General features: G+C 43.9%; 1 long non-coding RNA gene and 1 pseudogene across 2 annotated transcripts; one reads left to right on the forward strand and one right to left on the reverse strand.

The window, feature by feature from the left end:
* Positions 1-4,314: 4,314 nt before the first annotated feature.
* On the forward strand, positions 4,315-25,978 carry LOC311108953 (PX domain-containing protein 1-like; annotated as a pseudogene). The gene is made up of 5 exons (XR_014615907.1): positions 4,315-5,173; positions 19,576-19,667; positions 19,845-19,962; positions 21,762-21,873; positions 24,269-25,978. The product of XR_014615907.1 is annotated as a PX domain-containing protein 1-like (transcript).
* A 6,337-nt stretch (positions 25,979-32,315) lies between these two features.
* Positions 32,316-33,151, reverse strand: LOC311108886. Its single transcript, XR_014610558.1, has 2 exons — positions 32,922-33,151; positions 32,316-32,741 (listed from the first exon to the last, which is right to left on the reverse strand). It is a non-coding gene; the product is annotated as an uncharacterized lncRNA (long non-coding RNA).
* Positions 33,152-72,089: the final 38,938 nt, after the last annotated feature.

A 72,089-nucleotide genomic window follows, 5' to 3' on the forward strand; every position in this document is an offset into this window, starting at 1 on the left:
ACGAATACACTGAAACGGTGGCTGAGTATATCAGGAAGTGTATAGGAGATGTGTATTGGAGATGTCGTACCCACTGTGACTATTAAAACCTACCCTAACCAGAAATCGTGGATAGATGGCAGCATTCGCGCGAGACTGAAAGCGCGAACCACCGCATTTAATCATGGCAAGGTGACTAGGAATATGCCAGAATACAAACAGTGCAGTTACTCACTCCGCAAGGCAATCAAACAAGCAAAACGTCAGTATAGAGACAAAGTGGAGTCGCAATTCAACGGCTCAGACATAAGACGTATGTGGCAGGGTCTACAGACAATCACGGACTACAAAAGGAAAACCAGCCACGTCGTCGAGACCGACGTCTTGCTTCCGGACAAGCTAAACACCTTCTTCGCCCGCTTTGAGGATAACACAGTGCCACCGACGCGGCCCGCTACCAAGGATTGTGGGCTCTCCTTCTCCGTGGCAGACGCGAGTAAAACATTTAAACGTGTTAACCCTCGCAAGGCATCCCTAGCTGCGTCCTCAGAGCATGCACAGACCAGCTGGCTGGTGTGTTTACGGACATATTCAATCTCTCCCTATCCCAGTCTGCTGTCCCCACATGCTTCAAGAGGGCCACCATTGTTCCTGTACCCAAGAAAGCAAAGGTAACTGAACTAAACGACTATCGCCCCGTAGCACTCACCTGTCATCATGAAGTGCTTTGAGAGTAGTCAAGGATCATATCACCTCTACCTTACCTGCCACCCTAGACCCACTTCAATTTGCTTACTGCCCCAATAAATCCACAGACGATGCAATCGCCATCACACTGCACACTGCCCTATCCCATCTGGACAAGAGGAATACCTATGTAAGAATGCTGTTCATTGACTATAGCTCAGCTTTCAACACCATAGTACCCTCCAAGCTCATCATTAAGCTCGAGGCCCTGGGTCTGAACCCCGCCCTGTGCAACTGGGTCCTGGACTTCCTGACGGGCCGCCCCCAGGTGGTGAAGGTAGGAAACAACACCTCCACTTCGCTGATCCTCAACACTGGGGCCCCACAAGGGTGCATGCTCAGCCCACTCCTGTACTCCCTGTTCACCCATGACTGCGTGGCCAAGCACGCCTCCAACTCAATCATCAAGTTTGCAGATGACACAACAGTAGTAGGCTTGATTACCAACAATGACGGGACAGCCTACAGGGAGGGGTTGAGGGCTCTGGGAGTGTGGTGCCAGGAAATATAACCTCTCACTTAACGTCATCAAAACAAAGGAGATGATCGTGGTCTTCAGGAAACAGCAGAGGGTGCACCCCACTATCCACATTGACGGGACCGCAGTGGAGAAGGTGGAAAGCTTCAAGTTGCTTGGCGTACACATCACTGACAAACTGAAATGGTCCACACAGACAGTGTGGTGAAGAAGGTGCAACAGAGCCTCTTCAACCTAAGGAGGCTAAAGAAATTTGGCTTGGCACCTAAAACCCTCACAAACTTTTACAGATGCACAGTTGAGGGCATCCTGTCGGGCTGTATCACAGCCTGGTACGGCAACTGCACCGCCCGCAACCGCAAGGCTCTCCAGAGGGTGGTGCGGTCTGCACAACGCATCACCGGGGGCAAGCTACCCGCCCTCCAGGACACCTTCAGCACCCGATGTCACAGGAAGGCCAAAAAGATCAAGGACAACTACCACCCGAGCCACTGCCTGTTCAACCCGCTATCATCCAGAAGGCGAGGTCAGTACAGGTGCATCAAAGCTGGGACCGAGAGACTGAAAAACAGCTTCTATCTCAATGCCATCAGACTGTTAAACAGCCATCACTAGCACATTAGAGGCTGCTGCATATAGACATAGACTCGAAAAATCACTGGCCACTTTAAGAAATGGAACACTAGCCACTTTAATAATGTTTACATATCTTGCATTACTCATCTCATATGTATATACTGAATTCTATAATATTTTACGGTATCTTAGTCACTTTAATAATGTTTACATATCTTGCATTACTCATCTCATATGTATATACTGTATTCTATACTATTCTACTGTATCTTAGTTCATGCCCCTCTAACACTGCTTGTCCATATATGTATATATTCTTAATTCATTCTTTACTTAGATTTGTATGTATTGGGTATATGTTGTGAAATTGTTATATATTACTTGTTAGATATTACTGCACTGTCAGAGCTAGAAGCACAAGCATTTAGCTACACCTGCAATAACATCTGCTAAACACGTGTATGTGACCAATAAAATTAGATTCTATTTGATTTAGATGCTTTTTATAGTGGAGATCAAGTTTATAAATTGCCTGGCTGGGCTGATGAGACAGTGGATTGCGGAGTCAGATGGAACAGAGTAAATAGGCATTTTAACGTCATAGACTTAGCCAGTGGTAATTTGTGGAATTCAGGATTAGACCCACCCGTTGTATAAAGCCATCTGTAGCGTGGGCAGTTTGTTTTTTGTTGTTGTTGAAAATGTTATTTTTTCACAAAAGTAGTGCACTGGGCCTGGACCGATATAGGCGTATGTAGCAAAGGCAAAAAAATGATCCTGTCACCCCTCCCTCACCCCCTTCCCACGGCTATGGACACATTTAGAGTTTATGAGATTACAAATTCAAGCACATGTCTGTGTTACTGTGTAACAATATCACTGATGTAAAACTGGGTGAGGTCAGTGTGGATACAACCACAACTTTTGACATAACTCTTTAAGATGCAACTTAAAAAATATGACCAGTTGAGAATCCCTGAAATGTGAGAATTGAGTTGCTCCATCCTTGGCAACCTATCTGAAATGCATAGCCTCTTTGGTTCTTCTCCAAGTTACCCTATTATGTCCTTAGATAAGGAAACGAGCCAAAGTATGAGCATCCTCACCTATGACCAAAAGTCTGCAGGTAGCACTGTATCTGTATTTCGAGCACTCGAGCATTTTATCATGTACTGTGCCATTATCACCATCGTTAGACAACTGATGTTGCAGAGACAGAGATAATGTGCACTATTCTATTCGATTCAAATCAAATCAAATTTTATTGGTCACATGCGCCGAATACAACAGGTGCAGACATCACAGTGAAATGCTTACTTACAGCCCTTAACCAACAGTGCATTTATTTTTAACAAAAAAGTCAAATTAAAACAACAACAAAAACAGTGTTGAGAAAAAAAACAGCAGAAGTAAAATAAAATAACAGTAGGGAGGCAATGTGCGGGGGCACCGGCTAGTTGAGGTAATATGTACATGTGGGTAGAGTTAAAGTGACTATGCATAAATAATTAACAGAGTAGCAGCAGCGTAAAAAGGATGGGGTGGGGGGGCAGTGCAAATAGTCCGGGTAGCCATGATTAGCTGTTCAGGAGTCTTATGGCTTGGGGGTAGAAGCTGTTGAGAAGTGTTTTGGACGTAGACTTGGCACTCCGGTACCGCTTGCCGTGCGGTAGCAGAGAGAACAGTCTATGACTAGGGTGGCTGGAGTCTTTTACAATTTTGAGGGCCTTCCTCTGACACCGCCTGGTATAGAGGTCCTGGATGGCAGGAAGCTTGGCCCCAGTGATGTACTGGGCCGTACGCACTACCCTCTGTAGTGCCTTGCGGTCGGAGGCCAAGCAGTTGCCATACCAGGCGGTGATGCAACCAGTCAGGATGCTCTCGATGGTGCAGCTGTAGAATTTTTTGAGGATCTGAGGACCCATGCCAAATCTTTTCAGTCTCCTGAGGGGGAATAGGCTTTGTCGTGCCCTCTTCACGACTGTCTTGGTGTGTTTGGACCATGATAGTTCGTTGGTGATGTGGACACCAAGGAACTTGAAGCTCTCAACCTAAAGATCTGATCACGTACCATCTAAGACCATATACAGTATGTTTGGTTTTCTCAGTTCTGCTAACTCTTTATTTAATTTGTGGGTTATTCCTGTGGTGGAACTGAAAATACATCACCAGACACCAGACTAGCAAGGAACAGCATAATGCAAATTTGGAGGGGAAAGTATGAAAAAAAGAGAGGACATTTTGCATGTCATAAGACAAGCCAGAGTAGGGAATATTTAACATACATACTATAGCTGGTGAACATAACTATACAGCAGAAAGAAACGTAATGCAATTTTTAAAGTAGCCTAAGCAGCTTACATGGACATTTCGGTCTCTCTTTGGGCCGTTGCATTCCTTGCATAATATCCGCACTGATTAGGGAGAAGAAGAGGGGAGGGAGAGAGCGGAGAACTCAGTCAACTTCTGCGAGGGGAGGGAAAACAGACGGATGTTTTCGCCTGAGCGAAAAAAGCCGTCAACTCTGTTTAATCAGTGTGCAAGATGCATCCTCACAAGGTAGACCTCGACAAACTGTCAGGGGAGTGAAGCCTTGAAGAACTGTTAATCGAATATGCAACTCTTTTGCATTTACTTCTACGCATGAAGATAATCAGAAGACTCGTAGAAGAACAGTAAAACAATTTTAAAAAAAAATACTATTGGCTACTAATATAGCACATTTTGGGAAAGGGCAACTAACTTTAAGGCTTCATCATATGCAACCCTGAACTTCAAATATGGACTAGTCAAATAAATAATTATAATTGAACAAAAGCTAAATTGCTCTTTTTGATTCCATTTGAATTCGGGGAGGATTATCTTGTCGAAGTAAAATCCATTATATTGTTACCTTGCTGTGACAGTGCCACGTTTAAGATTGAGTCTGATGGGCTAAGCAAGCGAAACTAAAATAATTTTGCTGATGGGCTAGCCTACATTGTAACGGTTTAAGAGTTAGGTTGGACGTTTTTGAAATGGTCTTGGCGAAATAGTTATTTTACCCTGGTTAGGGTGGGCAATGTTATTCCAAAGTACATGACTTCACTCCAACGTCCCACTCACCCTTCTAAGAATGCTGGACTGAATGCTGAGGAATGGCGTCGGCGATATTCGAGGGGACATCTCTTGTCAATATGTTTGTCAAGGATTGCTGGGTGAACGGAATCCGAAAACTGATCATAAGTCAACGAGGAGAGGAAGAAGAATTCTACGAGATCAGAACTGAGTGGTCGGACCGAAACGTTTTGTACTTGCACAGGAGTTGTTCAGATTTTGGGAGATTGTTCAAAAGACTGGTTGAATCCTTTCCTGAGGACAGAAGAGTTCTCACCAAGTCCCCGCTTATAGAAGGTTGGTATCGTGTACCCCCATTGCCACTTGAAATGTGGTTTAATTAATTAATCAATTAAGTAATTCATGAATTATATGGGCATGTGAATACACAATAGGCAGGCACAACACAATGTTTTACAGGGGCATTAAATGGGCACATTTGACATAGATCAGTTGATACACTGACTGTATTATATACAGTGACTAAATGTTGTTTTCATGACCCAGGGACACACTGTCCATTTAATAATTGACAGGGTCCACTTTGGAGTGACACACAAAACCTTCACTGATACTGTTTTAAAGGGTAAGTAGCACAAATGTAACCACATGTAACATATGGATTTGTATTAGTATACGCATCAAAAGTCCCAATGCAAAGTTACACCTCACTTCTCTATTTTTCGAGTTATTACATAAAACCGATAAGAATGCTGAAGTCATGCTGGAAAATGTTTTTGTGGGGTGTGACGTTATATGGAGGACCCAGCAAGCCAGCCTATTCCATATAGAAAACTTCAAATGTATAACTTAAAATTAAACCAAGTTGTTTGGACTCATGACAACTGTTTTTTTTCAGCCAACTAACATGCAAATACTTTATTAATTTATTTTTAGAAATCAGCTTGCAAGGTTGCTAGCCAACTAGCCTGCTAATGTTAGCCCTACCAGCCTGCTAACTTTACTTTAGCACTGCATGAGTCAGTCAGTTGCTATCAACACCTAGCTTACAGCTACATTAAAGTAAGCTAACGTTTTGGAAATACATAACGCCATCAAACCAGTTATCAAATAATGTTACAGGTATATGCAGTTATTTTAGCCAGCAAGCCATACAGCTAAAGTTAGTTATTTTAGCCTCCTAGCTAGCCTAGCCAGCTACCTAGCCTAGCTAGCCAACCACCATGGTCGCCACAGCTAAGTAGTAAGCCAAAGAGCAAAACTAACTAGTTTAGCACCGGCAGGAGCCAACAAAAAAAGCCAGCAGATATAAAGTAGAGGGAGCAGAGACTTACTGAGTGATGGCTTAGTTAGCTACCAAAGAAGAGCCAAGGAGAGAGGTGCTTCAGAGGGAGAGGCCTTTTCACCGGCCGAGGGAGTGTCAGCTAATCCAATAGCGATATAGTGAGGTAAATCCACATTGAATTTACCCGGTTATCTACATCACTGCTGACACTTGCAATGTATTTTGTATTTATTAAGGATCCCCATTAGCTGCTGCCAAGGCAGCAGCTACTCTTCCTGGGGTCCTGCAACATTAAGGCAGTTACATACAATTTAAAATATTACATGACATTATATTTCATAACACTTTACCCAATACATTTAGTGTGTTCCCTCAGGCCACTACTCCACTATCACATATTTACAATACAACATCCATGTGTACATGTGTGTAGAGTGAGTGTCTATATGTATGTGTGTATCTACCTGTGTATTTTTACCTGTTTTGTAAATCAGATTCTACTGCTTGCATCAGTTACCTGATGTGGAATAGAGTTCCATGTAGTCATGGCTCTATGTAGTACTGTGCGCCTCCCATAGTCCGTTCTGGACTTGGGGACTGTGAAGAGACCTCTGGTGGCATGTCTTGTGGGGTATGCATGGGTGTCCGAGCTGTGTGCCAGTTTTCCAAACAGACAGCTCTGTACAGTCAGCTGGTCGACACCTCTCACAAAAACAAGCAGTGGTGAAATCAATCTCTCTTCCACTCTGAGCCAGGAGAGTCTGACATGCATGTCATCAATGTTAGCTCTCCGTGTACTTTTAAGTGCCAGCCGTGCTGCCCTGTTCTGAGCCAACTGCAATTTTCCCAAGTCCCTCTTTGTGGCACCTGACCACACTACTGAACAGTAGTCTAGGTGCGACAAAACTAGGGCCTGTAGGACCTGCCTTGTTGATAGTGTTGTTAAGAAGGCAGAGTAGCGCTTAATTATGGACATACTTCTCCCCATCTTAGCTACTGTTGTATCAATATGCTTTGACCATGACTGTCTACATCCAGGGTTACTCCAAGCAGTTTAGTCACCTCAACTTGCTCAATTTCCACATTATTCATTACGAGATGTAGTTGAGGTTTAGGGTTTAGTGAATGATTTGACCCAAATACAATGCTTTTAGTTTTGGAAATATTTAGGACTAACTTATTCCTTGCCACCCATTCCGAAACTAACTGACACTCTTTGTTAAGTGTTGCAGTTATTTCAGTTGCTGTAGTAGCTGACGTGTATAGTGTTGAGTCATCCGCATACATAGACACACTGGCTTTACTCAAAGTTAGTAAAGATGGAAAAAAGCAAGGGGCCTAGACAGCTGCCCTGGGGAATTCCTGATTCTACCTGGATTATGTTTGAGAGGCTTCCATTAAAGAACACCCTCTGTGTTCTGTTAGACAAGTAACTCTTTATCCACAATATAGCAGGGGGTGTAAAGCCATAACACATACGTTTTTCCAGCAGCAGACTATGATTGATAATGTCAAAAGCCGCACTGAAGTCTAACTAAACAGCTCCCACAATCTTTGTATCATCAATTTCTCTCAGTACCGGTAGGTCGGAAGGAAAGAGAGATTGCAGGCTTCACATTCACGTTCGGCCCAGCACCCGGTTTCAGTCTCATTCCGTATTCTGCCTTCCACATGCGTGCCACAACTATGATCACCCTGCACACCCTTACAAAAAAAAATGTCACGTGAAAAAAGACGTGTTTTCTTTTTTCACAAGTCGGACACGTATGACGTTTTACATGGATTTTTCACATGTTAATTTTTCACGACTCAGACGCGTGGTTTCCCAACATTGTATGTGATATTCTAAGTTTCACGTGTGCTTTTGTAACAGGCAGGATTTAGAACCCAGGTCTCCCATGGAAGAAGCAAATATCTTGCCCTTTAGACCAAGAGGGCAGACACTGGGTTTCTCTTCCAATGTACACTACCGGTCAAAAGATTTAGAACACCTACTCATTCATGGGTTTTTCTTTATTTGTACTATTTTCTACATTGTATAATAATAGTGAAGACATCAAAACAATGAAATAACACATATGGAAACATGTAGTAACCAAAAAAAGATTCTTCAAATAGCCACCCTTTGCCTTGATGACAGCTTTGCACACTCTTGGCATTCTCTCAACCAGCTTCACCTGGAATGCTTTTCCAACAGTCTTGAAGGAGTTCCCACATATGCTGAGCACTTGTTGGCTGCTTTTCCTTCACTCTGCTGTCCGACTCATCCCAAACCATCTCAATTTGATTGAGGTCAGGGGATTGTGGAGGCCAGGTCGTCTGATGCAGCACTCCATCACTCCTTCTTGGTAAAATAGCCCTTACACAGCCTGGAGGTGTGTTGGGTCATTGTCTTGTTGAAAAACAAATGATAGTCCCACTAAGCCCAAACCAGATGGGATGGTGTATCGCTGCAGAATGCTGTGGTAGCCATGCTGGTTAAGTGTGCCTTGACTTCTAAATAAATCACTGACAGTGTCACCAGCAAAGCACCCCCACACCATAACACCTCCTCCTCCATGCTTTACGGTGGGAAATACACATGCAGAGAACATCCGTTCATCCACACCGCGTCTCACAAAGACACGGCAGTTGGAACCAAAAATCTCAAATTTGGACTCCAGACCAAAGGACACATTTCCACTGGTCTAATGTCCATTCCTCGTGTTTCTTGGCCCAATCAAGTCTCTTCTTCTTATTGGTGTCATTTAGTAGTGGTTTCTTTGCAGCAATTTGACCATGAAGGCCTGATTCACACAGTCTCCTCTGAACAGTTGATGTTGAGATGTGTCTGTTACTTGAACTGTGATGCATTGTGAAGCATTTATTTGGGCTGCAATTTCTGAGGCTGGTAACTCTAATGAACTTATCCTCTGCAGCAGAGGTAACTCTGGGTCTTGCATTCCTGTGGCTGTCCTCATGAGAGCCAGTTTCATCATAGCACTTGATGGTTTTTGCGACTGCACTTGAAGACATTTTAAAAGTTCTGGAAATGTTCCGTATTGACTGACCTTCATGTCTTAAAGTAATGATGGACTGTTGTTTCTCTTTGCTTACTTGAGCTGTTCTTGACATAATATGGACTTGGTATTTTACCAAATAGGGCTATCCTCTGTATACCCGCCCTACCTTGTCACAACACAACTGATGTGCTCAAACGCATTAAGAAGGAAATAAATTCCACAAATTAACTTTTAAGAAGGCACACCTGGTAATTAAAATGCATTCCAGGTGACTACCTCATATCTACCCTCTGGTTGAATGAATGCCAAGAGTGTGCAAAGCTGTCATCAAGGCAAAGGGTGGCTATTTCAAGAATCTCAAATATAACACTTTTTTGGTTACTACATGATTCCATTGTAGAATAATAGTGACGGTATCAAAACTATAAAATAACACATGGAATCATGTAGTAACCAAAGAAGTGTTAAACAAATCCAAATATATTTTATATTTGAGATTCTTGAAATAGCCACCCTTTGCCTTGATGACAGCTTTGCACACTCTTGGAGAGCTAGCTTCTCTGTTCTTTTCACTGGGCTTGTCACACCTGTATTTGAGGAGTTTCTCCCATTCTTCTCTGCAGATCCTCTCAAGTTCTGTCGGGTTGAACGGGGAGCGTTGCTGCACAGCTATTTTCAGATCTCTCCAGAGATGTTTGATCGGGTTCAAGTCCGGGCTCTGGCTCGGACATTCAAGGACATTGAGACTTGTCCCGAAGCTACTCCTAAGTTGTTTTGGCTGTGTGCTTAGGGTCATTGTCCTGTTGGAAGGTGAACCTTCGCCCCAGTCTGAGGTCCTGAGTGCTCTGGAGCAGGTTTTCATCAAGGCTCTCTCTGTACTTTGCTCCGTTTATCTTTGCCTCGATCTTGACTAGTCTCCCTGGCGCTGCCGCTGAAAAACATCCCCACAGCATGATGCTGCCACCACCATGCTTCACCGTAGGGATGGTGCCAGGTTTCCTCCAGACGTGACGCTTGGCATTCAGACCAAAGAGTTAAATCTTGGTTTCATCAGACCAGAGAATCTTGTTTCTCATGGTCTGAGAGTCTTTAGGTGCCTTTTGGCAAACTCCAAGCGGCCTGTCATATGCCTTTTACTGAGGAGTGACTTCTGTCTGGCCACTCTACCAAAAAGGCCTAATTAGTGGAGTGCTACAGAGATGGTTCTACATCTGGAAGGTTCTTCCATCTCGGCAGTGGAACTCTATAGCTCTGTTAGAGTGACCATCGGGTTCTAGGTCACCTCCCTGACCAAGGCCCTTCTCCCCCGATTGCCAGCTCTAGGAAGAGTCTTGGTGGTTCCAAATTCTTCCGTTTAAGAATGATGGAGGCCAGTGTGTTCTTGGGAACCTTCAATGCTGCAGAAATGTTTTGGTACCCATCCCCAGATTTGTGCCACGACACAATCCTGTCTCGGAGCTCTACAGACAATTCCTTCGACCTCGTGGCTTGGTTTTTGCTCTGACATGCACTGTCAACTGTGGGACCTTATATAGACAGGTGTGCCTTTCCAAATCATGTCCAATCAATTGAATTTACCACATCTCAAGGATTATAAATGGAAACAGGATGCACCTGAGCTCAATTTCGAGTCTCATATCAAGGGTCTGAATGCTTATGTAAATAAGGTATATGTTATTTATGTTTAATACATTTGCTAAAATTTCTTAACCTGTTTTTGCTTTGTAATTATGGGGTATTGTGTGTAGATGAGGAAAATGTTTAATTTAATCCATTCTAGAAAAAGGCTGTAACGTAAGAAAATGTGGAAAAAGTCAAGGGGTCTGAATACTTTCCGAATCCACTGTATATCAATGCAACACCATGGAGCACTACAATAATAATGGATGTGGATGGTTCAGAAATAAGTGTGGCGCCGCCGATCTTGGGGTCGATTCCGGAGGCGCGTTGCGGGTCGGCCGGGACGAAGCCTGTGGAAGTCCAGAATGAGAGAACGATCGAGGAGGTCCCGCGCCGGAACCCAGCACCGCTCTTCATGACCGTACCCCTCCCAGTCGACCAGGCACTGGAGAAGCCCCCCACGACGCCGTGAGTCCAACAGGCTGCGGACGGAGTATTTCAGGACTACCTCGACGTCCAAGGGAGGGGGGAGGTGCATCGTGGGGTCCAGCACTAGCCAAGGGACCAGCTGCCATCGGCCTGAGGAGAGATGCATGAAATGAGGGTGAGATACAATTACAGCTCCCCGTCAATTACCGTAAGTCACCTCATTGACTCTCCTCAGGACTTTGAATGGCCCCACAAACCGCAGGCTCAGCTTCCGGCAGGGCAGGCGGAGGGGCAGGTCCTTCGTAGAAAGCCAGACCCTGTTGAAAAACTGGGGCCACAATGCGGTGACGATCGGCCTGCGCCTTCTGCCGGAGGACGACACGCTGGTGACGGGTGTGCGCTGTGTTCCATATCTCCTCGGCGTGCCGGAACCAATCGTCCACCGCAGGAGCCTTGATCTGACTCCGGTGCCAGGGCCGGCTGATAGCCTAGAACACACTGAAAGGGTGTGATGTTAGTGGAGGAGTGACGGAGGGAGTTTTATACGTATTCTGCCAAAGGCAGAAACGCAGCCCACTCCCCTGGCCAGTCCTGACAGTAACTACGAAGGTACCTACCCAGTTCCTGATTTACCCTTTCCACCTGCCCACCTGCCCATTAGATTGGGGATGGTACCCTGAGGTGAGGCTGACCGTGAACCCCAGTCCTTTCATGAAGGCCTTCCAGATACGGGAGGTGAACTGAGGACCATGGTCCTCCGTGAACCTGTAGTGCCGGAAGACATGAGAGAAGAGAGCCTCCACGGTCTGCGGGGCCGTAGGGAGACCATGCAGAGGAATCAAACGACAGGCTTTGGAAAACCGGTCCACAACGACCAGGATGGTGGTGTGCCCCTCCGAGGGGGGAAGGTCTGTGACAAAGTCCACAGAGAGATGGGACCAGTGTCATTGTGGAACCGGCAGCGGGTGGAGTTTGCCATAGGGGAGGTATCTAGGTGTCTTGCTCTGTGCGCAGGTGGAGAGATGTAAACCCGGACGTCCCGGGCCAACAGTACTTGGCGGAGAGACAGTCGATAGTACGGGCTATACCCGGGTGCCCCGACACAGATGCTGTGTGTACCCAGGCGAGGAGACGGTCCTGCACATCAGAGGGCACGTAGATGCATCCTTCGGGACAGTGGGCAGGTGAGGACTCCTGTCGCAGGGCTCGACGGATGTCTGCGTCCACATTCCACACGACAGGAGCCACAATGCGGGACAGGGGAATAATGGGTGTCACTTTCTCCCTCCGATCCTCTGTGTCATGCACCCGGGAACGCATCGGCCTTAACGTTCTTTGATCCCGGCCGGTAGGAGAGGCTAAAGTCAAACCTGGCGAAGAATAGGGCCCGCCTGGCCTGACGCGGGTTCAGCCTCTCGCTGCTCGAATGTACTCCAAGTTCCGGTGGTCCGTCCAGACAAGGAATGGGTGTTTAGCACCCTCCAGCCATTGCAGCCTTGCTTTCAGTGCCTTCTTGATGGCCAACAACTCACGATCCAATGAGGGGGCAGGCACGTGGCACGAGTCTTCGAAAAGGCCACCTGTAGGTCCCGGTATTCCTGCGGGATAGGGATGTGGGTGGCCTGGTCCGGACTTTCCACAGAGGTGGCACAGATTGACACAGAGAGACACCTCCCCTGACACTCCTGCGACCAACCCAACAACCTCTCTGTCCACGATATACTGGGGTTATGCAACTGTAGCCAGGGGAAACCTAAAACTACGATGTGTGCAGGAGAGTCTAAGATGAGGAAAGTGATGCGTTCATGGTGGTTGTGGTTAACTGTGAGGGAAATGGGAATCGTGGTCTGGTGCACTAGTCCTGTTCCTCGGGGATGGTTGTCTAGGGCATGGACTGGGATAGGGGGTTGTAAAGGGACTAGAGGAATGCGTAATGATAAGGCCATTGACCGGTATAGGAAATTGCCAACAACACCTGAGTCCACTAGGGAAGGACTCAGTGGGGGACCAGGATAGTCAGGGAAGGTGACGGGGAGGAGGACGGGCTGGGTGGACAGAGAGGAACAAGGCACGTCCACGCCTACCTGGGAAGGTGCAGGAGCGCTCCTCGCCCTGTCGCTTCCTCTCCTGGTTCTCCTTCTGGGACAGGTGTTCCAGGGGTGGTCCAACTCCCCGCAGTAGGAGCAGAGACCCTGTTGACGGCGGTGTTGACGTTCCGCAGGGGGAAGGGGCGTCGTGCCCACCTCCATGGTATCAGTCTCGCTGGAGATTCCTGGGAGAGACCCGAACCCCCGGGATGGGCGACGATGGGCACGCAGGAGATTATCCAGGCGGATGGCCATGGCGATGAGCTGGTCCCGCGTGAGGTCCTCATTGCAACAGGCCAGCTCGGTCTGGACATCCGCCTGTAGCCCGCTGCGGAAAACCGTCAACAGGGCCTGGTCGTTCCAGCCAGTGGACGCAACCACCGTCCGGAAATCCAGAGCGTACTCCGACGCTGTTCTGGACCCCTGGCGTGGACGAATGAGACGCTCACCTCTTCTCGGCCCTCTGTTGGATGGTCGAAGACGGCACGGAAGAGTTCGATGAATCGCTCATAGGACTGCACTTCTGGACCGTCCCTCTCCCAGACTGCGTGCGCCCACTCCAGAGCTTGGCCTGTCAGCACCGAGATCACCAAGGCCACCTTGTCCCTCTCGGAGGCCGTCCCGGCATGACGGGCAAGGTGGAGGTCACACTGCAGGAGAAACCCCCTACAGTGAGCTGGGGTGCTGTCAAACCACTCCGGGAGGGGCAGGTGAACGTTGCTGATCAGACCGGGTGATGTAGATGGTGGTGGGGTGGCTGGAACGACTGCGGAGAGCTGGGAAGGTGGTGGTGTAGCCTGCAGTTGGCGCATGGCCCGGAGCACCTCGTCCATGGCAGTCCCGAGGCGCTCCAGGCACGAGCCGTGGTGGCGGGGCTTCGCTCCTACAGCGGAGAGGTCGGGATGTCCTGCTGCTTCAGTCATTCTGTCACTGGTGTAGAGAGGAGTAGGCAGGAGGCAGTCGCAGGTTTAGAACTACTGAATTTATTTAAGCACCATAGATCAAAGCGGAACGAAACCCAAACGCAGTTGTGCTCAAAATATATCTTCATAAACAAAAAAGCACAGGGCGAACCCAAAGTGCAAAATATAAAGTACTCAAGAAATAGTAGGAGATTCCTCTCAGGAAAACAAGTAACATTTACAATGACCGACAAAGACAAATGGCAGAGGGAGTATATATACAGTGATAGAGTGGGGATTGGACTTGGTGTGTGTAATGATGACGAGACAAGTCTGGGGTTGATGAGTGAAGGGCATTTTCCAGCAGTAGGTTCGGCAGCAGCTAGAAGGCCGGCGACGCCGAACGCCTGAGCTAGACAAACCGCAGGCTCAGCTTCCGGCAGGGCAGGCGGAGGGGCAGGTCCTTCGTAGAAAGCCAGACCCTGTTGAAAAACTGGGGCCACAATGCGGTGACGATCGGCCTGCGCCTTCTGCCGGAGGACGACACGCTGGTGACGGGTGTGCGCTGTGTTCCATATCTCCTCGGCGTGCCGGAACCAATCGTCCACCGCAGGAGCCTTGATCTGACTCCGGTGCCAGGGCCGGCTGATAGCCTAGAACACACTGAAAGGGTGTGATGTTAGTGGAGGAGTGACGGAGGGAGTTTTATACGTATTCTGCCAAAGGCAGAAACGCAGCCCACTCCCCTGGCCAGTCCTGACAGTAACTACGAAGGTACCTACCCAGTTCCTGATTTACCCTTTCCACCTGCCCACCTGCCCATTAGATTGGGGATGGTACCCTGAGGTGAGGCTGACCGTGAACCCCAGTCCTTTCATGAAGGCCTTCCAGATACGGGAGGTGAACTGAGGACCATGGTCCTCCGTGAACCTGTAGTGCCGGAAGACATGAGAGAAGAGAGCCTCCACGGTCTGCGGGGCGCCTGAGCTAGACAGGAGGGGGAGCCAAAGCGAAGGCTGGTGTGACAACGTGGAAACTACAAATGTGATTTTTACATGTTAATGTTTTTCACATGAACTTGCAATTCACATGTGAGGTGAAAACATGTTATTCTCCTCATGTGTAAAAGTGGTGTTAACATGTGAACATGTAATACATGTGAAAACATGGTTTCACGTGAAATTTTAACTCAACGTGAAAACAGCCATATCACATGTGAAAATGCCATTTGAAACAAAAAAAAGCAAGTTTTTTTTGTACGGGCCGCCTCTGGCACTTCTCCTTTGTCTGTGCCCGCTCAGGCTAAGTGTGTTTTGGAAACTGTCCCCCATAGCAGCCTTTTTGTGTTGACTGGAAGGCTCTGCTTCCTTCCCATACACTGAAATAGCCTGTCAGTGCTGAGGATGATGATTGGCACTTCTCGTGCATCTAGTCTGCCATGTGTGATGCATGATGGGAGAAGAGAGAGACATGGGGCAATAAAAATGACTCACTTTGCACTTCTTCTTTTCCTTTGTCTTTCATCCATCCTCGTCTTGTTGGTGGCGACTGAGAGACAAAAGGAGGGAGTTTGGTATTGAAATAGAGACTTAATCTCAGTGCTACTCTAGTGGTAGTGCCGGTAGAGTTGAATCATGTCAGCGATGGATAGCTGGCCACAGATTAATCCCATTCCATTCCCTCATGCCCATCTCGGCTCGATATTTCATTTAGATGCTACATTATAATTGGCACTCAGATGAAAAGTGGACCTAGCTCTAGCTCTTCTTAATTCCCCATGAAGCATTCTCCTTTCCCCCAGCTCTTGTTTTCCTGTTTCTGTGCTGTACCTTAGCAACAATGGAGGCGTAAAGAACTTTCACGCTGATGTCATCGTGGTGAGAGGGTGATACACAGGCTTGGCTGAAGGAGTGGGCGTTTCTATATTTAGACTAGCCCCTTCTGTGGCCTGCTCAGGGCTTTATCAAATCGCAGTCATCTGACATGTGACCCTGGAGTGGGCACCATAGACAGGCAGTGATAGGTTCTGCTGGCATGAGGGCACTGCCCAAACATGCAGACATGACTGACTCAGACTGGTGATGGAGAGGAGAGCCCAGAACTGTGTTATAAAGACTTAGTCTGTCTTTTTATGGAATTTTCTGTATCTGATGACCGAGCAGCAACACCTAATGGAACATGCTGATCAAACCGGGGAGATGGCGGTTAGATAATGTCACAGTACATTACACTGCTATAGGCTATAATGTTCTAGTATCATGTTGACATTGGCCTTTCTGATGTGCTGGTGGATGCTATTGTGAAATAGCTGCTGATAATGTCAGATAAATGTTGAAATATCATGTGTAAGGATGATGTGGAGGCTCATGCTTCCTATCATGTTGCCCGCCCTCCTGCCATGGTTGATATGCAAATGACAGCTAAAACAGGTATCACATTGAGTAACTACACTTTCATTATGTTGTAAGCAATGTCATTACCATAAATAGTTTTTTAGCTAAACAAGACAGTAAAACGATTCTTGCTACAATGTGCAAGAAAACATTGATTTATGTTGAGAAAGATACCAGCGGTATCTGTGCAGTGCTCTTCTGTCAACTGAATGTAGCCTATGAGCTGTTGGCGTATTTCTTAGCTGCAGGATCATTCTTTGATGTGCACATGGGAACAGTTTGGATGGCCAGAATGCTGGTACAGAGGACAATTATTGGACCGATTTGGCCCCATACTACAGTAATGTCACACAGGGAGAACAGAACACACACAAGTTTAGTGTTTCCCTCCTCAACGAGGACAACCGATTCCAGGAAGTGGAGACAGAAATGGACTCTTCCACTGGAAGTGAGGAAATGCAATCAGGAAGCCTGTAGGAAAAAACAGATATTTGATGGCTTATTTCCAGACGACCACTATCTATATAAATGTTGTTTTAACTTCCAAATATACAGTTGAAGTCGGAAGTTACACTTAGGTTGGAGTCATTAAAACTCGTTTTTCAACCACTCCACAAATTTCTTGTTAACAAACTATAGTTTTGGCAAGTCGGTTAGGACATCTACTTTGTGCATGACACAAGTCATTTTTCCAACAATTGTTTACAGACAGATTATTTCACTTATAATTCACTGTATCACAATTCCAGTATGTCAGAAGTTTACATACACTAAGTTGACTGTGCCTTTAAACAGCTTGGAAAATTCCAGAAAATGATGTCATGGCTTTAGAAGCTTCTGATTAGGCTAATTGACATAATTTGAGTCAATTGGAGGTGTACCTGTGGATGTATTTCAAGGCCTACCTTCAAACTCAGTGCCTCTTTGCTTGACATCATGGGAAAATCAAAAGAAATCATCCAAGACCTCAGAAAAAAATTGTAGACCTTCACAAGTCTGGTTCATCCTTGGGAGCGATTTCCAAACGCCTGAAGGGACCACGTTCATCTGTACAAACAATAGTACGCAAGTATAAACACCATGGAACCATGCAGCCATCATGCTGTTCAGGAAGGAGACGCGTTCTGTCTCCTAGAGATGAACGTACGTTGGTGCAAAAAGTGCAAATCAATCCCAGAACAAGAGCAAAGGACCTTGTGAAGATGCTGGAGGAAATGGGTACAAAAGTATCTATATCCACAGTAAAACTAGTCCTATATCGACATAACCTGAAAGGCCGCTCAGCAAGGAAGAAGCCACTGCTCCAAAACTGCCATAAAACAGCCAGACTACGGTTTGCAACTGCACATGGGGACAAAGATCGTATTTTTTGGAGAAATGTCCTATGGTCTGATGAAACAAAAATAGAACTGTTTGGCCATAATGACCATCGTTATGTTTGGAGGAAAAAGGGGAAGGCTTGCAAGCCAAAGAACACCATCCAAACCGTGAAGCACGGGGGTGGCAGCATCATGCTGAGGGGGTGCTTTGCTGCAGGAGGGACTGGTGCACTTCACAAAATAGATGGCATCACGAGGAAGGAAAATTATGTGGATACATTGAAGCAACATCTCAAGACATCAGTCAGGAAGTTAAAGCTTGGTCGCAAATGGGTCTTCCAAATGGACAATGACCCCAAGCATACTTCCAAAGTTGTGGCAAAATGGCTTAAGGACAACAAAGTCAAGGTATTGGAGTGGCAATCACAAATACCTCAATCCTATAGAAAATCTGTGGGCAAAACTGAAAAAGTGTGTGCGAGCAAGGAGGCCTAAAAACCTGACTCAGTTACACCAGCTCTGTCAGGAGGAATGGGCCAAAATTCACCCAACTTATTGTGGGAAGCTTGTGGAAGGCTACCCGAAATGTTTGACCCAAGTTAAACAATTTAAAGGCAATACTACCAAATACTAATTGAGTGTATGTAAACTTCTGACCCACTGGGAATGTGATGAAAGAAATAAAAGCTGAAATAAATCACTCTACTATTATTCTGACATTTCACATTCTTAAAATAAAGTGGTGATCCTAACTGACCTAAGTCAGGGAATTTTTACTAGGATTAAATGTCAGGAATTGTGAAAAACTGAGTTTAAATGTATTTGGCTAAAGTGTATGTAAACTTCCGACTTCAACTGTACATAATTTTTTTCACATAGTTGTGGTCGCTAGAATTTTCAGATATCAAAATGGGGTGGTGGGCCAAAAAAGTTTGGGAACCTCTGGCCTATATATTTAAGGTTTATTTGAATTGTACACATTTGCAGCTAAAAGCTGTATTGTAGTGTACATAGGCCAACGTAAGTAAAAAAATAAAATAATAATACAATATTTGTAGGAAACAATATTACAGTTAAGCAGAATTAAGCAGTATCACAAAGTAAGGCATAGGGCTGTTGTAGTATCTTGTAATACTTTGCATTTGCAGTTTCTTAAAACTATGTCATCTGAACTTAAGGAAGTCTATTTGTGTTTCTCTGTACATGCCGTGCCTAGAACAAAGATCAGTGGAGCATTGTGAACATAAAGGCTATTGCAGTTAACTGATTGCCACCTTTTCAATTCCGTTTTGGGTTAACAATTATTGAATTGGGCCCTCCTCTCGTTTAGCCTTTGTTGTGTGTCCTGGCCTTTTGATAGATAAGACGCTAGTGGACACACGGGTCAAAGTAGCTGCCCTTTGTTATGGTCGATGCACAGATAGGTTTTACCTCATGTGCTCCCATTAGGAGAGTTGTTTTGGCATGAAAGCTCAGACTTGTTCTTTGAGTTGAATTCATTAGAATTTGCAACTTGCCTATGTTGCCTAACTCAAGTCAACCTAAGGCTGATGTGATTCACTGGAAGATTTACTTACTAAGAAAACAAAGATTCTCTGTTTTTTTTTAGACTACTTGTAAAACAAAGTGTTATTAACCAAGCAAAAACTATGTAATAACCATTATCGTTGTCTTCCTATGTTTGTGTTGTTTTATATTCAGGTCTGGTTAAGATGAAAGAGGCCAATGACATTGAGGTGAAGCTAAATGAGGTGGAGAGGTTACTGAAGAATACGATCAACATGCCATGGAAGGTAGGTTACGCTACTACCACCCCCTGCACACATATTGTATTTGATTAACATGTGCGCACATCTATTCACTTATACAGCTTCAGACATACCACATTTGACTCAGGTTAACTCTCATGCATTGTGTATGGTTCACATTAAAATAACCCAAACTCATGCTGCCTGTGTGGCACTCCACAGTATTCTAGGTCAGAGGTGGTGTTGACATTCTTTGAACGATCACCCTTGGACCAAGTGCTGAAGAATGACAACATCCACAAGATCCAGCCATGCTTCCAGAGTCCATACAAGATATCAGGTATTGATTCATTAGGAAACATAGGGGCTCCTCTGATTCCCCTTACTTCAAATCAAATTTGTATTTGTCACATGCGCCGAATACAACAGGTATAGACCTTACCGTGAAATGCTTCCTTACAAGCCCTTAACCAACAATGCAGTTCAAGAAATAGAGTTAAGAAAATCTTTACTAAAGAAACTAAAGTTAAAAAAGAAAAAATATAGAAATAACAATAATGAGGCTATATACAGGGGGTACCGGTACCGAGTCAATGTGCGGGGGTACAGGTTAGTCGAGGTAATTTGTACATGTAGGTAGGGGTAAAGTGACTATGCATAGATAATAAACAGCGAGTAGCAGCAGTGTAAAAACAAGGGGGGGGTGATCATTGTAAATAGTCCGGGTGGCCATTTGATTAATTGTTCAGCAGTCTTATGGCTTGGGGGTAGAAGCTGTTAAGGAGCTTTTTGGTCCTAGACTTGGCGCTCCGGTACCGCTTGCCGTGCGGTAGCAGAGAGAACAGTCTATGACTTGGGTGACTGGAGTCTTTGACAATGTTTTTGGCCTTCCTCTGGGCCGTACGCACTACCCTCTGTAGCGCCTTACGGTCAGATGCCGAGCAGTTGCCATATCAGGCAGTGATGCAACCGGGCAGGATGCTCTCGATGGTGCAGCTGTAGAACTTTGAGGATTTGGGGACCCATGCCAAATCTTTTCAGTCTCCTAAGGGGGAAAAGGTGTTGTCGTGCCCTCTTCACGACTGTCTTGGTGTGTTTGGACCATGATAGTTCGTTGGTGATGTGGACACCAAGGAACTTGAAACTCTCTACCCACTCCACTACAGCCCATCGATATTAATGGGGGCCTGTTCAGCCCGCCTTTTCCCCTAGTCCACGATCAGCTCCTTTGTCTTGCTCACATTGAGGGAGAGGTTGTTGTCCTGGCATCACACTGCCAGGTCTCTGACCTCCTCCCTATAGGCTGTCTCATCGTTGTCGGTGATCAGGCCTACCACTGTTGTATCGTCAGCAAACGTAATGGTGTTGGAGTCGTGTTTGGCCACGCAGTCGTGGGTAAACAGGGAGTACAGGAGGGGACTAAGCATGCACCCCTGAGGGGCCCTAGTGTTGAGGATCAGCGTGGCAGATGTGTTGTTGCCTACCCTTACCACCTGGGGGCGCCCCGTCAGGAAGTCCAGGATACAGTTGCAGAGGGAGGTGTTTAGTCCCAGGGTCCTTAGCTTAGTGATGAGCTTTGTGGACACTGGTGTTGAACGCTGAGCTGTAGTCAATGAACAGCATTCTCACATAGGTGTTCCTTTTGTCCAGGTGGGAAAGGGCAGTGTGGAGTGCGATTGAGATTGCATCACCTGTGGATCTGTTGGGGCGGTATGCGAATTGGAGTGGGTCTAGGGTTTCCGGGATGATGTTGTTGATGTGAGCCATGACCAGCCTTTCAAAGCACTTCATGGCTACTGACGTGAGTGCTACGGGGCGGTAATCATTTAGGCAGGTTACCTTCGTTTCCTTGGGCACAGGGACTATGGTGGTCTGCTTGAAACATGTAAGCAGGCCCAACATGGCATCCGAACCAAGAAACCTCTAACGGATCAGATAAGATAGCATTTTATTGTCTGTTTTCAAAGAAATGTGCCTTGCATTATCACAAATTCCTTAGAGGAAACAACAACAGGCAATATAGAAACAAATATATGGGGGCAGAAGACTGTTCATGTCCTGAACTGTAGAATGTTGTAAGGGTTTTTTGCTCTCCCCTGGCCAGTGGTTATGTCAATCTGTCTGTTTTATGCCCCACAGAGATCATGTGTTTGAATGGCTTCTGTCTAGCCAACACTGAGACCATCGTGTTTGACGAGTGTCTGCCACAGGACAAAGAAAGACCCTCATCCACTGACTCTGCAGAACACCAGTAAGTAGCACATTACTTTATTACTTATTTTACCTGTTAGATTCACCTTGCCAGTCAATACGAATGTCATTGTACAGTTGAAGTCAGAGGTTTACATACAATTTAGCCAAATACATTTAAACTCAGTTTTTCACAATTCCTGACATTTAATCCTAGTAAAAATTACCTGTCTTAGGTCAGTTAGGATCACCACTTTATTTTAAGAATGTGAAATGTTAGAATAATAGTAGAGAGAATGATTTATTTCAGCTTTTATTTATTTCATCACATTCCCAGCGGGTCAGAAGTTTACATACACTCAATTAGTATTTGGTAGCATTGCCTTTAAATTGTTTAACTTCCACAAGCTTGGGTCCAACGTTTCGGGTAGCCTTCCACAATCTTCCCACAATAAGTTGGGTGAATTTTGGCCCATTCTTCCTGACAGAGCTGGTGTAACTGAGTCAGGTTTTTAGGCCTCCTTGCTCGCACACGCTTTTTCAGTTCTGCCCACACATTTTCTATAGGATTGAGGTCAGGGCTTTGTGATGGCCACTCCAATACCTTGACTTTGTTGTCCTTAAGCCATTTTGCCACAACTTTGGAAGTATGCTTGGGGTCATTGTCCATTTGGAAGACCCATTTGCGACCAAGCTTTAACTTCCTGACTGATGTCTTGAGATGTTGCTTCAATAAATCCACATAATTGTCCTTCCTCATGATGCCATCTATTTTGTGAAGTGCACCAGTCCCTCCTGCAGCAAAGCACCCCCACAGCATGATGCTGCCATCACCGTGCTTCACGTTTGGGATGGTGTTCTTCGGCTTGCAAGCATCCCACTCTTTGTCCCCATATGCAGTTGCAAACCGTAGTCTGGCTTTTTTATGGCGATTTTGGAGCAGTGGCTTCTTCCTTGTTGAGCAGCTTTTCAGGTAATGTCGATATAGGACTCGTTTTACTGTAGATATATATACACTTTTGTACCCGTTTCCTACAGCACCTTCACACGGTCCTTTGCTGTTGTTCTCGGATTGATTTGCACTTTTCGCACCAAAGTACGTTCATCTCTAGGAGACAGAACGCGTCTCCTTCCTGAGCAGTATGACGGCTGCGTGGTCCCATGGTGTTTATACTTGCGTACTATTGTTTGTACAGATGAACGTGGTACCTTCAGGCGTTTGGAAATTTCTCCCAAGGATGAACCAGATTTGTGGAGGTATACAAAAAAATTTCGGAGGTCTTGGCTGATTTCTTTAGATTTTCCCATGATGTCAAGCAAAGAGGCACTGAGTTTGAAGGTAGTCCTTGAAATACATCCACAGGTACACCTCCAATTGACTCAAATTATGTCAATTAGCCTATCAGAAGCTTCTAAAGCCATGACATAATTTTCTGGAATTTTCCAAGCTGTCTAAATCCACAGTCAACTTAGTGTATGTAAACTTTTGACCCACTGGAATTGTGATACAGTGAATATAAGTGAAATAATCTGTCTGTAAACAATTGTTGGAAAATTTACTTGTGTCATGCACAAAGTAGATGTCCTAACCGACTTGCCAAAACTATAGTTTGTTAACAAGAAATTTGTGGAGTGGTTGAAAAACAAGTTTTAATGACTCCAACCTAAGTGTATTTAAACTTCCGACTTCAACTGTATATTGAGACAGAAATGGTAATTTCCTCAACCTCATAGCAGAGGTGAAATTGTGTGTGTGGGAGTTATTATTTATATATTTTCTACAATGTTGACTTTGGGGCTGTAACTTCCTGCTTCACAAAGAGAGAAGCATGACAGTATGCATGTTAACCCGCTTCTATTTTCTTCAACCTTAGTCATTCTGTTTTTCTCATCCATTTAGGCCTATTTTATTATACAAATGCATCCTGTTCCTTTCTGTACAGTACAGATTCCCTTTACTACACACACACCGACAGGGACCTTTTACAAACATAAGTGGCTGTATGTACCATTCTGAGCATGTGAGTAACATGCATTCCTTGAATGCAAAGCGGTTCCAGCGTCCCCCACCTCAGGAAGTGTCTCAGTGCACCTCTTCATTCCCTGGCTGGGGGTGTGAGGAGGAAGCTAGGGAGGGACCTTTACTCACAGTCTCCACAAGAGAACACATTTTACCACTTATAACAAAGGTGAAATTTCACAGCAAGTGCATGTTACTCAAGTGCGGGATCATATCATACAGACCACACGTGTTTTTCTTAAAATAGTTAGCGTTCATCACAAAACTGGGAAAGTAAGACTATTATGAATAAAGGAATGCAGGCAGGATTGGAAGATAAGATCAGGAATTTGTTTAGTGCTTTGCTGTTTGGATTCAATATTGAACTGATGTTTTAGTTGCTGTGTCTTATTATGGGAACTGAGTGATACCTATGTCTGGCATTTTCCTCTCTCAGGGACGAGGATGGCCGGGAGTTCCAGACATCAGTGGTGATGACTCGGATGCCTATCTCACCAACCTGTCCTATTACCACCTTCTCCCCTTTGAGACGGACATCCTGGAATGAGGAACCAAAATGGCAGATGGGTGGCACCATTGCCTGCTCAGATGCTGTCAGAAAGCAACCCATGTCATGTGACCTAGCTATGGAAAGATCTGCGTAACTGCACCGACCAACTTTGCTGCTGCTGCTGCTTATAGGCCAGCGTTCGTCTTGGCAGCAGGAGAGCGGATCCTGGTGTTCAGCAGCTGTATGGACAGACAGAAAGGGATACAGACAGACATACTGTAGTATTACTCACAGAAAGATTGTATAGAGAGATATTTAATATCAATGTCCAATGTCTTTGAGATCACCAGTGTGCCTCATCCTCTTTCCTCAAGCTGTTGTCTCAAGATGGGGTTATAAGGAAATAGGGAGACTACCCATTTCATGGTCCTCAAACTGCTTTCTCTGTGGGATTCTGGTTGTCAAGGAGCTTGGTGTACAATGAGGACCAGTTATAATGCAGAAACAACACTTCATAGAACTGTGTTCAGTATTGGCCTTAAACTGCAGTGTTGGTATTACGAGAGATTATGTTGTTTTCTGTGGAGTGATAGCTTGATTCTCCTAATTGGGATTGAATGGGAAATGTACTTTTTTTTCAATGCAACTTTTCCTCACCAGACCTAATGTCACGACGATAAATTGTGATTGTTATTGTATTAAAAATGTAGATAATGTGACATATCAGAACACTACATAACAATATGAATTACAGTACCTGAATGGTTTGAGTAGCTAAAATGAACCTTTGAATAATCTCAATCTGGGGATGGTTATCATGTGCAAAGCGTGTTTTGCTGGTTCAAGCAGGGCCTGTATTATGTTGTGTAGGCTACTGTAATTGCCATGTGAGCTGAGCCCAGCAGCTCAGTCCAACAGCTGACTACAGTCTCAGTGTGTGAGCTGAGCCCAGCAGCTCAGTCCAACAGCTGACTACAGTCTCAGTGTGGGTCTGCAGCCCAGCAGCTCAGTCCAACGCTGACTACAGTCTCAGTGTGAGTCTGCAGCCCAGCAGCTCAGTCCAACAGCTGACTACAGTCTCAGTGTGAGTCTGCAGCCCAGCAGCTCAGTCCAACAGCTGACTACAGTCTCAGTGTGAGTCTGCAGCCCAGCAGCTCAGTCCAACGCTGACTACAGTCTCAGTGTGAGTCTGCAGCCCAGCAGCTCAGTCCAACAGCTGACTACAGTCTCAGTGTGAGTCTGCAGCCCAGCAGCTCAGTCCAACAGCTGACTACAGTCTCAGTGTGAGTCTGCAGCCCAGCAGCTCAGTCCAACAGCTGACTACAGTCTCAGTGTGAGTCTGCAGCCCAGCAGCTCAGTCCAACAGCTGACTACAGTCTCAGTGTGAGTCTGCAGCCCAGCAGCTCAGTCCAACAGCTGACTACAGTCTCAGTGTGAGTCTGCAGCCCAGCCTGAACAAATACTCTCTTTATCTAAAGAAAACAAATCACCATGTTGTGTGCAAAACCACTATAGGGAAATTGTTGAATTTAGGCAAACACTGGATTTTCCTCCCCCTGTTATCTACAATTGAAGAGTTTCTTTCCAAAACACTATATATCCATTTTCAGAAATGTTGGTAAATTAGATGTTATTGTTTAAAGAACTTATGAAAGAGATTGGTGTATTTTTTCACTATCTAATCATGGCATGGGGTTGTTCAATCACATACATGCATTTGTTTGAAATCTATCACTTGATGGTTCATTTCAGAGAGACAAATAAGGATCTTTCTTTGCAAAATGCTATATATCCGCCTCACTCTCAGTGAAATAAGTAGTACTGCTAGGTTTTATACAGTCAAATGTAACAAATAACTACATATATATATATATATATATATATATACACACACACACTACATGCCCAAAAGTATGTGGACACCTGCTCGTCGAACATCTCATTCCAAAATCATGGGCATTAATATGGAGTTGGTCTCCGCTTTCCTGCTATAACAGCCTCCATTCTTCTGGGGAGGCTTTCCACTAGATGTTGGAACATTGCTCCGGGGACTTCCATTCAGCCACAAGAGCATTAGTGAGGTCGGGCACTGATGTTATGCGATTAGGCCTGGCTCGCAGTCGGCGTTCCAATATTTACGCGCTTCAGCACTCGGCGGTCCCGTTCTGTGAGCTTGTGTGGCCTACCATTTCGCGGCTGAGCTGTTGTTGCTCCTAGACTTTACCACTTAACAATAACAGCACTTACAGTTGACTGGGGCAACTCTAGCAGGGCAGAAATTTGACGATCTGACTTGGAAAGGTGGCATCTTATGACAGTGCCACGTTGAAAGTCACAGAGCTCTTCAGTAAGGCCATTCTACTGCCAATGTTGGGCTATGGAGATTGCATGGCTGTGAGCTCGATTTTATACACCTGTCAACAACGTATGTGGCTGAAATAACCGAATCCAATTGAAGGGGTGTCCACATACTTGTGTATATACAGCTTCGGAAAAAATAAGAGAATTCAACAGACACTGGAATGGAACGTCTGTCATACATGTAGAGATGCTGATTTCAGAAAAATTTGCAGTGGTATCTAAAATTTTTCCAGAGCTGTATATCCAGCTGTGGAAAAAATTAAGAGCCCACTGCAAAATTATCAGTTTCTCTGGTTTTACTATTTATAGGTATGTGTTTGGGTAAAAATAACATTTGTTTTATTCTATAAACTACTGACAACATTTGGTAGAGCATGGTGTTTGCAACACCAGGGTTGTGGGTTCGTTTCCCACGGGGGGCCAGTATGAAAAAAATAAAAAATAATGTATACACTCACTAACTGTAAGTCGCTCTGGATAAGAGCGTCTGCTAAATGACTAAAATGTAAATGTAAATGTATTTCTCCCAAATTCCAAATAAAAATATTGTAATTTAGAGCATTTATTTGCAGAAAATGACAACTGGTCAAAATAACAAAAAAGATGCAGTGTTGTCAGACCTCGAATAATGCGAAAGAAATAAGTTCATGTTCATTTTTAAACAACACTATACTAATGTTTTAACTTAGGAAGAGTTCAGAAATCAATATTTGGTGGAATAACCCTGATTTTCAATCACAGCTTTCAGGCGTCTTGGCATGCGCTCCACCAGTCCTTCACATTGATGTTGGGTGACTTTATGCCACTCCTGGCGCAAAAATTCAAGCAGCTCGGCTTTGTTTGATGACTTGAGACCATCCATCTTCCTCTTGATCACATTCCAGAAGTTTTCAATGGGGTTCAGGTCTGGAGATTGGGCTGGCCATGACAGGGTCTTGATCTGATGGTCCTCCATCCACACCTTGATTGACCTGGCTGTGTGGCATGGCGCATTGTCCTGCTGGAAAAACCAATCCTCAGAGTTGGGGAACAATGTCAGAGCAAAAGTAAGCAAGTTTTCTTCCAGGACAACCTTGTAGGTGGTTTGATTCATGCGTCCTTCACAAAGACAAATCTTCCCGATTCCAGCCTTGCTGAAGCACCCCCAGATCATTACCGATCCTCCACCAAATTTCACAGTGGGTGCGAGACACTGTGGCTTGTAGGCCTCTCCAGGTCTCCGTCTAACCATTAGACGACCAGGTGTTGGGCAAAGCTGAAAATTGGACTCATCAGAGAAGATGACCTTACTCTAGTCCTCTACGGTCCAATCCTTATGGTCTTTTGCAAACATCAGCCTGGCTCTTCTTTGCTTCTCATTGATGAAGGGCTTTTTTCTAGCTTTGCACGGCTTCAGCCCTGCCCCTAGGAGCCTGTTTCGAACCGTCCTCGCCGTGCACTTCACCCCAGCTGCCTTTTGCCATTCTTTTTGTAGGTCACTTAATGTCATCCTACAGTTGTTGAGTGACATTCGAATGAGTTGGCAGTCATCCCGGTCAGTAGAGTCTCGTTTTTTGGCCTCTGCCGGTCTGTAGCTTTGTTGTCCCCAATGTCTGCTGCTTGACCTTGTTCTTATGAATCGCCGTCTTTGAAAATTGAAGGATGGAAGTAATCTGCTCACTGTATCCCTCTGCCAGTAAAGCCAGAATTGAACCCTTCTTTTCCTCACTCAAAACATTCCTTTTCAACTCTTTTGGCATGGTCAATAGTTATTTTATGATTAATATTACTTTTGAGGTACTATTAGCACTGTTTTTGCCATCCAGCTGGTCCTATTGCAAGAGGATAGTGATGACCAGCAGTGGTTTTTATACTTTTCCTCGATAAATAAGATTTGGTTCAGGTGATCCTAATTCAGTAGAATGAGGTGTGCCTGTGTTGGAATTCAACAGACACTGGAATGGAATGGCTGTCATACATGTAGAGATGCTGATTTAAGAAACATTTGCAGTGGTCTCTTAATTTTTTCCATAGCTGTGTGTGTATATATATATATATATATATATATATATATATATATATATATACACACACACACACAGTGGGGAAAAAAAGTATTTAGTCAGCCACTAATTGTGCAAGTTCTCCCACTTAAAAAGATGAGAGAGGCCTGTAATTTTCATCATAGGTACACGTCAACTATGACAGACAAAACTAGAAAAAATCCAGAAAATCACATTGTAGGATTTTTAATGAATTTATTTGCAAATTATGGTGGAAAATAAGTATTTGGTCAATAACAAAAGTTTCTCAATACTTTGTTATATACCCTTTGTTGGCAATGACACAGGTCAAACGTTTTCTGTAAGTCTTCACAAGTTTTTCACACACTGTTGCTGGTATTTTGGCCCATTCCTCCATGCAGATCTCCTCTAGAGCAGTGATGTTTTGGGGCTGTCGCTGGGCAACACGGACTTTCAACTCCCTTCAAAGATTTTCTATGGGGTTGAGATCTGGAGACTGGCTAGGCCACTCCAGGACCTTGAAATGCTTCTTACGAAGCCACTCCTTCGTTGCCCGGGCGGTGTGTTTGGGATCATTGTCAGGCTGAAAGACCCAGCCACGTTTAATCTTCAATGCCCTTGCTGATGGAAGGAGGTTTTCACTCAGAATCTCATGATACATGGCCCCATTCATTCTTTCCTTTACACGGATCAGTCGTCCTGGTCCCTTTGCAGAAAAACAGCCCCAAAGCATGATGTTTCCACCCCCATGCTTCACAGTAGGTATGGTGTTCTTTGGATGCAACTCAGCATTCTTTGTCCTCCAAACACGACGAGTTGAGTTTTTACCAAAAAGTTATATTTTGGTTTCATCTGACCATATGACATTCTCCCAATCCTCTTCTGGATCATCCAAATGCACTCTAGCAAACTTCAGACGGGCCTGGACATGTACTGGCTTAAGCAGGGGGACACGTCTGGCACTGCAGGATTTGAGTCCCTGGCGGCGTAGTGTGTTACTGATGGTAGGCTTTGTTACTTTGGTCCCAGCTCTCTGCAGGTCATTCACTAGGTCCCCCCGTGTGGTTCTGGGATTTTTGCTCACCATTCTTGTGATCATTTTGACCCCACGGGGTGAGATCTTGCGTGGAGCCCCAGATCGAGGGAGATTATCAGTGGTCTTGTATGTCTTCCATTTCCTAATAATTGCTCCCACAGTTGATTTCTTCAAACCAAGCTGCTTACCTATTGCAGATTCAGTCTTCCCAGCCTGGTGCAGGTCTACAATTTTGTTTCTGGTGTCCTTTGACAGCTCTTTGGTCTTGGCCATAGTGGAGTTTGGAGTGTGACTGTTTGAGGTTGTGGACAGGTGTCTTTTATACTGATAACAAGTTCAAACAGGTGCCATTAATACAGGTAACGAGTGGAGGACAGAGGAGCCTCTTAAAGAAGAAGTTACAGGTCTGTGAGAGCCAGAAATCTTGCTTGTTTGTAGGTGACCAAATACTTATTTTCCACCATAATTTGCAAATAAATTCATAAAAAATCCTACAATGTGATTTTCTGGAATTTTTTTCTCAATTTGTCTGTCATAGTTGACGTGTACCTATGATGAAAATTACAGGCCTCTCATCTTTTTAAGTGGGAGAACTTGCACAATTGGTGGCTGACTAAATACTTTTTTCCCCACTGTATAGTACAGAGTGTGTGTATCTATCTATCTATATGTGTGTGTGTATATATATGTATGTATGTATGTATATGTGTGTGTGTGTGTATCTATATATACACTGCTCAAAAAAATAAAGGGAACACTTAAACAACACAATGTAACTCCAAGTCAATCACACTTCTGTGAAATCAAACTGTCCACTTAGGAAGCAACACTGATTGACAATACATTTCACATGCTGTTGTGCAAATGGAATAGACAACAGGTGGAAATTATAGGCAATTAGCAAGACACCCTCAATAAAGGAGTGGTTCTGCAGGTAGTGACCACAGACCACTTCTCAGTTTCTATGCTTCCTGGCTGATGTTTTGGTCACTTTTGAATGCTGCCGGTGCTTTCACTCTAGTGGTAGCATGAGACGGAGTCTACAACCCACACAAGTGGCTCAGGTAGTGCAGCTCATCCAGGATGGCACATCAATGCGTGCTGTGGCAAGAAGGTTTGCTGTGTCTGTCAGCGTAGTGTCCAGAGCATGGAGGCGCTACCAGGAGACAGGCCAGTACATCAGGAGACGTGGAGGAGGCCGTAGGAGGGAAACAACCCAGCAGCAGGACCGCTACCTCCGCATTTGTGCAAGGAGGAGCAGGAGGAGCACTGCCAGAGCCCTGCAAAATGACCTCCAGCAGGCCACAAATGTGCATGTGTCTGCTCAAACGGTCAGAAACAGACTCCATGAGGGTGGTATGAGGGCCCAACGTCCACAGGTGGGGGTTGTGCTTACAGCCCAACACCGTGCAGGACGTTTGGCATTTGCCAGAGAACACCAAGATTGGCAAATTCGCCACTGGCGCCCTGTGGTCTTCACAGATGAAAGCAGGTTCACACTGAGCACATGTGACAGACGTGACAGAGTCTGGAGAAGCCGTGGAGAACGTTCTGCTGCCTGCAACATCCTCCAGCATGACCGGTTTGGCGGTGGGTCAGTCATGGTGTGGGGTGGCATTTCTTTGGGGGGCCGCACAGCCCTCCATGTGCTCGCCAGAGGTAGCCTGACTGCCATTAGGTACCGAGATGAGATCCTCAGACCCCTTGTGAGACCATATGCTGGTGCGGTTGGCCCTGGGTTCCTCCTAATGCAAGACAATGCTAGACCTCATGTGGCTGGAGTGTGTCAGCAGTTCCTGCAAGAGGAAGGCATTGATGCTATGGACTGGCCCGCCCGTTCCCCAGACCTGAATCCAATTGAGCACATCTGGGACATCATGTCTCGCTACATCCACCAACGCCACGTTGCACCACAGACTGTCCAGGAGTTGGCGGATGCTTTAGTCCAGGTCTGGGAGGAGATCCCTCAGGAGACCATCCGCCACCTCATCAGAAGCATGCCCAGGCGTTGTATGGAGGTCATACAGGCACGTGGAGGCCACACACACTACTGAGCCTCATTTTGACTTGTTTTAAAGACATTACATCAAAGTTGGATCAGCCTGTAGTGTGGTTTTCCACTTTAATTTTGAGTGTGACTCCAAATCCAGACCTCCATGGGTTGATACATTTGATTTCCATTGATAATTTTTGTGTGATTTTGTTGTCAGCACATTCAACTATGTAAAGAAAAAAGTATTTAATAAGATTATTTCATTCATTCAGATCTAGGATGTGTTATTTTAGTGTTCCCTTTATTTTTTTGAGCAGTATATATATATATATATATATATATATATATATATATATATATATATATATATATATGTGTGTGTATGTATATACACTACCGTTCAAAAGTTTGGGGTCATTAGAAATGTCCTTGTTTTCGAAAGTAAAGCAATTTATTTGTCCATTAAAATAACAAATTGACCAGAAATACAGTGTAGACCAGGGGTCCCCAAACTTTTTCCTGTGAGGGCCACATAACTTTTCCCTTCTCTGATGGGGGGCCGGTGTCAGTTTGTAACAGAAAAAGTGTGACGATCGTAGGGGAGCTTAAAAAATTTATTGTTTTCCAGAAAGCCACACATAACCAAATAACCCTTTCCAGGTTCTTTACAGAAAAAAAGTCAGGAAACAAATAATAACACTATTAATGAAATAAATAATAACTAAATAACCCTCTCTGAGTTCTTCACAGAAAAAACAGGAAATAAATAACACTATTTATGAAATAAATAATAACTAAATAACTCTCTCTGGGTTCTTCATAGAAAAAAAAGCCATGGAACATTAACTTTCTGTTGTGCCATGCACAATCTTAACAGATAAAAGTTCAGCTCAGTTGTCAGAGCAGAATCTCTCTGACACATATGAGCAGTCTCTTAAAGTTCTTGTGTTCCTTCCTTATAATCCTTTTGTAGGTTCCAGTAGGCTTGTAGACACCGCTGTTTGCAGCTCTCTCTCATCAACTTCCCTGTGAAAACCACAAAGGAAGCAGGTTGAGAAACTGAACTAAGTGATACAGCACCTACACAGCACAATACATTTCACTACCAGTATGGTTGTAAAGATGGATTTTATCCCAGTAGATTTTATTATGATTATATTTGTTTATGCTCAGAATGACTCATTCAAGTCAGAAAAGTGAGCTTACCTATGTATGTTCATCAGTGTGAACTGTGGGCCTGCATCTGGCTGGTGAGAAGTTGAATATCAGGTTCCATTCTAGTTACAGCCAGTCTCAAGCACTGATGCAAATGTTCATCTGTCAATCTTGATCTCATCGGAGTTTTCAGCAGTTTCATGCGAGAAAAGGTTTTCTCGCAGATATACGTGCTGCCAAAAACTGTGGACATTTTCATTGCGTGTTTTTTGATGTTTGGATATGTGTTGTTTGGGAGGGCGGCATAGAAGTCAATGAGACTGTTGGGCTTGAATGCGTCTTTCAGAACATCACAGTTCTGTAACTCAGCCAACTCAAACTGATATGAAGGCTGGGCTTCATCAATGTCGGCAACAAAGGGGTTCTGAAAAAGACGGATTTCTTTTGCATGAACATGTAGTTCACTGAATCGCACACCGAACTCCGCCTTCAGCATTTCCAGTGCTTCCACGCACTTTTCAGCTTACATTTCTTAACAAACTCTCCGTCAGTGAAAGGCTTACCGCTGCTTGCTATCAGTTTAGCAAACCGAAAGCTGGCCCGAACGGATGCCTGGTTCAGCTGAGCTTGGCGTACAAATGTATTCTGCTGAGATAGTAGTCCACTTTTTAGCTTTGAGAGTTTGTCTGCTCGTATTTGGCCTTGCAAGCTATCGTACTTGTCTTTGTGACGGGATTCATAGTGTCGGCGAAGATTGTATTCTTTGAATACCGCCACCGTCTCTTGACAGATGAGACAAACAGCCTTTTCTTTGCATTGAACAAAAAAATAATTGTTTGTCCACTGCAGGTTAAATACCCTGCATTCTGAATCAATTTTTCTCTTACCTAACCTTTTCGCCATTATTCCGTTCTCTCTTTGACAGGGCCGGGCCTAGGATTTTTTTTCTGGAGGCCAAATAGGAAAAAAATCCGATAGCGTCTCTGGTATTGTTCAGAGGGCCGGGCCAAATGTGCTGACGGGCCGTATCCGGCCCGTGGGCCGTAGTTTGGTGACCACTGGTGTAGACACTTAATGTTGTAAATGGCTATTGTAGCTGGAAACGGCTGATTTTTAACGGAATATCTACATAGGTGTACAGAGGGCCATTATCAGCAACCATCAGTCCTGTGTTATAATAATAATAACAAGCCATTTAGCAGACGCTTTTATCCAAAGCGACTTACAGTCATGCGTGCATACATTTATTTTTGGCACGTTGTGTTTGCTAATCCAAGTTTATAAGTTTAAAAGGCTAATTGATCATTAGAAAACCCTTTTGCAATTATGTTGGCACATAGAGAGAAGCCCTCCTGTTCTCCACTCATTACCTGTATTAACTGCACCTGTTTGAACTTGTTACCTGTATAAAAGACACCTGTCCACACACTCAATCAAACAGACTCCAACCTCTCCACAATGGCCAAGAACATAGAGCTGTGTAAGGACATCAGGGATAAAATTATAGACCTCCACAAGGCTGGGATGGGCTACAGGACAATAGGCAAGCAGCTTGGTGAGAAGGCAACAACTGTTGGCGCAATTATTAGAAAATGGAAGAAGTTCAAGATGACGGTCAATCACCCTCGGTCTGGGGCTCCATGCAAGATCTCACCTCGTGTCGCATCAATGATCATGAGGAAGGTGAGGGATCAGCCCAGAACTACACGGCAGGACCTGGTCAATGACCTGAAGAGAGCTGGGACCACAGTCTCAAAGAAAACCATTAGTAACACACTACGCCGTCATGGATTAAAATCCTGCAGCGCACGCAAGGTCCCCCTGCTCAAGCCAGCGCATGTCCAGGCCCGTCTGAAGTTTGCCAATGACCATCTGGATGATCCAGAGGAGGAATGGGAGAAGGTCATGTGGTCTGATGAGACAAAAATAGAGCTTTTTGGTCTAAACTCCACTCGCCGTGTTTGGAGAAGAAGGATGAGTTCAACCCCAAGAACACCATCCCAACCGTGAAGCATGGAGGTGGAAACATCATTCTTTGGGGATGCTTTTCTGCAAAGGGGACAGGACGACTGCACCGTATTGAGGGGAGGATAGATGGGGCCATGTATCACGAGATCTTGGGCAACAACCTCCTTCCCTCAGTAAGAGCATTGAAGATGGGTCGTGGCTGGGTCTTCCAGCATGACAACGACCCGAAACACACAGCCAGGGCAACTAAGGAGTGGCTCCGTAAGAAGCATCTCAAGGTCCTGGAGTGGCCTAGCCAGTCTCCAGACCTGAACCCAATAGAACATCTTTGGAGGGAGCTGAAAGTCCATATTTCCCAGCGACAGCCCCGAAACCTGAAGGATCTGGAGAAGGTCTGTATGGAGGAGTGGGCCAAAATCCCTGCTGCAGTGTGTGCAAACCTGGTCAAGACCTACAGGAAACGTATGATCTCTGTAATTGCAAACAAAGGTTTCTGTACCAAATATTAAGTTCTGCTTTTCTGATGTATCAAATACTTATGTCATGCAATAAAATGCTAATTAATTACTTAAAAATCATACAATGTGATTTTCAGGATTTTTTCCGTCTCTCACAGTTGAAGTGTACCTATGATCAAAATTACAGACCTCTACATGCTTTGTAAGTAGGAAAACCTGCAAAATCGGCAGTGTGTCAAATACTTGTTCTCCCCACTGTATATGACTCAATACAGTAGTATGAGATCTGTATGTAAGACATTCACGTTTGACATTTTAGTCATTTAGCAGATGCTCTTATCCAGAGTGACTTATAGTTAGTGCATTCATCTTATGATCGCCAGGTAAGACAACTACATATCACAGTCAAATATACAGTATACAAACATTCCATTCCAGCTAAACAATGGATATATCATATTCTATGGGATATATAGCGTTTTGCAAAAAACACATTTTAATACACACTTAAAATATATTAATTACAAATCTGAGAACAGTAATATTTTAGACACACATGAAGGTACCCATAAGCAATCATTTCTGGTGAGAAAACACAAATATGTAAAATTTGTGGATATAGAAATTTGAAATAAACTCTTCAATAAACATCTGTTTAACCATAGCCAAAACTTGATTCCCCAATAGCACTAAATAATCCATAATTTAACTCCATCCATGTGGGAATGGCACGTTCAAAATATGGCATGCCCCAACATGGTTCCTTTCCACATTTCAAGTCAAATGAAAGATAATAAACTAAACAATTGACTCAACATTTGGCTCCACTGAAGGTTGTCCAGCTGGCTGCACATTCAGCAGTCCTGTGTCTGTGGTGGGGACTGTCGTTGTTTAGTTTTTACAAGTGTCCCTGACTCCCTGCAGTAGTGAATCTAGTTTCTCTCTGTATGTGTGAAGCTGCACCAGCTTTAAGCCCTCTGGCTACTGGGTAGCTAGCTATCTGTCTTCCTCTGCTCTGCATAGTTCTGTAGCCACAGGGGTTTGCCCTCCCCTGAATACACAGGCACTGAACACTAGGAAACTTGGCACATGGGGCCTTCACCCGACCCCAAACCTCTCTCCCCTAGTTATCAACACAGTCATGGCCATTGCTTAGCCCGTGAGAAAACATCTTTCTCTGCATGTGAAACTATCCCACTCATGTTCTCTTCCTGCTTTCTTCTCTATTTTCTCCAAGGCAAATTGCCTAAAGAGGAGGAAAATCACATGATATAAATGTTATTTTTGGCCACTGGAGGTTCTGTTTGACTGGGTGCATTGGAGAAATGGCACCACATCCTTCTTTTTTCTCCCTGGGAGAGAAGTATAATGCCATAACTAGCAACTCAATGCTGAAAACGGACTTTACTGAGGATGTAAAAAAAATAAAAAATAATGTTGGATGTATTAATTTCTATTCAGAGTCAGTCTAGACAGTCAATATTGATTCGTGAAGGATCCTGTGCAGTGTGCATGCATCCATCCACCAGTCATTGCTAAACGGTACTCAACCTTTTCTTGTGTGGCCTCAGGAGTACCCAACCAAATTCCAGTACTCTGGTCTCCGCCACACTCTTGGAACACACCAGTATGTCAAATTCAACGATGTCTGACATAGGTGTGATCATTTGGGAGAATATGCTTTGTTTATACTATGATATTCTAATTTAATATAATATAAAGAGGTTATTTATTTTTCTAGTCCAAATGTTTGACACTGTCTCTCATATGACTTAGCTATGCTAATTATGCTCAATCTTGTAACCTGGTGTTGATATGCTTACGGCCACTTTGCGGAGAATGTATAACTGTGGGAGACAAGGGTTGATTATATCCAACATGGTATTATTTTTTGGAACCTTGAAACATCTGCTCAGTATTATATTAATGATTTGATATTAATACTTATTTAGAATCATCAATGCTGTCTATGATTGGCAGGCTATGTAACAATGATATTATACATGTTTTGTAATGAAAAAAAGTATTGACTGTGACTGTTTCATATTTCATTTTCAGCTAACGTTATATCTCAATGGAAGATGAGCCAATTGAAAATCAACAGGTTCTGCAACTCGAGAGCTTCAGGATGTGTGTAACACGGCCATCTTGTGGTAGGTATCAGCATCACACACACACTATTAAACTGTGGGATGAGGCTGGAATGGACTGATAGTACATGGATATACATTGGTTGTCTACAAATAATCATATGTCAACAAAACATACAATGGAGTAAAAAAACCTTAAATGTTAGGTTATAGAGAAACAGTTATAAACTCACTAATCTCATAAGCATACAGTAGGTTAGTGGAATCAATTATACAGTAGTATGGTCATTGAACAGCAGGAAATATCCCAAAGGAAGAGTGTGTCTGTCAATGTAACTATGATGAACACTGTGATAGACTACATAGCCCTTCATATCATAAAAGTACCGTATGTATTTATGATTCATGTAACATTGTGATACTTCCGATTTAATGAAGCCAAATTACAGCATATGCTCAGACAGACTGGATTTACCACTTGTATTTCCTATTTGATGTTACCATACAGAGCAATGGCAACAGTGAAAGCCACCTTGTTTTGTGCAGGTACTTACACGTTCTAAACGGTTTTGTTCATACAGTTGAAGTCGGAAGTTTACATACACTTAGGTTGGAGTCATTAAAACTCGTTTTTCAACCACTCCACAAATTTCTTGTTAGCAAACTATAGTTTTGGCAAGTCGGTTAGGACATCTACTTTGTGCATGACACGTAATTTTTCCAGCAATTGTTTACAGACAGATTATTTCACTTATATTTCACTGTATCACAATTCCAGTGGGTCAGAAGTTTACTACACTAAGTTGACTGTGGATTTAAACAGCTTGGAAAATTCCAGAAAATGATGTCATGGCTTTAGAAGCTTCTGATAGGCTAATTTACATCATTTGAGTCAATTGGAGGTGTACCTGGGGATGAATTTCAAGGCCTACCTTCAAACTCAGTGCCTCTTTGCTTGAAATCATGGGAAAATCAAAAGAAATCAGCCAAGACCTCAGAAAAAACATTGTAGACCTCCACAAGTCTGGTTCATCCTTGGGAGCAATTTCCAAATGCCTGAAGGTACCACGTTCATCTGTACAAATAATAGTACGCAAGTATAAACACCATGGGACCACGCAGCCGTCATACCGCTCAGGAAGGAGACGCGTTCTGTCTCCTAGAGATGAACGTACTTTGGTGCGAAAAGTGCAAATCAATCCCAAAACAACAGCAAAAGGACCTTGTGAAGATGCAGGAGGAAACAAGGATTTCTTATAAGCGTCCGGATTAGTGTCCCGCTCCTTGAAAGCGGCAGCTCGGTGCGGATGTTGCCTGTAAAACATGGCTTCTGGTTGGGATACGTACGTACGGTCACTGTAGGGAAGACGTCATCGATGCACTTACAGTGAGGGAAAAAAGTATTTGATCCCCTGCTGATTTTTTACGTTTGCCCACTGACAAAGAAATGATCAGTCTATAATTTTAATGGTAGGTTTATTTGAACAGTGAGAGACAGAATAACAAAAACATCCAGAAAAACACATGTCAAAAATGTTATACAATGATTTGCATTTTAATGAGGGAAATAAGTATTTGACCCCCTCTCAATCAGAATGATTTCTGGCTTCCAGGTGTCTTTTATACAGGTAACGAGCTGTGATTAGGAGCACACTCTTAAAGGGAGTGCTCCTAATCTCAGCTTGTTACCTGTATAAAAGACACCTGTCCACAGAAGCAATCAATCAATCAGATTCCAAACTCTCCACCATGGCCAAGACCAACGAGCTCTCCAAGGATGTCAGGGACAAGATTGTAGACCTACACAAGGCTGGAATGGGCTACAAGACCATCGCCAAGCAGCTTGGTGAGAAGGTGACAACAGTTGGTGCGATTATTGGCAAATGGAAGAAACACAAAAGACCTGTCAATCTCCCTCGGCCTGGGGCTCCATGCAAGATCTCACCTCGTGGAGTTGCGATGATCATGAGAACGGTGAGGAATCAGCCCAGAACTACACAGGAGGATCTTGTCAATGATCTCAAGGCAGCTGGGACCATAGTCACCAAGAAAACAATTGGTAACACACTACGCCGTGAAGGACTGAAATCCTGCAGCGCCCGCAAGGTCCCCCTGCTCAAGAAAGCACATATACAGGGCCGTCTGAAGTTTGCCAATGAACATCTGAATGATTCAGAGGAGAACTGGGTGAAAGTGTTGTGGTCAGATGAGACCAAAATGGAGCTCTTTGGCATCAACTCAACTCGCCGTGTTTGGAGGAGGAGGAATGCTGCCTATGACCCCAAGAACACCATCCCCACCGTCAAACATGGAGGTGGAAACATTATGCTTTGGGGGTGTTTTTCTGCTAAGGGGACAGGACAACTTCACCGCATCTAAGGGATATGGACGGGGCCCAGTGGCGGCTCCTGAAAAAATTCTCAGGGGGGGCAATTTTTCTGATGATTTAGGTGACCTACACACATTTAAAAAAAGATATGTCCAGCAACAACATGAAGACAGGGGCAGCATATAAGTCAATACCAGAAGCATTTATTGACTGATCTCAAAAGTGTTGGCTTACCAGGGTTGGTGGAGCCCTCAGTTTCATCTTTGCCTCGCAAAGCTAACTCAAACACTCCGCAAAACTTCACACACTGGATTAGCCGGCTGAGGATGTGGCGGTTCTTGCTAATGTCGTAGTAAATATATTTGTTATAGTGAATATGGAATATGATATGTTGAGTAAAATGTTGTGCTAAGATCTATTTAGGTCAGGAGCTGGTTATAAGTTCTGTTCCTATCCAATAACAATGGACAAAAGGGTCCTATCTTGTCAGCCTTGTCAGTTTCAGTTCTCCAGTAAACTTGTGATTATCAACACTAACCTCATCGTTGTGGCGGCGGACAGCTAGCCTGTATCCCTCATCCAGTTGAGTGGGAATGTTCACTCTCCCCAAAGCAGACAATCTCAAACAGCTAACCATGTGGGTCTTTGACAGCTCATGTTTCTTAATCTTTCCTGAAAGATGGTGCATGTCCGTTACACACCAGTCGCTGTCCAAGCGGTGCTGTCTGCCGTGCCGCCTTCAGGGTGAAAGAGTAAGCAGGGGGTAGCAGAAGACTGCATTAGCTACATCGCAGCCTGCTAGCCAGGTTTTTTGTTCGTACCAATTTTTGGAAAATCCTCGGGTGTAGGACTTCCCCCCTTTAGTAGAAACCTGTTGAATTATTAAATTTGGTCTGGGAGGTCCTAATTGTTTCGTTGCCAATTTATCTTCATTTGTTCGCCGACAAAAAGTAACTTATTTCAAAGAGACAATCGAGTTGCACTGAACGCTATAGCCATCTTGATAGTAGTACGTGAATTGATTGATGAGGCTACCCGCTCTTTTCTTAGTTACGTTCATGGTTATGTTACGTATGACGAAAGCGCGTAAGTGCAAGCCCTCAGAAACCCATAGAGATTGTATTGAAAGCTCTGATATTTGAAAAAAATAGATTTTACATGGGAGTCTATGACAGACTTCTGGGCGATTTTCAACCTGACTGAAATCGCCCCAAAAGGGGGGGGGGGGGGGGGCATTTGAAGCACGACTTTAGCCTGATTGGACATTTAGTGGCACTGTGGCAGATCAGACGTCTAGATTACAACACTGATAACTACTGTTGCCGTGATATAATTGATTAGAAAAAAAATCCCTTCCTTTTCCCGTTTGGCAGTGCGTCGCCCATATCGCCCTATTGAACACACCGCCCCTGACGGGGCCATGTACCGTCAAATTTTGGGTGAGAACCTCCTTCCCTCAGCCAGGGCATTGAAAATGGGTCGTGGATGGGTATTCCAGCATGACAATGACCCAAAACACACGGCCAAGGCAACAAAGGAGTGGCTCAAGAAGAAGCACATTAAGGTCCTGGAGTGGCCTAGCCAGTCTCCAGACCTTAATCCCATAGAAAATCTGTGGAGGGAGCTGAAGGTTCGAGTTGCCAAACGTCAGCCTCGAAACCTTAATGACTTGGAGAAGATCTGCAAAGAGGAGTGGGACAAAAATCCCTCCTGAGATGTGTGCAAACCTGGTGGCAACTACAAGAAACATCTGACCTCTGTGATTGCCAACAAGGGTTTTGCCACCAAGTACTAAGTCATGTTTTGCAGAGGGGTCAAATACTTATTTCCCTCATTAAAATGCAATTCAATTTATAACATTTTTGACATGCATTTTTCTAGATTTTGTTGTTGTTATTCTGTCTCTCACTGTTCAAATAAACCTACCATTAAAATGATAGACTGATCATGTCTTTGTCATTGGGCAAACGTACAAAATCAGCAAGGGATCAAATACTTCCCTCACTGTAAGTGCATCGATGACGTCTTCCCTACAGTGACCGTACGTACATATCCCAACCAGAAGCCATGTTTTACAGGCAACATCCGCACCGAGCTGCCGCTTTCAAGGAGCGGGACACTAATCCGGACGCTTATAAGAAATCCCGCTATGCCCTCAGACAAACATTCAAACAGGCAAAGCGTCAATACAGGACTAAGATTAAATCCAACTACACCGGCTCTGATGCTCATCGGATGTGGCAAGGCTGGCAAACTATTACGGACTACAAAGGGAAACCCAGCCGCGAGCTGCCCAGTGACGCCAGCCTATCAGACGAGCTAAATGCCTTTTATGCTCGCTTCGAGGCAAGCAACACTGAAGCATGCATGAGAGCACCAGCTGTTCCGGACGACTGTGTGATCATGCTCTCCGTAGCCAATGTGAGCAAGACCGGTCAACATTCACAAGGGCACGGGGCCAGACGGATTACCAGGACGTGTACTCCGAGCATGCGCGGACCAACTGGCAAGTGTCTTCAATGACATTTTCAACCTCTCCCTGACCGAGTCTGTAATATCTACCTGTTTCAAGCAGACCACCATAGTCCCTGTGCCCAAGAAAGTGAAGGTAACCTGTCTAAATGACTACCACCCCGTAGCACTCACGTCGGTAGCCATGAAGTGCTTTGAAAGGCTGGTCATGGCTCACATCAACACCATCATCCCGGAAACCCTAGACCCACTCCAGTTCGCATACCGCCCCAACAGATCCACAGATGACGCAATCCACACTGCCCTTTCCCACCTGGACAAAAGGAACACCATGTGAGAATGCTGTTCATTGACTACAGCTCAGCATTCAACACCATAGTGCCCACAAAGCTCATCACTAAGCTAAGGACCCTGGGACTAAACACCTCCCTCTGCAACTGGATCCTGGACTTCCTGACGAGCCATCCCCAGGTGGTAAGAGTAGGCAACAACACATCTGCCACGTTGATCCTCAACACTGGGGCCCCTCAGGGGTGTGTGCTTAGTCCCCTCCTGTACTCCCTGTTCACCCACGACTGCGTGGCCAAGCACGACTCCAACACCATCATTAAGTTTGCTGATGACACAACAGTGGTAGGCCTGATCACCGACAACAATGAGACAGCCTATAGGGAGGAGGTTAGAGACCTGGCAGTGTGGTGCCAGGACAACAACCTCCCTCAATGTGAGCAAGACAAAGGAGCTGATCATGGACTACAGGAAAAGGAGGGCCGAACAGACCCCCATTAACATCGACGGGGCTGTAGATGAGCGGGTCGAGAGTTTCAAGTTCCTTGGTGTCCACATCACCAACTAACTATCATGGTCCAAACACACCAAGACAGTCGTGAAGAGGGCATGACACATTTTCCCCCTCAGGAGACTCAAAATATTTGGCATGGGTCTCCAGATCCTCAAAGTTCTACAGCTGCACCATCGAGATCATCCTGACCAGTTGCATCACCGCCTGGTATGGCAACTGCTCTGCATCTGACCGTAAGGCGCTACAGAGGGTAGTGCGTACGGCCCAGTACATCACTGGGGCCAAGCTTCCTGCCATCCAGGACCTATATACCAGGCGGTGTCAGAGGAAGGACCAATAAATTGTCAAAGACTCCAGTCACCCAAGTCATAGACTGTCCTCTCTGCTACCGCACGGCAAGCGGTAACGGAGGGCCAAGTCTAGGTCCAAAAAGCTCCTTAACAGCTTCTACCCCCAAACCATAAGACTACTGAACAATTAATCAAATGGCCACCCAGACTATTTACATTGACACCCTGCTGCTACTCGCTGTTTATTATCTATGCATAGTCACTTTACCCCTACCTACATGTACATTGACTCGGTACCAGTACCCCCCCTATTATTCAATGTGATCTAAAAGGCAAAGCTGATCCTAAATCAGCAGTCCTACTCTGCGTGGCTTGATACATACAGACACTGACCTCTGGGTATAGGGCTCACCTCCTGGTGTAGTAACTTTGCCTTTGACCCCTGGACCTGCCTTTGGATTGGAATCAGGTTTTTGTTGGAGTTCGAGCTGTTCAGATTTCGTCCATAATATCTCCTCACAACATGACTGGCATAAAGAACCAAATTCACGGTCTTTCTCTTGGTGTTTCTAGCTCTCTTTCTCTCCCCCACATTCATTCACTCACTCACCTCTCTCAGGCTAAAGGGTGATCTTACCTATAATTACAAGGGGCCAAGGACAACGGATGACATCGTAGAATTCACCAACAGGATAGCAGGGTAAGTCATAGGACTCTTACAATATGCAGTTTTGAGTCAACATCTCTCATGGGTTAAATAAATGAGTACATAATCGCTTAATGTAAGTCTATATAAATTAATTTACCAGACGAAAATGGCTATACATGCCCTGCATGTAGGCATATGAATCCTGTAGTCTCACTGGACATTAGCCAAGTAAAACTCAACTCCACGATGCACTTCACATCAACGGAGTTGTGCGGCGACTAGTGTGGGCGGACTGGAGCTCCTACATTACATGAAATTAAGTTATCAAAAACTACAGATTTCAGCACCCAAAGAATAGCATGCAATTACGTGGGACAATTACGTTCGGCCATGTCGGAGTCAAAGCTGCCTAGTAAAGTCAGTCAGAATGATGTGCTATAGCCAAGGTTGGAAGGTGCCATTTTAATTCCACTGCCACCAGTACATTTCAGATCCCCTTCAGTGTATGAGCACCAGCTCGCCACACTCTTGCATCACATTTCTGAAGCTGGGAGCATTACTGCAAGAGCACAGGCTCTGCACACTGAAAAGGTTTTTGAAAAACAACTGTAGTAAATAGTCTAATATTAAAATCGGAATAGTAAAATCATCTTTTCAGTAATACAGTGTGAAAACACATCTCATAGTGCTTTAAAGAGAAACAGTCTAGTCAGTATTGTCACAGGCCGGCTCATAGTCTGTGGCAAAAATGAGGGGACATGAACAGGTATAGGCCAATCAAAAGGTTATTTATTGTAAACCAAAAACTATTAACTTTAAACAAAGAAAAAGGAATGAGGTGTGGAAATGTCATAATGTAGGGTGTAGGTAAGGTGCATGGATGCATGAATCTGTGTGTGTGAACATGACTGAGTGGAAACTAAGTAGACCTACAAAGGAACAAACCAAACAGGATCATACCTGGAGGAGCAGGAAGAGAGAGAGAGAGGTTAGTGAAGCAGTTTTCAATACCCTGAGCCCAGGTGGCTCCAATCACACCAACTCCAATCACTAACGACCCTCTGCCTGCAGGAGGAACCGCCCCTGCACTGCAGAGGGGCCGTGACACTCCCCTCCTTAAAATGAGGGTCCCACCCTCAACCCAAATTACGACCCAATATATTTAAAACAATCCAAAATTCCTCCAAAACCCCCCCCCCCAAAAAAAAAAACTGATACCAGTCCCGGCTTCCAACAGTAGCCCCGTGTCCCCTAGCTGAATGTCCGTCCTCAAACTCAGCAGCCCTGGTACCTGGGGAGCAATTTAAGAGAAAAGAGGCGCAGACAGCCCGCAGGGGTCAGCAGAGAGAAAATACAAACTAGGCTAAAGGAGCATGGGACAGAGCATCAGCAATGATATTATCCTTACCACTAATATGTCTAATATCGAGGTTGAATGGTTGCAAGAACAAAGCCCAATGCATCAGGCGCTGGTTTGGATTTTGCAGGGACTTCAGAAAAATAAGTGGGTTGTGGTCAGTAAACACAGTTACAGGGGTTAAACCAAAACCAACATAGACCTCGAAGTGCTGTAAAGCCCAAATGAGACCTAAAGCCTCCTTTTCAATTACAGAATAGTTCTGCTGATACTTATTAAATTTCCGGGAAAAGAAACTGACTGGACACTCAACATTGTCATCATTTTCCTGGAGAAGCACAGCCCCAGCACCAATTTGACTGGCATCTACCTGCAATTTGAAAGGTTTCCCAAAATTTGGTGCTGCCAACACGGGTGCCAAACACAAGAGCCTTAACTGCATCAAATGCCTCTTGACACTGGGTGGACCAGATAAATTCAGCCTTGCCCTTCAGATTGGTCAGGGGGGACACTACTACCGAAAAGTTTACAGAAAGCACGGTAGTACCCCGCCATTCCCAGGAAGCGCATCAGTTCTTTCTTTGTGGAGGGCTGGGGGAACTGCTTCACAGCCTGAACCTTGGCTTCCACGGGACAGACAACACCCTGACCCACAACCTTGCCTAGGTATGTGACTGTAGCTTCAGCAAACTCACACTTTGCCAAATTGATAGTCAACCTGGCCCACACCAGTCTTTCGAACAGGGCTTGCACTCTACAGACATGCTCCTCCCAAGAGTCTGAGTATACGACCACGTCATCCAAATACACGGCACACCCTTCCAGACCTGAGACCACCCGATTCATCAGCCTCTGGAAGGTGGCTGGAGCATTCCGCAAGCCGAAAGGCATCACTGTATAAGAGAACAAACCAGATGGAATTATAAAGGCAGCAATCTCACAAGCTCTTTTGGTAAGGGGTACTTGCCAATATCCCTTTAAGAGATCAAATTTGCAAACATACTTTGCCGACCCAACTTGATCAATACAGTCCTTCATCCTAGGAAGAGGGTAAAGGTCTGCTTTAGTAACATTGTTAACTTTTCTATAATCAGTGCAAGGTCTAAAAGTGGAATCAGACTCCTTGACCAGAAGACAGGGTGAAGCCCAATTTGAACAACATGGCTCCGCATTACCATTGTCCAACATATACTGCACCTCTGTTTCCAACTGCAGTCTCTTCTCCTGAGATACACGATAAAATCTCTGTTTAATAGGCTTAGCATCTCCGATATCTATGTCATGCTCAATTAAATGGGTTCGATAGAGTGTCAGAAAACAAAACAGGGTAGCTTCTAATAAGAGCTACCAATTCATCACGTTTCTCAGAGTCTAAATGATCTACCAAAACCAAGGTTTTGCAAAGTCTGGGAGTTTTTCAACCGACCTTGTAAGACCTCATCCGAAACCCTAACTACCCCCTCTTCTCCCCCCTCCACAAAGTTAAAGCCACAAGATGTAGTGACTGGAGCAGCAGTCAACGCTGACCTCACCGCTGGAGTGCCTTCCACTTTGCTTAGATCACGGGAGTGATAACATTTTAACAGGTTCACATGGCATAATTTAGAGGACTTCCTATGACCAGGGGTTTCAATAAGATAGATTTGAACTGACACTTTGCGCAACACAGTGAAAGGACCACAGTATTTCGCCTGAAAAGGTGAACTTACAAGAGGCAAACGATCAAGTACATGATCACCGGGACTAAACTCACGGAGCTCAGCCTGTCCGTCATATTTCAGTTTCATTTTCTGTTGAGAACATATTAGTTTTTCTTTCGCCAGTTCACCAGCCCTATACAACTTCAGCCTAAAACCATTTACAAAGTCAATAAGTTTCCGAGGTAGTTCTTCAGGCAAACAACCATCCTGCAGCACTGCTAAAGGCCCACACACCTTATGACCAAACTAAGTCATTTGGGCTAAACCCTGTGCTTTCCTGCACTACTTCACGAGCAGCTAGTAACAGCCAAGGTAACCCCTCCTCCCAATCTGCAGACAGTTCTGTACAATATGCACGAAGCAAGGATTTTAAAGTTTGATGAAAACGTTCCAAAGCTCCCTGGCTCTGGGCATGGAACACAGTAGACTTGTTGTGTTTAACTTTAAGCTGTTTGAGAACCTGAGAAAATAAATGGGAGGTAAAGTTAGACCCCTGATCTGACTGGATGATTTTTGGAATCCCAAATGTTGAAATAAATTGAGTTAACGCTTTAACTACTGATTTTGAAGTTATGGTACGCAAGGAAAAAGATGACGGATATCTAGTTGCTTGACACATAACAGTTAATAAGTAGCTATGACCTGACTTGGACCATGGTAAAGGCCCAACACAATCGATAATAAGATGCTCAAAAGATGGATACAAAGGTGCTGCTTTAAAACCTGGTTTGGCTTGCTTGTGCGCTGACACGTATCACACGTTTTAATAAACTGAGCTACATCCCGCTTTAAACGTGGCCAGAAAAAATAACGGAGTATACCGTCATAAGTTTTACGAACACCCATATGACCTGCCACATCATCATGTGAAGTTTGCAACACTTTATTTCGCAAAGTAGTAGGTACAACTATTTGAAAGACTGGTTCTCCTAGACCCTGATCATAGTGTGGAACCCATTTCCTGACCAACAGCCCATCAAGAAGAAAATAACACTGAGCACTCCACTGAATCAGGAACAACTTTATCAAACAGATCAGCCAAGGTAGTATCAGCCTTTTGCTCAGCTATCAATGAATCTCTAGAACTAGTCAACTGTTCTGTCTGGAGTTTGACTGGCAACTCAAGACTTTCTGGCTTACTCTTAACATTATTACGAGAGGCAGCGCCGGTAACAGCACAAACTGGAAATACCTTAGGAGACACACAGTTGAGATCAGTGTCCCCAGCAAGGGTATCTCCAGAAGGTTGCTTCATAAAGATGTTTAATTTGCCATCTGCCCACACCTTACTACCCGCCAAGTCATTCCCCAAAATCATGTGTACTCCCTCCACTGGCAACTGGGGTCTAACCCCAACATCTACATCACCCTCTACCAGACCACATTTTAGGGTAACTTCATGTAAAGGAGAGGAGAATGGAACTAAACCCATACCACATACCATTACACATCTGCCAGTATCAGACTCCTTAGAGAATGGCAACACAGATTCCAAAATAAAAGAATCTAAAGCTCCAGTGTCTCTTAAGATCTTGATTGAAACATTTTGGTTGCCATCTACCAGGGACACTACACCATCTGAAATAAAGGCAGAAAAATCACCGTAGGAAGACTGAGAATCAAACTCAACTAGTGGCTGAAAAAACTAATTCTGGTAGTCAAAGGCTGTAATAGGAGCTGCCATCACAGCAGGTCTAACTTGACCTGACTTTTTTGATTTAAGTAGAGGACAGGATCTTTCTTCCAATGTCCTTCAACTAAACAGTAGCGACAGGTATTAGCATTAACCGGTGCTTTAAGTCCTCCAGACCCAAACTTCTGCTGAGGCCTTTGAAAAGAAGCTCCAAAATAAGGTGACCTACTATTCCTAGAAGTAAAGTTATTTTTATGGTACATGTCACTGTTTGACTCAAAATGGCTTTTATGTGTTAGCTTGTACTCATCTGCAAGGACTGCTGCATCACTTGGAGACTTAACTTTACGTTCATTCATGTATGTAGCAACCTGGTCAGACACAGAATTTTTGAACTGTTCTAACACAATCAAATTAGACAGACCCTCAAAAGTACTAACTTCAGAAGCTGTACACCAACGATTAAATGCAGAAGTCAAATCACAAACAAACTCAGAATAGGTTTGTGAATCTAACTTTTTCCTGTAACGAAAACGTTGACGATATGCCTCTGGCACAAGCTCGTAGACCTTCAGAACTGCTGATTTAACTTTATCATACACTTTACGGTCAGCTACACTCAGTGCTACAAAAGCCTCACGTGCTTTACCTGTAAGTACACATTGCAACAACATAGTCATGTCCAAATCTGACCAAGCTCTAGCTTCCGCAATACGCTCAAATAAAGCAAAGTATGTGTCTGGATCTGACTCATCAAATTTAGGCAACAAAGATTCTGTGAAACATCAAACTGTGGTAGTCCCTCTGGTCTATTAGCATTTCTCAATCGCGCTATCTCCCTCTGCTGCTCAAAAGTTAATGAAGGACTAGACTGAAAACTTGTACCCTCACTACTAGCAGATTGACCCCAAAAAACACCTATTTCCATAAGACCCTGCTTTAACAGTCTCTTTAATTTTTTTATCAACAATCTCAATCTGATAATGTTCAGCAATTTCAATTAACTGCTCCTTAGTACACAACTCTAAGGCTACCTCTGAAGGAGCTTGAACAAAACCACTCAGAATGTAAGACATTTTACTCAACCAATACAACCATTACAAATGCTTCAAAACAAAAAAAATACACAATTCACCTGCTGTCAGTCTGGGTTCAAGGACAAGTGCCACACCCCACTAGCCTCCAAAAACGACTAACTAACTGGCCCTAGTCTTCGTGCAGTCACATGCGGTGGGGTTTTATGCACACAAAACCAGTGGAGTGGAAAAGACAACCAGAAACTGGCAGCCCCCGCCATAACCACGGAGGTGCTCCCGAGCCGATGTAAGGGAAAAGGAAAACTCACTGCCACCTAAAACACCACAAGCCTCCTACTGACACTCGCTGATAAGCCTGAACAGGAGAGGACTCCCACTTGAACAACCCAGAAAAACCCAGTGAATTGCTACCCAAATTGAACTACCAAATTAACTAAACCAAAAGAACACATGGCTCTCAACACTCTCTCCAACAATATTGGCCCAACCAAAACATTTGGCAATCTGAACTAAACTAACCCAAATTGACTATAAAACAATAGTCAAATAAGACAAATTACAAATAAAAACGTATCAATAATAAAGCAAAGGCAATCTAGACAAAACCTTAATCAACTATGACAAAATGTTAAAGTAAACTAAAATAAGACTACAGTGCAATTAACTTTAACTTACAGACGAGCCCCCACTTGTCACAGGCCGGCTCATAGCCTGTGGCAAAAATGAGGGGACATGAACAACAGGTATAGGCCAATCAAAAGGTTCTTTATTGTAAACCAAAAACTATTAACTTTAAACAAAGAAAAAGGAATGAGGTGTTGAAATGTCATAATGTAGGGTGTAGGTAAGGTGCATGGATGCATGAATCTGTGTGTGAACATGACTGAGTGGAAACTAAGTAAACTTACAAAGGAACAAACAAACCAGGATCATACCTGGAGGAGGAGAGAGAGAGAAAGAGGTTAGTGAAGCAGTTTTAAATACCCTGAGCCCAGGTGGCTCCAATCACACCAACTCCAATCACTAACGAACCTCCTCTGCCTGCAGGAGGAACCGCCCCTGCCGTGACAGTATCATGACCTACATTGTAGCTTTACGACATGTGTTCAGTCAGTGTGATGTGATGCATATATTAACTGAATCATTCTTAGCATGGTTCCTAGTAGGGCTGACCACATTTAGTCGATTGTTTGGTCGATGGGCTGTTGGTGGACCAAGATTTTTTTAGTTGAGCAGTGGCAAATATATTTAAAAAAATATTATGGCACACGAGACACCAGTCTGATTCACGCCTGTGATGGCAGCGGGAGGAGGAGGGTCGGGAACCAATTGTTTTCTTCTGGTTAGGCTGTTGATCTCTGGCTACCTCTTTAGTAATTTGTGTGTCTTCATTTTTAATTGCTTAAAGCATCAGACAAGCCCAGTAGCCTACGTGTAGTTGATTTTATTCAAACATATACAGTGGGGGAAAAAAGTATTTAGTCAGCCACCTATTGTGCAAGTTCTCCCACTTAAAAAGATGAGAGAGGCCTGTAATTTTCATCATAGGTACACGTCAACTATGACAGACAAATTGAGAAAAAAAATTCCAGAACATCACATTGTAGGATTTTTTATGAATTTATTTGCAAATTATGGTGGAAAATAAGTATTTGGTCACCTACAAACAAGCAAGATTTCTGGCTCTCACAGACCTGTAACTTCTTCTTTAAGAGGCTCCTCTGTCCACTCGTTACCTGTATTAATGGCACCTGTTTGAACTTGTTATCAGTATAAAAGACACCTGTCCACAATCTCAAACAGTCACACTCCAAACTCCACTATGGCCAAGACCAAAGAGCTGTCAAAGGACACCAGAAACAAAATTGTAGACCTGCACCAGGCTGGGAAGACTGAATCTGCAATAGGTAAGCAGCTTGGTTTGAAGAAATCAACTGTGGGAGCAATTATTAGGAAATGGAAGACATACAAGACCACTGATAATCTCCCTCGATCTGGGGCTCCACGCAAGATCTCACCCCGTGGGGTCAAAATGATCACATGAACAGTGAGCAAAAATCCCAGAACCACACAGGGGGACCTAGTGAATGACCTGCAGAGAGCTGGGACCAAAGTAACAAAGCCTACCATCAGTAACACACTACGCTGCCAGGGACTCAAATCCTGCAGTGCCAGACGTGTCCCCCTGCTTAAGCCATATCCAGGCCCGTCTGAAGTTTGCTAGAGTGCATTTGGATGATCCAGAAGAGGATTGGGAGAATGTCATATGGTCAGATGAAACCAAAATATAACTTTTTGGTAAAAACTCAACTCGTCGTGTTTGGAGGACAAAAAATGCTGAGTTGCATCCAAAGAACACCATACCTACTGTGAAGCATGGGGGTGGAAACATCATGCTTTAGGGCTGTTTTTCTGCAAAGGGACCTAGACGACTGATCCGTGTAAAGGAAAGAATGGGGCCATGTATCGTGAGATTGAGTGAAAACCTCCTTCCATCAGCAAGGGCATTGAAGATGAAACGTGGCTAGGTCTTTCAGCATGACAATGATCCCAAACACACCGCCCGGGCAACGAAGGAGTGTTTTCGTAAGAAGCATTTCAAGGTCCTGGAGTGGCCTATCCAGTCTCCAGATCTCAACCCCATAGAAAATCTTTGGAGGGAGTTGAAAGTCTGTGTTGCCCAGCGACAGCCCCAAAACATCACTGCTCTAGAGGAGATCTGCATGGAGGAATGGGCCAAAATACCAGCAACAGTGTGTGAAAACCTTGTGAAGACTTACAGAAAACGTTTGACCTGTGTCATTGCCAACAAAGGGTATATAAAAGTATTGAGAAACTTTTGTTATTGACCAAATACTTATTTTCCACCATAATTTGCAAATAAATTCATAAAAAATCCTACAATGTGATTTTCTGGATATTTTTTTCCTCATTTTGTCTGTCATAGTTGACGTGTACCTATGATTAAAATTACAGGCCTCTCTCATATTTTTAAGTGGGAGAACTTGCACAATTGGTGGCTGACTAAATACTTTTTTCCCCCACTGTACAGTATATGGAAAAATACACGTTTAAAAAATGTAGACCAATCGATTGGCCGTGGACTGCCCTAGTTCCTAGTTTGGGAGTCCTGCCATTGGTGCTCTGTTCTGGGCTGTTCCTGCTTTGCTGAACAGAGCAGCCAATGAAATGGTGTTTGCTCAGAGAGTGTGGAGAGTCCACTCCAGTGTCAAACAGGATAAAGGTCCACATTCTCTCTGGTGCTTGGTGCTCTATGACACACGTTTAATGCATGTGTTGATACACTATATATAAAAAAGTATGTGGACACCCCTTCAAATTAGTGGATTTGGGTATTTCAGCCATCCCCGTTGCTGACAGGTGTATACAATTGAGCACACAGCCATGCAATCTCCATAGACAAACATTGGCAGTAGACTGAAGAGCTCAGTGACTTTCAACGTGGCACTGTCATAGGATGCCACCTTTCCAACAAGTCCGTTCATCACATTTCTGCCCTGCTAGAGCAGCCCTGGTCAACTGTAAGTGCTGCTATTGTGAAGTGGAATTGTCTAGGAGCAACAACGGCTCAGCTGTGAGGTGGTAGGCCACACAAGTAGGCCACACAAGCTCACAGAACGGGAGCGCTGAAGCTCACTAGCTTGTAATTGTGTTATGAATAGCTGTGGGCATGTGGGGCTTAGTGAATTTGTTTGGACACATAGCTTATAGTTTTCGATTTCCGAGCATGAAACGGCACAGGGGATGTTCAGTGTGCTGCGTGGCTATATTAACGAAAAACTGATTCCATGGGATCAAATGGTGGGCTTTTGAACAGATGGGGGTCCATCTATGGCGGGCAGGCCTCTGTACTGTAGTTATGAATGTGTCTCCCTCTGCCATATGGACGCATTGTATGATACACCGAGAGCAACTGACAGCAAAAGAGCTGAACACAGAACTCTGAGATATACTGCAGCAGATAACTTTGATTGTAAACTACATCAAACTACATCCACTGCCCGCATGCCTGTTCGCAATATTATGGAGATGTGGGATCAGTGCATGACAATGTTCTATTTCACACCGAGGCTTGGTGGTTATCGAGGGGGAGTGTTGGAAAGATTTTTCGCATTGAGAAAGGAACTGTTGGATGTAAAAAATATATATACAGTGGGGAGAACAAGTATTTGATACACTGCCGATTTTGCAGGTTTTCCTACTTACAAAGCATGTAGAGGTCTGTAATTTTTATCATAGGTACACTTCAACTGTGAGAGACAGAATCTAAAACAAAAATCCAGAAAATCACATTGTATGATTTTTAAGTAATGAATTTGCATTTTATTGCATGACATAAGTATTTGATACATCAGAAAAGCAGAACTTAATATTTGGTACAGAAACCTTTGTTTGCAATTACAGAGATCATACGTTTCCTGTAGGTCTTGACCAGGTTTGCACACACTGCAGCAGGGATTTTGGCCCACTCCTCCATACAGACCTTCTCCAGATCCTTCAGGTTTGGGGCTGTCGCTGGGCAATATGGACTTTCAGCTCCCTCCAAAGATGTTCTATTGGGTTCAGGTCTGGAGACTGGCTAGGCCACTCCAGGACCTTGAGATGCTTCTTACGGAGCCACTCCTTAGTTGCCCTGGCTGTGTGTTTCGGGTCGTTGTCATGCTGGAAGACCCAGTCACGACCCATCTTCAATGCTCTTACTGAGGGAAGGAGGTTGTTGGCCAAGATCTCGTGATACATGGCCCCATCCATCCTCCCCTCAATACGGTGCAGTCGTCCTGTCCCCTTTGCAGAAAAGCATCCCCAAAGAATGATGTTTCCACCTCCATGCTTCACGGTTGGGATGGTGTTCTTGGGGTTGTACTCATCCTTCTTCTTCCTCCAAACACGGCGAGTGGAGTTTAGACCAAAAAGCTCTATTTTTGTCTCATCAGACCACATGACCTTCTCCCATTCCTCCTCTGGATCATCCAGATGGTCATTGGCAAACTGCAGACGGGCCTGGACATGCGCTGGCTTGAGCAGGGGGACCTTGCGTGCGCTGCAGGATTTTAATCCATGACGGCGTTGTGTGTTACTAATGGTTTTCTTTGAGACTGTGGTCCCAGCTCTCTTCAGGTCATTGACCAGGTCCTGCCGTGTAGTTCTGGGCTGATCCCTCATCTTCCTCATGATCATTGATGCCCCACGAGGTGAGATCTTGCATGGAGCCACAGACCGAGGGTGATTGACCGTCATCTTGAACTTCTTCCATTTTCTAATAATTGCGCCAACAGTTGTTGCCTTCTCACCAAGCTGCTTGCCTATTGTCCTGTAGCCCATCCCAGCCTTGTGCAGGTCTACAATTTTATCCCTGATGTCCTTACACAGCTCTCTGGTCTTGGCCATTGTGGAGAGGTTGGAGTCTGTTTGATTGAGTGTGTGGACAGGTGTCTTTTATACAGGTAACAAGTTCAAACAGGTGCAGTTAATACAGGTAATGAGTGGAGAACAGGAGGGCTTCTTAAAGAAAAACTAACAGGTCTGTGAGAGCCGGAATTCTTACTGGTTGGTAGGTGATCAAATACTTATGTCATGCAATAAAATGCAAATTAATTACTTAAAAATCATACAATGTGATTTTCTGGATTTTTGTTTTAGATTCCGTCTCTCACAGTTGAAGTGTACCTATGATAAAAATGACAGACCTCTACATACTTTGTAAGTAGGAAAACCTGCAAAATAGGCAGTGTATCAAATACTTGTTCTCCCCACTGTGTGTGTATATATATATATATATATATATATATACACTTGGTTGACTTTCTGTGTAATGAAAAGAAAATGTGTCTCCTATGTAACAGGAATATTTGGGAAACTGACCGAACTGAACGCAAGCATGCAGGGGAAATACAAAATAATTCTACAGATGAGTGGATTCAGAGGAAATAATTCTTATTGGAGAGAGAGTCTTTCAAAAGTGAACCATGCCCCCTTCCCTCGACTGTGCATGTTTCTAACAGAAAACAGCATCAGTAAGTGTCCCACATGAGTGATGACTGCTTACCTCCAACACTTGGAAGAACACTTTGGGACCTACTTACCAATCTGTTTGACTGTGATCCTGGCTCAGTTGACATGCCGGTAAGCGATATCGAACAGCTGATCGAGCTGTCATGTGACAAAATGCTGCAGACAACGCATTCACGGGTCACTACGAGGGACTTTTGGTTCCTGACTCAAAGGGAATACCCTGCCGTCTCCCTCTGAGCTTTAAAACTCATGGTACCCTTTGCCAGCTCATATCTGAGTGAAGCTGGAATCAGTGCTCTCGTCTGCATTAAAACCAAATATCAATCCAGGTTGGATATGAAAGCAGAGATGAGGTGTGTACTGTCGACCACGCCTCCTAACTTTGAGAAGCTCCGACGCGACATGCATTAAGCACACCCATCTCATTAGATGTGGTGAGATAAGAGACATTATGTCAGACTAATTGGCAATTGACTGTCATAGCCCCACATTAGAAGTATGTGATGGTGAGTTGAGAAGAGAATCATAAATACTGTTATGGTTTTCAATTGACTGCCATAGCCCCAAATAAAAAGTAAACATTGGCTGTTAATTACATAATTTTTTTTCACATGTTTGGGGTCGCAATAATTTTCGGATGTGTTTCTACTTTCTACTGGGTGTACAAAACATTAAGGACACCTTCCTAATATTGAGTTGCACTCCCCCTTTTGCCCTCAGAACAGCCTCAATTCGTCAGGGCATGGACATTACAAGGTGTTGAAAGCGTTCCACAGGGATTTGATTAAAAAATAAGTCCCCCCACTGAATGTAGCAACTCACCCATAGTTACTGCAGAAAAAGTGCCCATGAAGGAAAATTTGTCATGAAATTAATAACGATTTTTCTATTGCACTCATCTATTGCCTGGTAAGAGCTGCTCCGCTGACGCAAAGCACCGAATGTTCGTAGCTCCAGACATAAATTCATAGAACAGTGTCCAAGAAGACACATCTGGAAAATGTCAGCTTGAAGGGGTGCCTGGCTTTTGTGTCATGCCATAGTTTTAAATAGACATACTGTACAGTGAGTAGTTCTCTCTCTATTTTAGATGGGAGCAGAGTATGTGAGTGGAGCTGTAGCGGAGTGAGAAGCGGAGCATGCCCAATTTGACTGGAGCGTTGAGCGATATTCCCAAAGGCTGGAGTGTCGGCCTTCTCGTCCGCTCCAATTTTTCTCCAGTAGCGCTCACTTCACGAGCTCAGGGCATGCCCAGCCCAGCATGCATTTGTAGTCTACTTGTGTGCTACTATAGCCCATTGCTTTAGCAACTGTCATGTTGGGTAAATATTTTCATAAAGAAACTGATAAAACACACAGGTGCTAAATCAAAGTGACTTACAAAGATGAGGACCAAGAGCAAGAAGAGGGAGTGCGGTGATGTAGTGTCCACAACTAAATAATCAATGTGGAATCTGAAAAGACACGTATCCCGAAAGCACGATGGTATACTTATTACGTTCACATGCTAAAAGAAAGGAACGAGGTGGTTAGATAACTAAGTGTGTCATTGTAGCAAAGTATTTATGAAAAAAATAATCTTTGTTCATTTTTGTTATCTATACAATAGGCCATAATTGATTTTGGCCCAATAGGCCTGGCATATTCCCACGTTCAAGGAGCTTTCCGTTTTGATTGGATTATTTTTCCTAAAATCCTTTAGGCCTACCTATATAAAAAAAAACTAACAAAATCTGCATCTCTGCCGCTCTGCCCAGCCTGGCAAGAGTGGCCAAAGGGGTGTTTAGCATCCCCAGTGGCTCTGCAAGTGTGGAGAGGATATTCTCTGCTGCTGGGCTGCTCTCCAGGCACCATCACATGAGCCTGAAGCCACAGACTGGCCAAACTCCTGTTTCTAAAAATGAATTCTAAAAATGAATTCAAAGGCACTAATAAGTAATTTTTTCATTTAATTTGTATTTAATTCTAAGTAAGTCAAAGCCTATATCTGCAATTTATAGACTATAATAATTTAATACAACGAAATGTTGTTTAAATGCTGAGCGTTTTAAGTCCCTACCAGAATATTGTGTCGCACTCACAAATGCTTTTGTATTGTACAAATGTATTTCTTTGTAGGGTATAGCCTTGAAATAATATAAATAATATAGCCTAAATAATTCATTTTGGTTGCTTCTTAGGCTCCCTGTCTTGCTCCTGACCTATTTAGAGTGTTTATATGCAGTTTAATATGACATGTAGCCTATTTAATGTTTATTCAAATACAAAAAATAGATGGGTGTTGGTTAAATTGTGATTTTAATGAATGGAGTGAGACATTTTTTTCCAGTGAGCATGGAGCTAAATACAAATTAATTACTTAAAAAATCATACAATGTGATTTTCTGGATTTTTGTTTTAGATTCCGTCTCTCACAGTTGAAGTGTACCTATGATAAAAATTACAGACCTCTACATGCTTTGTAAGTAGGAAAACCTGCAAAATCGGCAGTGTATCAAATACTTGTTCTCCCCACTGTATATATCTTTTTTATTTTGTTTTGTTTTTGTCATTTAGCAGACGTTCTTATCCAGAGCGATTTAAAAATATATTATCATATATTTAAAAATATATGTCACGTTCTTTGATATATATGGCCATATATTACTTTTCCATTTGGGTTTGTCTTTCTTTGTGGAATTGGACTTCTTTCTGGTAACCTCTCCATCACTGAGGAACATGGCGGCTCTATCAGGTTATTTGTCCACTGTTGTCTTTACTAATTCAGCTTGGTCCATGGAATTACTCACTATAACAGTAGAACAATGGAAGTCAACAACATAAATGCCTCAATTAACCAATTTAAATCACATCTATAATAGATCAAAATTAACTAAATAAAATATTCTGCAGCAGTAATTTAATTATATTCTCTTGTTCTAAATTCCTCAACAAAAGGCTTTGTGGCAGATATGCCCTTTATCAATCTTTATGGTGCAGTTGCGCTCTCTAGCAATCTCTATGGTCCACTATAAAATAAAGGCCATCTTCCTAATTCCATCCTTGCGAAGAAAAATAAATAAACAAACATTAGTACACCCGAGCCAAACCTGTGTACAGAAAGTTTTTTCCCCCACAATCTTAGAACTCTTCAAACCAACGGTATGTATTCATCACATTGTGTCCATGACAAAGTGAGTAGGCTACAATTTGCAATCGTATTAGCTAAATTAAAAAGACAAAGCCAAGAATATGTAGCCTACTCACCAAGGTGTGTATTTTTGTAACATTTCGGTCGCTAATGGACTACTAACATGTTAGCTAACTAGCTAGTTTTTTTCAAACCGGTTTGGGGTGAATTAGAATTGAAGGCTGTCAATTCAAGAAATACACTGAAATTCCAATTAAATAATTGAAAAAATGGCATCAGTTTTCAATGACTTCTCAATGAACTACAAAGCTTATTTCACAATTTGTTCCATTTTAAATTCAGTCACTTCCTGAATTGTCTGCCTTCAAATGGAATTAATAATATGAATGGAAATATGCAAATGAAATAGTCTATGCATCTGTAAACTCTCCTTCCAGACTCACATTAAGAATCTCCAATCCAAAGTTAAATCTAGAATCGGCTTCCTATTTCGCAACAAAGCCTCCTTCACTCATGCTGCCAAACATGCCCTCGTAAAACTGACTATCCTACCGATCCTTGACTTCGGCGATGTCATTTACAAAATAGCCTCCAACACTCTACTCAGCAAACTGGATGTAGTCTATCACAGTGCCATCCGTTTTGTCTCCAAAGCCCCATACACTACCCACCACTGTGACCTGTACGCTCTTGTTGGCTGGTCCTCACTACATGTTCGTCGTCAAACCCACTGGCTCCAGGCCATCTATAAATCACTGCTAGGCAAATCCCCGCCTTATCTTAGCTCATTGGTCACCATAGCAGCACCCACCCATAGTCTGCGCTCCAGCAGGTATATCTCACTGGTCATTCCCAAAGCCAACACCTCCTTTGGCCGCCATTCCTTCCAGTTCTCTGCTGCCAATGACTGGAACGAATTGCAAAAATCTCTGAAGCTGGAGACTCTTATCTCCCTCACTAACTTTAAGCATCAGTTGTCAGAGCACCTTACCGATCACTGCACCTGTACACAGCCCATCTGAAATTAGCCCACCCAACTACCTCATCCCTATATTGTTATTTATTTTGCTCTTTTGCACCCCAGTATCTCTATTTGCACATAATCTCTTGCACATCTAGCATTCCAGTGTTAATACTATTGTAATTATTTTGCACTATAGCCTATTTATTGCCTTACCTCCATAACTTGCTACATTTGCACCACTGTATATATATTTTCTGTTGTATTTTTGACTTTGTTTTTTTTACCCCATATGTAACTCTGTGTTGTTTTTAATCGCACTGCTTTGCTTTATCTTGGCCAGGTCGCAGTTGTAAATGAGAACTTGTTCTCAACTGGCTTACCTGGTTAAATAAAGGTGAAATAAAAAAATAAATAAAAAAATGCATTGAGTAAGACAATGAGAACAATAGGAATGATGGAGGTAATTTGCATGTGGCCTTAGCAGGCCAAAGCTAAAGCAGGCTAGTTACAACATAGGCCCTAGCATAGCCGAGTGGCAAGCCGCAACCCTAGTTAACGCCTCTTGTCACACCGACTGTCACTGCATTTTGGTATACCAGAAGTACATTAATTTCCAATGGAACGCTGCGTTTGCCTTGCAGCTTTGTGTTGCAGAGGCAGATGGAGGGCGTTCTGTGTGGCGCATATTTTGGAATGTGAATTTTGAACTTTTGTTGTACATATCCAGATGCTGTGTACCATTTTGTGCAATAGCTCTGTCGGTATGATCAAGGTGTAAAGCTAGCCATCAACAACCTCATATTTCGTTCTATAGTTATCTAGCCGGTTCAAGTCCAAGTACAGCAACTGTTTGATCACTTTATATTTTTTTGTTTACGTTTAACAGTATTTTATAATCTACCGCAGTTGACGAAAAAAGTATACTTACCACAATGTTTAAGCAACATTACAAAGTTTCTAGCTTGCTGAACATTATTTCCAGCTAGCTACAGTACCTGTTAGGCTAACACCTTGATCACACTGACAGCGTTATGCGCCTAATGGTACGCAGCATCTGGATATGTGTGCAACAAAAGTTCAACATTATCCTTATGCTACCATTTCTGTCAAGCTGTCTACTCAGTTTGACGCTACGTTAGATAAATCCAACGTATGCACCACACAGAACGCCCTGTAACTGTCTCTTCAACGCAATGCTGTAAGGCAAAAGCAGCGTTCAATTGGAAATGAATGTACTTCTGGTGTACCAAAATGCAATGACTGTCGGTGTGATCGAGGCGTGAGTAACATTTACATCATTTAGCAGACGCTCTTATCCAGAGGGGGGGGGTAGATTGATTACTTTATACTATTCCAGGGCAAATGCGACCTTGTGGTGCATGACAGGCAGAGCCCACAATTACTGGAAAATAACTTTACTTGTCAGGTATAGAATGATTTCATACTGAACAAAAAATATAAATGCAACTTGCAACAACTTCAAAGATCTTACGGAGTTACAGTTCATATGAAGAAATGTGTCAATTGAAATACATTCATTAGGCCCGAATCTATGGATTTCACATGACTGGAAATACAGATATGCATCTGTTGGTCACAGATATCTTAAAAACATTGGGCCTCACAATGGGTCTCAGGATCTCGTCACAGTATTTTTGAGCATTCAAGTTGCCATCGATAAAATGAAATTGTGTTCGTTGTCCGTAGCTTATGCCTGCCCATACATAACCCGACCACCACCATGGGGCACTCTGTTGACATCAGCAAACCGCTCGCCCACAGGACACCAAACACATGGTCTGCGGTTGTGAGGCCGGTTGGATGCACTGCCAAATTCTCTTAAATGATGTTGGAGGCTGCTTATGGTAATGAAATTAAGATTCAATTCTCTGGCGGACATTCCTGCAGTCAGCATGCCAATTGCACGCTCCCTCAAAACTTGAGACATCTGTGACATTGTGTTGTGACAACTGCACATTTTAGTGGCCTTTTATTGTCCCAGAACAATGTGCACCTGTGGAATGATCATGCTGTTTAATCAGCTTCTTGATATGCCACATGTGTCAGGTGAATGGATTATCTTGGCAAAGGAGAAATGCTCACTAACAGGAATGTAAATACATTTGTGCACAAAATGAGAGAATTAAGCTTTTTGTGTGTATGGACAACTTTGTTTCAACTCATGAAACATGGGACCAGCACTTTACATGTTGCGTTTTATATTTTGTTCAGTGTATATCAATTGGTGGCCAATATTGAGAGATGGGGGGTGGAATCCAGCTGTTTTTGCTTTGTAATCCAATGGAGCTGGCTGCGCTTTCCCGCCAGGTGGGAATGGAATGTTTGAAATGCAACAAAATATGTGGTTGTTGATGGCTAGCCTTAGCTATGTTTGCTGCTGCCACTCGACAATGCTAGGGCCAATGTAGCTAGCCTGCTTTAGCTTTGGCCTGCTAAGGCCACATGCAAATTACCTCCATACTTATTATTCTCATTGTCTTATTCAATGCCTAGCCTGTATTGTTTGCATATTGCCATTCATATCAATTAATAATAGTATTCATTCATCAACATTAGGGTACATTTGAATGGAAGGCAGTCAATTCAGGAAGTAAGTGAATTTAAAATGGAAATACTTGTGAAATAAGCTTTTCAGTTTGAGAAGTCATTGAGCTGATGCAATTTTTTAAATTATTGAATTGGCTTTTCAGTGTTCAATTCTAATTGACCCCAACCCTGTTTAAAAATGACTAAAAGATTAGGCTACTGGTTGTGCAACTGCCGTCAATACTGTCCAGACAACCCATGTAACTGTACTAAGCAACTGACCATCTTATGTACCATTCCCACCAGCAATGTAAAGATTCATATCTGCATTTCTGTCTTATCAGAGTCCCACTGAAGATCAGCAGCATCATCCTCTCCACCAGTCCTGACAACACACGCATTCTTTACACTTATGGCAAGTTTTAGCTTAATTTTCATTCTGCCGTTGAACTGTATAGTTACTAGCCCTGACCAAGGCAGTCTGTAATGCAGTTATAGCTAGTAGAGGGTATGTGGGGAAGTAAGATTGCAATAGTCCTTTGAGTCATGAATATGAAGGGAATCTTGTTAACCTTCCACCAATAAATATGATTTAGGACTTGGCAAAATGAATGTTACACAAAGTATTCAATTTCATGGTCTCTGTAGGTATGAAAACGGTGTTACACCCCATTTTGGTCCTTCACCGAAGGACAAACCAACCTAGGCAGCTGAAACCACTCAACATCAGCGTGAGAAATCCATAAACGTTATTTTTGTCCTTTTTAGGTAATTTCAACCCCTCAAGATTCACAAGCCTCCGCTACATAATAAGGTATGCCCCCACAAACACAGACACTCACTAAAGTTGACAGGTTTTAAAAACGCCAGCGGCACAATGCGCCTCGACAACCTTTGACAGAATCACACACCGCACACTGTTTTCCTGCAACTACTTGTGTTAACGTTATCAGGTGGGCATAATTACTTCTCACCAGCGTGATTTTCTGCCCATTACGTGCTGTGGCAAATCATAGTGCTAGCTCTGCAGTAGAGTAAACACTAGTTGAAGTGTATTACATTGAGAATCTCGTTCGACTCAAGCTTTATTAGCAACAGGTAACAAATACTAAACTTACCATCCCATTCAAATGGAAAAACACCAGCGTATAACATTCTGTTAATATCTCAATTGAGAAACTCTCCAATGCATCACGAAATACTGAAAAAAAAACATTGTTGAAAGGGGCATATTCTCTATTCAAGGCTCAAATCATGGCACCGCATTTGATGTACAGTTACGGTTAATGTATGTCAAATGAAACATTCCGAGGTCGTCCATCAACCGGTATTTCCATTCTAATCAGAATTCTCACCAGAATGGCTCTGTAAAGAGTAACACAGTGCTAGTGAGCCCCCTTCCCCAGTTCCACATGAGCCAAGGTCTTCTAGCAAGCACTGTGTTAATGAGCTGTTGATGTCTTGGTTAAATGTTCTCAAGCCATGGCTAAGCGGCCCCTCAATGAATTCGTTAACTCTAGAACCGCCTTGGCTTTCAGAATATACAGTGCATTCGGAAAGAATTCAGACCCCTTGACTTTATCCACATTTTGTTACGTTACACACAATGCCCCATAATGACAAAGCAAAAATAGTTTGTTTAAAAAAAATATGTATAAAAAAAACATGATATGATATCACATTTCCAGCGATTACAGCCTCGAGTCTTCTTGGGTATGACGCTACAAGCTTGGCACACCTGGATTTGGAGTTTCTCCCATTCTTCTCTGCAGATCCTCAAGCGCTCAGGTTGGATGGGGAGCGTCGCTACACAGCTATTTTCAAATCTCTTCGATGGGGTTCAAGTCCAGGCTCTGGCTGGGCCATTAAGGGACATTCAGAGACTTGTCCCTGAAGCCACTCCTGCGTTGTTTTGGCTGTGTGCTTAGGGTCATTGTCCTGTTGGAAGGTGAACCTTTCCCCTGTCGGAGGTTCTGAGCGCTCTGGAGCAGGTTTTCATTAAGGATCGCTCTGTACTTTACTCTGTTAATCTTTCCCTCGATCCTGGACTAGTCTCCCAGTCCCTGCCGCTGAAAAACATCCCCACAGCATGATGCTGCCACTACCATGCTTCACCGTAGGGATGGTGCCAGGTTTCCTCCTGACGTGTCGCTTGGCATTCAGGCCAAAGAGTTGAATCTTGGTTACATCAGACCAGAGAATGTTGTTTCTCATGGTCTGAGTCCTTTAGGTGCCTTTTGGCAAACTTCAAGAGGGCTGTCATGTGCCTTTTACTGAGGAGTGGCTTCCATCTGGCCACTCTACCATAAAGGCCTGATTGGAGTGCTGCAGACATGGTTGTCCTTCAGGAAGTTTCTCCCATCTCCACAGAGCAACTCTGGAGCTCTGTCAGAGTGACCATCGGGTTCTTTGCCAAGGCCCTTGTCGCCGATTGCTCAGTTTGGCCGGGCGGCCAGCTCTAGCAAGAGTCTTGGTGGTTCCAAACTTCTTCCATTTTTGAATGATGGAGGCCACTGTGTTCTTGGGGACCTTCAATGCTGCAGAAATGTTTTGGTACCCTTCCCCATATCTGCGCCTCGACACAATCCTGTCTCGGAGCTCTACAGACAATTCCTTTGACCTCATGGCTTGGTATTTGCTCTGACATGCGCTGTCAACTGTGGGCCCTTTTATATAGACAGGTGTGTGCCTTTCCAAATCATGTCCAATCAATTGAATTAACCACAGGTGGACTCCAGTCAAGTTGTAGAAACATCTCAAGGGTGATCAATGGAAACCGGATGCACCGGAGCTCAATTTCGTGTCTCATAGCAAAGGGTCTGAATACTTCTGTAAAAGGTATTTGTTTTTTAATACATTAGCGAGAATTTCTAAACATTTTTTTTTTGCTTTGTCGTTATGGGGTATTGTGTGTAGATTGTGGATTTTTGTAATGTTTTATCCATTTAGGATAAGGCTGTAGCGTAACTAAATGTGGAAAAGTGAAGGAGGCTGAATACTTTCCGAATTCACTAAGTACCCGCTGAGAACGTTACCGGGCGTCTCCTTTAGCATATGCATACCAACTTGCAAAGTGTGCAAACATAAGCACCAACCCTTGATAAATAGATAATAAACTATTGTAAAAGATTACTTGCATGAAGAAATATATCCCCCCCAAAATGACTATGGGTTATTAGTCAAGGATATAGACTTAAGCCTATTTTCGGTTTCCCTTACAATAAAAACAGTAATCCTTTTGATCAACTTTATTTGTAGATTTGATTAGTGATGGGAATTAAGTCAAGTTACAGCTTCTTTTGGCAAAGTAGAAAATAAAATAATACACTACTCAAAAAAATGAAGGGAACACTTAAACAACACATCCTAGATCTGAATGAAATAATCTTATTAAATACTTTTTTCTTTACATAGTTGAATGTGCTGACAACAAAATCACACAAAAATTATCAATGGAAATCAAATTTATCAACCCATGGAGGTCTGGATTTGTAGTCACCCTCAAAATTAAAGTGGAAAACCACACAACAGGCTGATCCAACTTTGATGTAATGTCCTTAAAACAAGTCAAAATGAGGCTCAGTAGTGTGTATGGCCTCCACGTGCCTGTATGACCTCCCTACAACACCTGGGCATGCTCCTGATGAGGTGGCGGATGGTCTCCTGAGGGATCTCCTCCCAGACCTGGACTAAAGCATCTGCCAACTCCTGGACAGTCTGTGGTGCAACGTGGTGTTGGTGGATGGAGCGAGACATGATGTCCCAGATGTGCTCAATTGGATTCAGGTCTGGGGAACGGGCGGCCCAGTCCATAGCATCAATGCCTTCCTCTTGCAGGAACTGCTGACACACTCCAGCCACATGAGGTCTAGAATTGTCTTGCATTAGGAGGAACCCAGGGCCAACCGCACCAGCATATGGTCTCACAAGGGGTCTGAGGATCTCATCTCGGTACCTAATGGCAGTCAGGCTACCTCTGGCGAGCACATGGAGGGCTGTGCAGCCCCCCAAAGAAATGCCACCCCACACCATGACTGACCCACCGCCAAACCGGTCATGCTGGAGGATGTTGCAGGCAGCAGAACGTTCTCCATGGCGTCTCCAGACTCTGTCACATGTGCTCAGTATGAACCTGCTTTCATCTGTGAAGAGCACAGTGCGCCAGTGGCGAATTTGCCAATCTTGGTGTTCTCTGGCAAATGCCAAACGTCCTGCACGGTGTTGGGCTGTAAGCACAACCCCCACCTGTGGACGTCGGGCCCTCATACCACCCTCATGGAGTCTGTTTCTGACCGTTTGAGTAGACACATGCACATTTGTGGCCTGCTGGAGGTCATTTTGCAGGGCTCTGGCAGTGCTCCTCCTGCTCCTCCTTGCACAAAGGCGGAGGTAGCAGTCCTGCTGCTGGGTTGTTGCCCTCCTACGGCCTCCTCCACGTCTCCTGATGTACTGGCCTGTCTCCTGGTAGCGCCTCCATGCTCTGGACACTACGCTGACAGACACAGCAAACCTTCTTGTCACAGCTCGCATTGATATGCCATCCTGGATGAGCTGCACTACCTGAGCCACTTGTGTAGGTTGTGGACTCCATCTCATGCTACCACTAGAGTGAAAGCACCGCCAGCATTCAAAAGTGACCAAAACATCAGCCAGGAAGCATAGGAACTGAGAAGTGGTCTGTGGTCACCACCTGCAGAACCACTTCTTTATTGGGGGTGTCTTGCTAATTGCCTATAATTTCCACCTGTTGTCTATTCCATTTGCGCAACAGCATATGAAATGTATTGTCAATCAGTGTTGCTTCCTAAGTGGACAGTTTGATTTCACAGAAGTGTGATTGACTTGGAGTTACATTGTGTTGTTTAAGTGTTCCCTTAATTTTTTTGAGCAGTGTATAACCAGCCAGGTGCGCAGGTGAAATTATTTAGTGTTCCTAAACAAAAGCACCAGTGCATGAACAATTGATGGATGAATTGCTTAAAGAAATATTAGTGGAAATGTGTTCATGATAAAAAGTCATTTGTTGATGGTATCGGACACTGTATTGTGCCCTTATACCCGTGCCTTTACGCATTAATCAATCTAGTTCTCTTTATGCTTTGGGTCCACAGTCAGCACACGGCTTCGGTTACACTGCACAGTTTTCATGGGCCTGGTTACGTGTGCATCTGCAAACTTGACATTGTCTTTTCCCCGAGTGAGAGCTGTGGTGCTTGGGGAAGAGGGAGAGCAGGTCTCAGTGTGCTCTGTTCTGGCTTTTCTGCGGCGAGGCTCAGGCATCAGAATCGGATTACTCTTCATCAGCAATGTCGATTTCAAGTTCAAAATCCGATCCTACATCTGACTCCAACTCTTGCCATTGTGAACTACACACGTATGTTGTACCCAGTTTCTGATTAGACTCTAAGGGGATATTATATAGGCTACCATTTCCAGCCTTTCATAATAAAATAGTTAGACTGCCTGCCCACAACTCTTCAGTACAGTATTGTTCTAAATTAAATCACCCTCATCATTCTGTTCATTGAAGTCACATGCACCATTATCAGTTTCTATCGCCCATTCATCCGTTGATGACAAAATAGCATATTTTAATGTTACTAGCGTTTGTAGTAGCCAGAGCAATGCTGCAGCTTAAGTGCTCACGTAAAAGAGACTGGTATCAACCCGCAAGGCGTGTGGTCAAATTATTAACATGAGCGTTAACGCTGATACATTGTCATAAAACAAACTCATTACATTATTGTACTGAATTAAATAGACCTCATCATTCAGTTGGCCTCATTTCAATTCGATTGAAGTTGCTTGCACAATTATTGCCCATTCCATCCATTTAGTGGCCTGGCATCGTGTGTCCCTTCGCTCATCAACTCTGAGTCAAGGATATGTTTTGCATTATTCTGAAGCGCTAATGCAACACAGGTAGCATGTTTTCGTTTACCCTACAATACATTGAGTAATGGCGGTATAGTAAAAGTCCCATAACAGGTTTTTATAATGTAAAAGAATATCAACCTGCAAGGCCGCATGGTCAAATGATTTACTGCTGATAAATGAGCATAACACAAACTCATTACACTATTGTTTTTCTAAATTAAATAAACTACTTCACCCTCGTCATTCAGTTAGGCCTAATTTAAATTAAATTGAAGGTGCACAATTATCACCCATTTGTCATTCAGTGAGGAGCGAGACTTAGCGCCTGGCTGGGTACCAACATCCTACTGAGCATTGTCTTGCCAGGTTAAGTTAGGAATGTGTGTGGGAGGGAAAAACAGGTAAAAAGATTCTAAATACTTTTCTGTTTGACTTCAAAATTCGGACTAATTAGCAATTTAAAATGGAAACATTTAGGTAAAGTCAGGGAAGGACGACGTTGCATTTCAAATGTCTAGTGTTAAAGGCCTAGTGCAGTCAAAAACATGACTTTCCTGTTTTTATATACATTTCCACACTGAGGTTGGAATAATACTCAGAAATTGTGTGATGATGATTGGTTTAAGAGCTGTTTAAAAAGACCGCCAGAGATGTCAGCCCGTTTTGGTGGGATGGATTTTTGGCCTGCCTGGTGGCATCACCAAGGAGTATGTTAGTTAATATGACTTGCATTGGAAGTGTCATTTGTAATCCGTCTTTCCCTCTACAGTCAAATTGGTGTCGACTGCAGTCATCGAAGAGAAGGACCCGACAGAGGAAAGCAGCAGGTACAAAAAAACATTGACATTAAAGCCCTCCTAGATAATTGACAAACGCACACTTCCATGAAAACCGCTGTGGCGGCATTTTAAAAACACTCTTCTTTTTCAACTAAAGACTGTTTAGATTGGCCACAAATTGATGCATGTGTGAAGAGCAACACAATTTCAACTTACAGTGGCTTGCAAAAGTATTCATCCCCCATGGCGTTTTTCCTATTTTGTTGCATTACAACCTGTAATTTTAATGGATTTATTTGGATTTCATGTAATGGACATACACAAAATAGTCCAAATTGGTGAAGTGAAATGAAAAAGGGGGGTGAATACTTTTGCAAGCCACTATCTTGTACTTCCCGTCTTTTTGATTTGTCTGATTTAAAGATTCAGTGGCAAAGGAATACAGGGAACATTTAAACAGGTGAGTGTTTGGATGAAGACTGACTCCATAACTCCACACACACACACAACAGGGCGAACACACACTCCAATATTCTCAGTGAGGATGACTTATTGGTCAGTCAAGCCATGCGTCCTGTGTGCTCATTAATGCATAGAGGGCATCGCCATGGACCCCTCACTTCCCTTCCTGTATGCTTATTCACGTCCTGTTATTTACTAAACAAAAATATAAACGCAACATATGAAGTGTTGGTGCCATGTTTCATGCGCTGAAATTAAAGATCCCAGAAATTTTCCATACTCACAAAGTCAGAGTCCTTTAGGTGCCTTTCGGCAAACTCCAAGCTGGCTGTCATGTGCCTTTTTAGTGAAGAGTGGCTTCCGTCTGGCCACTCTACCATAAAGGCCTGATTGGTGGAGTGCTGCAGAGACGGTTGTACTTCAGGAAGGTTCTCCCATCTCCACAGAGGAACTCTGGAGCTCTGTCAGTGACCATCTGGTGCTTGGTCACCTCCCTGACCAAGGCCCTTCTCCCCCGATTGCTCAATTTGGCCAGGCGGCCAGCTCTAGGAAGAGTTGGTGGTTCCAAACTTCTTCCATTTAAGAATGATGGAGGCAACTGTGTTCTTGGACCTTCAATAGACCCGAGTGGCGCAGCGGTCTAAGGCACTGCATCTCAGTGCTTGAGGCGTCACTACAGACCCCCTGGTTCGATTCCAGGCTGTATCACAACCGGCCGTGATTGGGAGTCCCATAGGGCGGCACACAATTGGCCCAGCGTCATCCGGGTTTGGCCGGTGTAGGCCGTCATTGTAAATAAGAATTTGTTCTTAACTGACTTGCCTAGTTAAATAAAGGATAAAAAATAAAATGCTGCAGAAATGTGTTGATACCCTTCCCCAGATCTGTGCCTTGACACAATCCTTTCTCAGCGCTCGACGGACAATTCCTTCAACCTCAAAGCTTAGTTTTTGCTCTGACATGCACTGTCAACTGTGGTACCTTTATGTAGACAGGTGTGTGCCTTTACAAATCATGTCCAATCAATTTAATTTACCACAGGTGGACTCCAATCAAGTTGTAGAAACATCTCAAGGATGGTAAATGGAAACAGAATGCACCTGAGCTCATTTTCGAGTCTAATAGCAAAGGGTCTGAATGCTTATGTAAATAAGGTATTTCTGTTTTTTTGTTTTTATAAATTTGCAAAAATGTCTATAAACCTGTTTTGGCTTGGTCATTATGCGGTATTGTGTGTTAATAAAAAAAAAATATATATATACAGTGGGGAGAACAAGTATTTGATACACTGCTGATTTTGCAGGTTTTCCTACTTACAAAGCATGTAGAGGTCTGTAATTTTTATCATAGGTACACTTCAACTGTGAGAGACGGAATCTAAAACAAAAATCCAGAAAATCACATTGTATGATTTTTAAGTAATTCATTTGCATTTTATTGCATGACATAAGTATTTGATACATCAGAAAAGCAGAACTTAATATTTGGTACAGAAACCTTTGTTTGCAATTACAGAGATCATACGTTTCCTGTAGGTCTTGACCAGGTTTGCACACACTGCAGCAGGGATTTTGGCCCACTCCTCCATAAAGATCATCTCCAGATCCTTCAGGTTTCGGGGCTGTCGCTGGGCAATACGGACTTTCAGTTCCCTCCAAAGATTTTCTATTGGGTTCAGGTCTGGAGACTGGCTAGGCCACTCCAGGACCTTGAGATGCTTCTTATGGAGCCACTCCTTAGTTGCCCTGTTTCGGGTCATTGTCATGCTGGAAGACCCAGCCACGACCCATCTTCAATGCTCTTACTGAGGGAAGGAGGTTGTTGGCCAAGATCTCGCGATACATGGCCCCATCCATCCTCCCCTCAATACGGTGCTGTCGTCCTGTCCCCTTTGCAGAAAAGCATCCCCAAAGAATGATGTTTCCACCTCCATGCTTCACGGTTGGGATGGTGTTCTTGGGGTTGTACTCATCCTTCTTCTTCCTCCAAACACGGCGAGTGGAGTTTAGACCAAAAAGCTCTATTTTTGTCTCATCAGACCACATGACCTTCTCCCATTCCTCCTCTGGATCATCCAGATGGTCATTGGCAAACTTCAGATGGGCCTGGACATGCGCTGGCTTGAGCAGGGGGACCTTGCGTGCGCTTCAGGATTTTAATCCATGACGGCGTAGTGTGTTACTAATGGTTTTCTTTGAGACTGTAGTCCCAGCTCTCTTCAGGTCATTGACCAGGTCCTGCCGTGTAGTTCTGGGCTGATCCCTCATCTTCCTCATGATCATTGATGCCCCACGAGGTGAGATCTTGCATGGAGCCCCAGACTGAGGGTGATTGACCATCATCTTGAACGTCTTCCATTTTCTAATAATTGCGCCAACAGTTGTTGCCTTCTCACCAAGCTGCTTGCCTATTGTCCTGTAGCCCATCCCAGCCTTGTGCAGGTCTACAATTTTATCCCTGATGTCCTTACACAGCTCTCTGGTCTTGGCCATTGTGGAGAGGTTGGAGTCTGTTTGATTGAGTGTGTGGACAGGTGTCTTTTATACAGGTAACGAGTTCAAACAGGTGCAGTTAATACAGGTAATGAGTGGAGAACAGGAGGGCTTCTTAAAGAAAAACTAACAGGTCTGTGAGAGTCGGAA

Source organism: Coregonus lavaretus (assembly GCF_964263955.1).
Source record: "Coregonus lavaretus genome assembly, chromosome: 34".
Taxonomy (NCBI): Eukaryota; Metazoa; Chordata; class Actinopteri; order Salmoniformes; family Salmonidae; genus Coregonus; species Coregonus lavaretus.